This window comes from Hyperoodon ampullatus (assembly GCF_949752795.1).
Source record: "Hyperoodon ampullatus genome assembly, chromosome: 18".
In the NCBI taxonomy this organism is placed as follows: Eukaryota; Metazoa; Chordata; class Mammalia; order Artiodactyla; family Ziphiidae; genus Hyperoodon; species Hyperoodon ampullatus.
Genome location: NC_136931.1, coordinates 14,770,284 through 14,842,372, shown reverse-complemented (window position 1 = coordinate 14,842,372; position 72,089 = coordinate 14,770,284). Strand labels below are relative to the sequence as shown.

Here is a 72,089-nt window from a genome sequence, read left to right as displayed (position 1 = left end):
AATTCTACTCAAGTCAACATCATCTTCTTGGAGAAACCATTCCTCATCTCCCTAGGCTGAATTAGGTGCCCCTGGTGTGTGTATTCAGAGCCTGTGATAGAGTGCAATGTCAACCCCAATTCTTCCATCTCTGTATCCATGCCCTGTGCCATATAACTCTGAGTCTGGTCTCAGCCATGCAACTTGCTTTAACCAATGGGATATTTTAAAGCAAAAGCTTAAAAAATCATCAAGAGCATGCTCCTCCTCTTGTGTCTAAGCCAGTGCCATGAGAACATACCTGCTGGAGGATGAGAGACACATGAAACAGAGCTAGATCAACATGGTGAGGCCATCCTAGATCAGCCAGTAGCACCTAACCCTCAGACACTTCAATGAGCCCAACCAAAATCAGCAGGACTGCCGGGGCAACCACCAAAATTAACAGTTACTGTTTCATCCACTAAAGTTATGTGGTTGGTTGCTACTTAGCATTATTATGGCACTGGATCATTGACACAGAGTCCCTTGGGTATAGCTCTGCTACAAGCCTTAGCCCTGTCTCCTGAACTAATGTCAGGGAGCTCCCTTACGACAGGACACTTTTATCTGTGTACATCTGTCACCTAGCACAGTGCCTGGCACCTAGAAGGTGCACAGTGAAATCTTGTGAAAGGAATGAATGAATGAACCTTTGTTCAGCCTTTACAAAGGGCCTTATTTCTTTGTGCACAACAGGTGCAAAATTCTCCATGGTTAAACAGTGTAATCAAATGGACGCACCCACAGAAAACCTAGTTCAACAAGATATCTGAAGCTCTAGTATATAATAAACACTCATCACAGATTAAAGCTTTTTTCTACCTCAAGTACAATGGCTATTTCTTAAACATTGGGCAATCTATTTTACATTTTGTTATGTTGTATAGATCTGTTTAAAGAGAATCTAAATACTGTAAGTACACTTTAAAGGGTAGAGTGTAAATGGATATGACTCAGTCTAGATATCTTTACTCTTATCTTCAGTACACAATACCAAACCATTGTTAACTACTGATATTTCCTAAGTCATGTCGAGAAACTTGCATGGCTTTAAAAAAAAAGTATTTGTGTTAATATAAAAAAAGAGAAAGGGGTCCACTAGGGGTCTACAGAGGAAAATATCATATCTAGTAGCCTAGTCAGGTATGGAGGTTGGGAGAAAGGCAAGACTATTATCCTTATGAAAGGTCAGCAACAATCACATGGTTTCGCATGTTTTGGGGACACTGAGCAAACTAGTTTTGCCTAAGAAGAGAGTTTCTACAGAGAAATAGTTAAAAAAAAAAAAAATGTCTGGGAGTGGTAGGGCAGGATGGAGCCCAGTCGTGGAAATCCTTGAATATAAAGTTAGGGGCATTTTAACATTATCTTTTACTCAGCAGGGGATAGTTAACTTTTTTTTTTTCCTTTTTCTTTTTTTTTTTGCGATACGCGGGGCTCTCACTGTTGTGGCCTCTCCCGTTGCGGAGCACAGGCTCCGGACGCGCAGGCTCAGCGGCCATGGCTCACGGGCCCAGCCGCTCCGCGGCATGTGGGATTTTCCCCGGACCGGGTCACGAACCCGCGTCTCCTGCATTGGTAAGCGGACTCTCAACCACTGCGCCACCAGGGAAGCCCGATAGTTAACTTTTGAGCAAGGAAGTGACATAATGAAGGGTTGGGTCAATCTTAGCTGCTAAATTCTAGCAGCATGGTGTGGGATGGTTTTTGCAGAAATATGGCTAATAGTCATATCAAATAATTTAATACAAAAATACTATTATGCAGATTATGTTCCCGTTTATCTTTTTTATTAATCAATTTATTTATTTTTGACTGCATTGGGTCTTCGTTGCTGCACGTGGGCTTTCTCTAGTTGCCGTGAGCAGGGGCTACTCTTTGTTGCGGTGCGCGGGCTTCTCATTGTGGTAGCTTCTCTTGTGTGGAGCATGGGCTCTAAGCGCGTGGGCTTCAGTAGTTGTGGCTCGCGGGCTCTAGAGTGCAAGCTCAGTAGTTGTGGTGCATGGGTTTAGTTGCTTCGAGGCATGTGGGATCCTCTTGGACCAGGAATCAAACCTGTATCCCCCGCATTGGCAGGCGGATTCCTAACCACTGTACCACCAGGGAAGTCCCCCGTTTATTTTTTTTATTATTATTATTTTTTTGCGGTACGCGGGCCTCTCACTTTTGTGGCCTCTCCTGTTGCGGAGCACAGGCTCCGGATGCGCAGGCTCAGCGGCCATGGCTCACGGGCCCAGCCGCTCCGCGGCATGTGGGATCTTCCCGGACCGGGGCACAAACCCGCGTCCCCTGCATTGGCAGGCAGACTCTCAACCACTGCGCCACCAGGGAAACCCACTCACCCCCACCCCCGGTTTATTTTTAAATCACATCTCTTATTAAAGTCTAGATTTCTGCTGGATGCCAGTGACCAAGGAATTATTTTGAGATGAAAAGGTTTGCTGTTCTCTCCCTGACAGTCATTTAGCCTGTTGTCCACTGGGGGTCCATGAATTGTTTTTTTCCCCCCTCTGGCTATTGGGTTGTCTCATTTTCTTCTATTTTGCTTTCCATACACTCCCCCGGCCTCTGCTTGTCTAATTCTGTGAAAAACTAATTATAGCCAAGGGTAGAGGTCAGATGTAAGAATGAATGAGACAGGCTTCCCTGGTGGTGCAGTGGTTGAGAGTCCGCCTGCCGATGCAGGGGACGCGGGTTCGTGCCCCGGTCCGGGAAGACCCCACATGCCGCGGAGCGGCTGGGCTCGTAAGCCGTGGCCACTGAGCCTGTGCGTCCGGAGCCTGTGCTCCGCAGCGGGAGAGGCCACAACAGTGAGAGGCCCGTGTACCACACACACACACACAAAAGGAATGAATGAAACTCCATGTAACCAAAACCAGAATCAACATCAGAATAAACTATTCTAAGTGCCTTTCTCAAGAGCACATCTCACCTGAGTTGTGGTAACATTTACCTTTCAGGTGTGAGGATGTCATTTTGTCCTCAAAAAGTGTTTCATAATCCACTAATTATATTTGCTAGGTGGGTGTCTCTGTTTTTTATGCAAGTGGAATTTAGTCAGGAAAGATAAATACTTTATCTAAAATCTTATGTCATGTTTTCTCTAGAATGTTTTCTCCATTTTGCTCCCATTCCACCTGACAGACTCCTTTTAAGCCTTCTAAACTCTGTTCAGACATGCCTTGTCTGTGCAACGTTTCCTTACCCCGCTGCTCAGTTCAGTCTCCTCCTTCCCTGCCCCACTGCAATGGTCTCTGGGTTGTACAGACTTCTGCAGTTATGCACGTTGCTCTACATGTCTGTCTCCCCTGTGGGATTACAGGGGTGATGAGGGGGTTGTGGAATCCAAAGCGAGAGAATCTAAAGGCAAAGTGGAAACTTCTGAACTCGGCCAACAGTCTGAGCAAAAGATAAAGGGGCAACACCTAAAACCATCCCCAGCTAGATTCATTTCCTTCCTGATTTAAAATGTTTGGGAAGGGAGTTTTCACAGCCCCCCAGTAGCTGTCAGGGCAATGGTGTTCACCTCAGGGGCTCCCAGGCCAACTCCCTGTGTTGTTTGCTGAGCACGTCTCGCTTCTCACGCCACCTTAACCCCTCCTGGGGCCCTTCACAGCACAGCTGCTTTTTCTGCTTCATTGCGTTTCCAGCATGGATGCTCACGCCTCACTTCACTTTGCCCCCGTTTTCTCACATTTCTGTCGCCCGGGAACTTTGTTTCCTCCTTCTGAGGAGATCTATCTTCCCCACCACATCCTCCTCTACCCACCGCCTTGCCTCCTCCCAAGCGGACCTCCCTGGAGAGCCGAGGGAGGGAGCTAACTCCTCTGGGCCCCCAGGGCATGTTTTCTATTATGCGGTGAATGTTCCTCCTGACTTTTCAAATCTGTAATCAGACAGGCATGAAGTGTAATCAACAGGTGGTGAGGACTGAGTGAAAGTGAGCACTGTTTATTTAAGGGGCAAGGAGGAAGTCTACACTGGCAGGCCTGCTCTTCCAGCTTCTTCAGGCTCCCTATGGGCAAAACCACTGGTCAGCCGGCTTAGGGTTGAAACTGGCAGGTGGACCTTGGGGAAGCTGAGTCCTGAAGGTTCACACACAACCTGTCCTCAGGATGCCGAAAGAACCCAGTACAGGTCTGCTGCTCCCCCCTTGAATTCCTCAGATCTGTAACAAAGCGGGGGGCCCAGGTGGCCCCACTACTCCAACTCTAGGGTCTCCTTCTGATAGGTGATGAGAAGGGATGGAGTGGGGAAAAGAAATATTCCAACCTCTCTCTCCTCCCTCCCACCCTCTGGTTTCTAATAGGAATTAGAAATAGGAATTGGCTGAACCCTACTGGAAACCAGAAGGCAAAGAAGCCCATTGATGCAGTGCTCAGGGACCAGCTCCCCAGGGACCAGAGCAGGGCTGAGGAGGGCAGAGAATGGATCTGTTAGGAAGAGGGAACATACAGAAAATAACCAAGCACAGTCAGTGAGGCTGAGTGGGGCAAGCACAGGGTTGGAACCTGCTTTTCTTTAAAACTTAGGTATTGGGCTTCCCTGGTGGCGCAGTGGTTGAGAGTCCGCCTGCTGATGCAGGGGACACGGGTTTGTGCCCCAGTCTGGGAAGATCCCACATGCCGCGGAGCGGCTGGGCCCGTGAGCCACGGCCGCTGAGCCTGCGCATCCGGAGCCTGTGCTCTGCAACGGGAGAGGCCACAACAGTGAGAGAGGCCTGCGTACCGCAAAAAACAAACAAACAAACAAACAAAAACTTAGGTATTGTGTCATCCTGGATTTTTTGCAATAATTTTGATTTTTTTAAAAATTAAAATATTACGGATTTTTTTAGCGCCTTCCCCTCCCCTGAAATTTTGCACCTGAGGCAAAATTCACCTCACCTTAATCCTGGTCCTGAAGTGGTGCTCTGTGGATTAGGGGGATTATGAGTGGGTCTTATTTTCTCATTTTTGCTCACCTGTATGTTCCAGTTTTTTTTTTCAAGTGATCCTATATTTCTTATAAAAACAGTTAAATGCAAGATATCTTCTTTGAAAGTAGGGATCCTTAGTTTGTACAACATGGAGCAGACTCAGCAGAAAAATCAAATGTTTGTTGGATGAGTAAATAAAAGAATGTGTACGTCAACTCTATTCCCAAATCCTACCTCTTCTCAAAATTCTAACTCAAATGGTACTTCCTCATGAAACATTTCCTTCTATCCCAAATCACATTGGCCTACCAAGGCCTACACAGTGTGTCCATGGCCCACCTGCATCTCTCCATATCCCCCCTTACCTCCTGCCACCCTTCCTCTCCACTATATTGGCCCCCTACTGCATGTTGCTCCTGAAACACGGGAAGCAACTCATTAATATTTGTTGAGAATGAGTGTGACCTCTCTCTCTTTTCTATCATTCTTGACATAATCTTTTGTTCTTATAGTTATGCATTTATTTTATCTCCCCTACTCTTAAGTGACTCAGGCTATTTTACTCACTTTGATATGATCCTTGGTGCCTGGCACAATGCTTGGCATGTTGTTATAACAAATATTAACAACAGTAGTAGAAGAGTTATCATTTGAGTGATTACTATGGGCCAAACACTGTATTAAACATTTATCAGTATCACCTCACTTATGTATTTTAAATGACTGTGAGGACACACATTTATAGGAATCCACACAAGTCATAAAAAAGACCGTCTGTTATTAGTCCAACTTCACAGCTAAGGAAGCTGAGGTCTAGAGAGGTCAAGTAACTTGCTGAAGGTCACATTGCTAATAAGTGGCATTACAGGAAAGTGTAATCCTAAATTACATCAGATCAGTAGTTCTCAAACTGTGGTCCAGGAACTACTGAGATTCCCAAGACATTTCAGGGGAGCCTGTACATTCCAAACCACTCATGTGTACAGTGTTTTTCCTGAGGCTCCACTCCATGTGATATCCAACACCTTGAATGCAGAAGCAGAGATGAGAATCCAGCTGTCTCCAGTTAAGTCAGGCAGTAAAGAGATTTTCAAAAATAATGCTGATCTTTTCACTTATTTTTTTTGTTTTGGAAAATATAGTTATTTTTCATAGGAAGTCTTATGTAATGTGTTTATTATTGTTATTTTAAAATATATTAATAAATATTTTTAAAAATTCATCAGTGTTCATTTTTAATATAGCAAATATAGATAGACATAGCCCACAAAAACAAAAACTCTTTGGGGTCCTCAATATCTTTAAGAGTATTATGCGGCCCTGAGACCAAAGTCCTTGAGAATAGATGTGTTAGATAATTTCTAAGTTTCTTCTCAGCTCTAAAATGTAGGGGTTCTCTATCCGTGAAGTAGTTTTGGAGGGCAGGGGTTCAAGATCATTAATCCGTCTGAGAAAAGAGGGGCAGTCTTGGGGCCTGACTCCATGCCTAGGTTCTACATTGACTGGTCTTGGTTACCTGGATTTATTCTGATCTTAACTGCTCTGTGGACTTCTGAAAACTCCTGTTCCTGCCTTGGGCTCACACATAACTCGTAGTTATAATTCAGCACTCCCAGACTCATTATTTCGTTCCTTTGTCCCTCATCCTCTTTTGCTTCTGTGCCTTTTTTATCTTGACCCTGCTTCCAACTTTCTACACTTAGTCTTCCGTAGCAAAGGTTTTACAATACCCAAACACTTCTGGGCTATGGATTAGCCTCAAATGGTTTATCTTATGTTGCCCCAGGCATGTACAGGATTACAACAGATTTCATGTTCTAAATTCTTTCTCATTGATTACCTCTGGTGAAAGGAACAGGGTGGAGGAGGAAAAGGGTAGAAGGGAAACCTCTTTTGTAACAATTTTTGTATCTGTAGAAATTAAAACTTTGCTTCAAAGGAAGCAAAAACAAAAACAAAAACAAAAAAAAAAACCCCAAACTCTCCTGAAGTGTAATTCTTTCTTTCTTTTTAAAAAAAATAAATTATTTATTTATTTTAGGCTGCGTTGGGCCTATCGTTGCTGCGCATGGGCTTTCTCTAGTTGCGGCGAGCGGGAGTGACTCTTCATTGCCATGCACGGGCTTCTCATTGCAGTGGCTTCTGTTGTTGCGGAGCACAGGCTCTAGGCGTGCGGGCTTCAATAGTTGTGGTTCACGGGCTCTAGAGTGCAGGCTCAGTAGTTGTGGCGCACGGGCTTAGTTGCTCCGTAGCATGTGGAATCTTCCCAGACCAGGGCTCGAACCTGTGTCCCCTGCATTGGCAGGGAGATTCTTAACCACTACGCCACCAGGGAAATCCACCTGAAGTGTAATTATTTCTAAGAACTTGCTTGTTTGGTCAGCAGCATTCTGTAGCAGGGAGATCACCTTGAAGGGTGGTTACAGAAGTAGGAAATATGTCATAGATCACTGCACAGTCAAGAATGAATGTGCAGGAACTTCCCAGGTGGTGCAGTGGTTAAGAATCCACCTGCCCATTCAGGGGACACGGGTTCGAGCCCTGGTCCGGGAAGATCCCACATGCCATGGAGCAACTAAGCCTGTGAGCCACAAGTACTGAAGCCCACGTGCCTAGAGCCTGTGCTCTGCAGCAAGAGAAGCCACTGCAATGAGAAGCCCATGCACCGCAATGAAGAGTCGCTCCCGCTCGCTGCAACTATTTACAATAACCAGGACATGGAAGCAATCTAAGTGTCCATCCGCAGACGAATGGATAAAGAAGATGTGGCACATATATACAATGGAATATTACTCAGCCATAAAAAGAAACGAAATTGAGTTATTTGTAGTGAGGTGGATGGACCTAGAGTCTGTCATACAGAGTGAAGTAAGTCAGAAAGAGAAAAACAAATACCGTATGCTAACACATATATGTGGAATCTAAAAAAAAAGAAAAAAATGGTTCTGAAGGACCTAGGGGGCAGGACAGGAATAAAGACACAGGAATAGAGAATGGACTTGAAGACACAGGGAGGGGGAAGGGTAAGCTGGGATGAAGTGAGAGAGTGGCATGGACATATATACACTACCAAACGTAAAATAGATAGCTAGTGGGAAGCAGCCCCATAGCACAGGGCGATCAGCTTGGGGCTTTGTGACCACCTAGAGGGGTGGGATAGGGAGGGTGGGAGGGAGACGCAAGAGGGAGGAGATATGGGGATATATGTATATGTATAGCTGATTCCCTTTGTTATAAAGCAGGAACTAACACACCACTGTAAAGCAATTATACTCCAATAAAGATGTTAAAAAAAAAAAGGCAAACCCAAAGCACAAATACAAATACAAAAAAAAAAAAAATGTAGGTGCTATTCCCAGCGAGGTCACTTATTTGCTGTGAGATCTTTGACAAGACTTGCCCTGGGTCATGACCCAATCTGTCACACAAGGGTAAGACTTGCTTTTGAAGGACAGTTAGGAGGAAAACACAAGGTCCAGACAACAAAATCTTTTAGAAAGTTAAAAGTACTATTCAAAACCTAAGTGGTATTATTAACTGTTCTTCATGATCAATTCTCAAAATACCATGCGAAGGAAACAGGAAACTAGATGTTGATTCCACTTTTCAGATTAGAACAATAAGGCTAAAGAATGTCCCACAAGTTCCAGAGCAAATTAGTGGTCAAGCCTTCTCTATCTACCATTTCCCAGTCCAAGGAAATGGCCTCAAAGCCAGAGGCCAGCGGTTAGTGATCTTCAAAGTGGGAACAGCAGCATGGACAGTTCTAAGGGAATCCATATCCAGATTCTCAGTTCATGCTCCATCTGTGAAAGCAGGCTTGCTTGCATATGCGGTTCTCCTTTCCAAAGTCTCTTTCATAATCTGACCTTCTCTTGCTTTACAAAAGGAATGCACACTCTTACTCTGCCTTGGACTGCCCCAGGAAAACCTCTGGAGCACCAAACAAAGGGACACTTTGAAACACAGATTTCTGAATAGGCTCCTTTAATAATTAGTCAAAGAGGAAAAACAGACTGCCTACCATTTGTCTTCCATTGTCTTGTTTGTTTTTTTATTGGGAGGAATTAGCCTGCATTGGGATACTCTGAATTCAGATATTATGGAGTGTGACAGTGGGGTGGGACTGACTTCACCTCGTTTTTCTCTAGTTTATTATTGAAGAAAGCGTTGCTCCTAGTAACAAACCCATGAAAGCAAAGCAAACATCAGATCCTCAAAATGCCTTTCCCTCTCCTATTTTTAAGGTAAACCATTCCATTGAATCCTCAATCCAGGACATGTCTTTTATGGAAAGAAAAGTACCTCCAAATGGTTGGTAAAAGTTAATAATGCTGGTTCTTTTCAAGGAGGCTTAATGTGTTCTGGGACTAATAAATTATTCAAGATGTACTGGATAAACTTGTCAACAAAAGGTTTATATGATTTCTTCCAGATTTTCTGTGCATCAATCAATCTGATAGTTCATTAAGGCAATTTTATCAAAACATATCATGAAATATTTATTCCAATAGCAGTCAATCTTCATTTTCTCTTATAAAATGTTAATGATGCAAGGGCTGTACAAATTAGTGCAATATATACCTTTTTCTTTCATAGAAAAAATTCAATCATGATATCAAACAAAATTAGTGAAGTTAATTGTGATATTTACACAGTTTTATTTAATTATTTTCAAAAGCTGAACACCTGATATTGATATATGCACATGCAAACATCAAAGAAATGCCATATTTTCCCTCATATTTCTTGCTTTATAAATAACTTACAATGTTAACTGCATGTTACATTGAAGTATAATTGATGACAAATGAGTGATTATCTTGTTTTCATAAATTATTCTAAGTGTGAATAAATTATGTAAGAGCTACATTATTTGAATCTTGCTTGCATTTAGTAATGTATCTTTTTTTTTTTTACATCTTTATTGGAGTATAATTGCTTTACAATGGTGTGCTAGTTTCTGCTTTGTAACAAAGTGAATCAGTTATACATATACATATGTTCCCATATCTCTTCCCTCTTGCGTCTCCCTGCCTCCCACCCTCCCTATCCCACCCCTCTAGGTGGTCACAAAGCACCGAGCTGATCTCCCTGTGCTATGTGGCTGCTTCCCACTAGCTATCTATTTTACGTTTGGTAGTGTATATATGTCCATGCCACTCTCTCGCTTTGTCACAGCTTACCCTTCCCCCTCCCCATATCCTCAAGTCCATTCTCTAGTAGGTCTGTGTCTTTATTCCTGTCTTACCCCTAGGTTCTTCATGACATTTTTTTTCTTAAATTCCATATATATGTGTTAGCATACGGTATTTGTCTTTCTCTTTCTGACTTACTTCACTCTGTATGACAGACTCTATCTAGGTCCATCTACCTCATTACAAATAGCTCAATTTCATTTCTTTTTATGGCTGAGTAATATTCCATTGTATATATGTGCCACATCTTTATCCATTCATCCGATGATGGACACTTAGGTTGTTTCCATCTCCTGGCTATTGTAAATAGAGCTGCAATGAACATTTTGGTGCATGACTATTTTTGAATTATGGTTTTCTCAGGGTATATGCCCAGTAGTGGGATTGCTGGGTCGTATGGTAGTTCTATTTGTAGTTTTTTAAGGAACGTCCGTACTGTTCTCCATAGTGGCTGTATGAATTTACATTCCCACCAACAGTGCAGGAGGGTTCCCTTTTCTCCACACCCTCTCCAGCATTTATCATTTGTAGATTTCTTGATGATGGCCATTCTCACTGGTGTGAGGTGATACCTCATTGTAGTTTTGATTTGCATTTCTCTAATGATTAGTGATGTTGATCATCTTTTCATGTGTTTGTTGGCCATCTGTATATCCTCTTGGAGAAACGTCTATTTAGATCTTCTGCCCATTTTTGGATTGGGTTGTTTGTTTTTTTTTTGATATTGAGCTGCATGAGCTGCTTGTATATTTTGGAGATTAATCCTTTGTCAGTTGCTTTGTTTGCAAATATTTTCTCCCATTCTGAGGGTTGTCTTTTCATTTTCTTTATGGTTCCTTGGCTGTGCAAAAGCTTTTAAGTTTCATTAGGTCCCATTTGTTTATTTTTGTTTTTATTTCCATTTCTCTCAGAGGTGGGTCAAAAAGGATCTTGCTGTGATTTATGTTATAGAGTGTTCTGCCTGTGTTTTCTTCTAAGAGTTTTATAGTTTCTGGTCTTACATTTAGGTCTGTAATCCATTTTGAGTTTATTTTTGTGTATGGTTTTAGGAAGTGTTCTAATTTCATTCTTTTACATATAGCTGTCCAGTTTTCCCAGCATCACTTGTTGAAGAGGCTGTCTTTTCTCCATTGTATATTCTTGCCTCCTTTATCAAAGATAAGGTGACCATATGTGGGTGGGTTTATCTCTGGGTTTTCTATCCTGTTCCATTGATCTATATTTCTGTTTTTTTTTTAAATAAAGCAGATCACCCCCCTCTTTAATCTTCTGATTTTAAAAAAATATTTTTTTTTATTTTTGGCTTTGTTGGGTCTTTGTTGCTGTGTGTGGGCTTTCCCTAGTTGCGGCAAGAGAGGGCTATTCTTCCTTGCAGTACGCGGGCTTCTCATTGCAGTGGCTCCTCTTGTTGTGGAGCACGGGCTCTAGGCACTTGGGCTTCAGAAGTTGTGGCACACGGGCTCAGTAGTTGTGGCTCACAGGCTCTAGCGCGCAGGCTCAGTAGTTGTGGCACACGGGCTTAGTTGCTCCTCAGCATGTGGGATCTTCCTGGACCAGGAATCAAACCTGTGTTCCCTGCATTGGCAACAGACTCTTAACCACTCTGCCACCAGGGAAGTCCCTAAGCTGCTGTGTTTCTGAAGTTCTTGCTCAGACTGTGCCACTCTTCTCCAGCAGCATCGTGCTATGGCCCCGAGGCTTTGGGAAAATTCATCTGAGGAATCCTTCTACCTTCTCAAGGGGCAGAACTGCAATTTAAAAAGCTTCCCTGTCAGTGGGGTGGTTTGAGAGTCTGTGCAGACTGAAACTACAACTAGAAAACCCAATCTAAAATAAAAAGAGAAGAAAAATCTTCTTTCTCTGCTATTTACTAAATTAACCCTCCTTTTTTTTTAACATCCTTATAGGAGTATAATTGCTTTACAATGGTGTGTTAGTTTCTTTTTTATAACAAAGTGAATCAGTTCTACATATACATATGTTCCCATATCTCCTCCCTCTTGCGTCTCCTTCCCTCCCACCCTCCCTATCCCACCCCTCTAGGTGGTAGCAAGGTACTGAGCTAATCTCCCTGTGCTATGTGGCCACTTCCCACTAGCTATCTGTTTTACATTTGGTAGTGTGTATATTTCAATGTTACTCTCTCACTTCGTCCCACCTTACCCTCCCCCTCCCCATATCCTCAAGTCCATTCTCTAGTAGGTCTGTGTCTTTATTCCTGTCCTGCCCCTAGGTTCATCAGAACCATTTTTTTTTTTTTTAGATTCCATATATATGTGTTAGCATATGGTATTTGTCTTTCTCTTTCTGACTGACTTCACTCTGTATGATACTCTAGGTCCATCCACTTCACTACAAATAACTCAATTTCGTTTCTTTTTATTAGCCCTCTTCTATTTTGAAGACATCATTATAAATGCTAAACTTCCAAGCCTATATGATGAAATTTGAATGCCAGAGTTAGCTAGCCCCTTGCACGTAGTGAGCTTTTTCCATGCTTATTTTTTAGTTTGACATGACAGCCAGAAGAGACCTTCAGCTATGCCGAATTGTGGTTCTCACAGACTGAGTGGGAACGCTAAGGGAAAGACATTTTTGTGTGAGGCTGGAGGAGAGTGAGGAAATGAGGAGGGATCTGTGAGAGCGACAGGAGGGTCTCAGGACCCCATGTCTACCCTAGGACAGCAGGGAGCTGTACAATTGGCAGTATCCCCTGTATAGATCAGAACAGCTTCTTAGTCTATATCTTTACATGTTCCCTAACCCAGAACCTGGCTCACAGTAGGTACACACAGGATGTTAGCTGAATGGGAAAGTGCACTCGTGACACTCTGCTCCATGATGACTGTCTCCTTGGTGGGAATTAGGAAGTAGACATCCTGGTTGCTGCTCCTGATTCTCACTCATTCCTGTCCATCTCAGTCTGACATCCTCTAACAGCTCTTCATTACCCCCACCACTGTGTTCTTAAGATTCTCAGCTTACACATAAAATATCCCCTATATCCTTGATCATTATTTCTAGAGCATTCCCTCTACTTCCGTTATCTTTCTATTACCTTCGACCTACACATAGGCATGGCCATGCTTGGGACCTTAGAATCACATCCAACACTTTGTAGTAAAGAAGAATTCGAGAGACTGTTGAATTTTTTGTTGATAGACCCTTACCACAGATGTCTGTAGGTTTATTGGGTGTTATTCCCTTTATTCCTTGCCTCTAAAGAAGGCCCTTCCAAGCTCCTGTGCAGACGGTATAAAGCCAGGTTGATAGAGTTTCAGAGCCACGTGGGAGAATAGATCTGGGGGGTTGGGGGAGGAGGAGTTGAGGCATTGTGATGTTTCTCTGTACAGTTTGCAGACTTTCATTCATCTCCTTGTTCTAAATCCACTGCTTCAGTCTGGCCCTCTGTAATTTTTTTTTTCCCCAGAGAATAAACCTCGTGTGTTACAGGGTTTGGGGGCAGAAACCTCTGGGCTGTATACATGGGGATGGGATCTATAGGTCCAGTTGTCCCTATACCTCTTCCCTCTTTCCTCTTCCCTGTGTCTTGTGTCTGGTGTGCGAAGTGTCTGACACCTGATTCCTGAGCCTTTCTGCTGGGTGAATCAGTTTGCTCTGTGGTATTATCCATGTGTCCTAGCCACCCTCCTCCCCACTCTTGTCACATGCAAGGCTTCTGGTTTTCTCTGGTTACCACTTCTTTCTCTCTTTCCATCTGCTCACGCTGTGTTGACATCTCTCATTGGTTTTCATCTCCTTTCTCATTCTCTTGTCCTGGTAAATCCTATCCTTGTTGTACTTTTAGTGTCATGTTATAGGATTCCAGGAATTTTTGTGTTCAGTCCACCCTTATTTAATAAGCAACTACTCTTTAAGGTCATCAATTCCACACAATGTAATACTCTGTAGTTGTTAGATGGAATAACATAGCTACATGTCTGAACCTGTAGAGTGGGCAATATAGAGAGTTAAATGAAAAAGCAAGTTGCAGGGAATTCCCTGCCGGTCCAGTGGTTAGGACTGCGCTTTCACTGCCGTAGCCCGGGGTCAGTCCCTCGTTGGGGAACTAAGATCCCACAAGCTGCATGGCATGGCCAAAAAATAAAAGCAAGTTGCAGTTGGTATGTATAATATGATACCATTTGTGTTTAAAAATTGTTACACACATACACATGCAAATATCATATATATACTCTAAAATATATTCTCCTCAGCATTATCTGAGACAGTGTAAATATCAGAATAGGGACTTCCCTGGTGGTCCAGTGGTTAAGACTTTGCCTTCCAATGCAAGGGGTGCGGGTTTGATCCCTGGTCAGGGAGCTAAGATCCCACATGCTTCCCAGCCAAAAAACCAAAACAAAGAACAGAAGCAATATTGTAAAAAATTCAATAAAGACGTTAAAAATGATCCACATCATAAAAAAATCTTAAAAAAAGAAAATAGAATATATAGAGCTATTTTCATTTGGCAAAAATATTTAAAACAGTTTAGCTTAAAAGTCTAGGCAATCTGGTGAATGTAAAAATTTACTTTGGGGGCTTCAGAGCCAGGAAGCACCATTCGTGTTGTGTTCTATGTGAACAGTGCCCCTGAAGTTGTGCAACTGCAGTGGCCCTTCCTGGAGTTCCCCGCAAAGAAGCTGTCACCTCCCAGAGCAGCGGCAGTGATTAGCTAGCTTGCTTCCCCCACGTGTGACTCCTAGTGGCCAATTTCCCAGGATGTGACTGTAGTTAATGATCCTTCTGATCTATATACCAAGGAGGCCAACTCATAAGTAGGTGAATAATAAGCAGCAAAACTTATATTTGTGGAGATGTCCATTCTAGCATGCTGTGGGAAACTTAGGTTCCTCCTTACGAAAGCAACCAACTCTTCATCCTTCCAGCCACCTTCAACCTCCAACCCAACTCACGATCCAATGAGAAGATGTGGAAATGTTCCAGTTGAAACTCAATGGCACAGGGTTGAAAGCAATTTAGCTACATATGCAAATGTTCTCTAGCAACAGGTTTCTAGCTTTTTCCCCTCAAACTTAGCTGCATAATGGAATCACCTGGGAAGGTTTTAACTCCCATGCCAATGGGAAAAGACTTTGAAAAAGAATAGATACATGGTTATGTAAACTGAATCACTTTGCTGTACACCTGAAACTAACACAACATTGTTAATCAACTATGCTCCAATATAATAAAATTTTTTAATTGAAAAAAAAAACTCCCACGCACAGGGTGAACACATATCTAGAGAGTCAAATCTTTAATGAGGTTTCTCAGCATTGGCCATATTGACATTTGGGACCAGACATTCTTTACTATGGAGGCCTTTCTCTTTCTCTGCATTGTGGGATGTTTAGCACCATGCCTGGGCTCTACTAGAGCCCACTAGACACCAGTCGCACCCTCTCCCAGTTGTAACAACCAAAAGACATTGCTAAGTGTTTCCTGGTGGAAGGAGCAAATCACCCAATTGAAAATCACTGCTTTGGGGGCAAGACCCAGGCATCATAGTTTAAAAATATCTTCCCAGGTGATTCCAATGTGTATTCCAGTTTAAGAGCCGTGATCTGATGGAATTTACTTTGGGAAGCGTATCCTGGGTGGAGAGTCCCAGGAGTTTTGGAGTGGGTTTTTATAAACTGATTTAATATTGATTCAGTAAAAATGAGTATATTCTGAGCCAGATGAGCAGTTTCATTCATCCTATCTAGTAAGCATCTGTTTCTTTCTACTAAGGGGACTTTGGAAAACAAAGAGGCTGTGAACATCATGAGAGGTTAGCAAAGCCAGCTGAGCATGTAACTTAACAAGGAATCTTTATAGTGAGCTAATGAAAGGGACCTGAGGTAATGAAAGGTCTAAGCAACACTCGAGGACCATTGGGGGGTACCTTATTGGTGCCAAGATAGTATCTACCATTGAATGGAGGTCCCCTGTGGGCCAGGGTCTTGTGCTAGGGGATCTATTTACCTGTCATCAAATAAGACAACTAAGTTAATACTAACTGTAATAATAATAATAAGGAATGGGGCTGGCTGAAGGAGTAGGTATGTCAATACTTTTGAGACATGTTTTAAACCTAACTGGTGTACATAAGCATTTACACATTTCGAGCATGCTCCTCAGTCTCACTGTGGCAGGAACTGTAAGTTGGTTCACACAACACCCTTTCCGTTTTCTCTCTATTGTGGAAGTCAAAAAGCTAAAAACTTGCCTTCCGAATTCCTCTGCTGTTGGGAGTAGCCATGTGGCATAATTCTGGCCATTAAGAATGCAAGCCGGAAAAAAAAAGAATGCAAGCCGGAAAAAAAAAGAATGCAAGCCGGAAAAAAAAAAGAATGCAAGCCAGGACTTCCCTGGTGGTCCAGTGGTTAAGAATCCACCTTCCAATGCAGGGTACGTGGGTTCAATCCCTGTTGGGGAACTAAGATCCCACATGCCGAGGGGCAACTGAGTCTGCACGCTACAACCAGAGAGCCCGCATGCTGTAACTACAGAGCTCACGTGCTCTGGAGCCTGCATGCCACAGCTAGAGAGAGAAAACCTGCACACCACAACTAGAGAGAAGCCCACGTGCCGCAATGAAAGATCCCCTGTGCCGCAACTTAGACCCAATGCAGCCAAAGTTAAAAATAAATAAATAAATATTTTTTAAAAAAGAATGCAAGCCTATGAGAACAGGGATTTTTGTCTGTTTCGTTCTTTGCTGGTCAAAATTCACCACGTTGTACTCCCCTAAAAATGTCCCATTTGGGTGGGAGGATAGGACAGATGTTTAAGGCTACAAATTTGCAACAAGTAGTAAATAAGTCCCAGACTAGTCCCAGTGTAGTGAATATAGACAACAGTATTATAATCATCAAACTTGCTAAGAGACTAGAACTTAATTGTTCCAGCCACTAAAAAGAAATGATGATTATGTAATGTGGAAGAGGTGCAAATCATCAGTACATTGGCAATCATATGACAATATATAAATGTATCAAATTAGCATGTTGTACACCTTAAGTTTACACAGTTATGTCAAATATATTTCAATTAAAAAATTTAAATATCCAGTCTATTGTACATCAATTTTACTTCAACAGTGTGAAAAATAAAAGAGCAATTGTTAAGAAAATTAAAAGGCAAGTTAGAAATTGGAAAAAAACAAAAACAAATTTCTTGGCCCTGCAGGAAGCCAAGGTGAGAATCCTGAGGCAAAAGGAGGCACCAAGACTCTCTGAATTTCAGGTCAATTGCAAGGCTGAGATTTACCCAGCTAACACTAGATGACACCATTGTGCTGTGAAAAATGTAGCTGACATTCAGGTGTTCTATTTAATTTTCAGGGCCGAGGGAAGCCTTCAAGTGTTTGAAATTGTTCATTTCTCTCCTCTCCTGATCCCAGTATATGATTACTGTGGCCTTATTAAAACTCCCTGAACCTTGATCTTCTCATGCGTATGATTCATTCCCTATCCCTTGAGCCGGGTAGTGCTTGAGGCAGTCCAAGCTCAAAGGAAGACACCAGGGAGGGCGCCGGCCTCAAAGCTCCTGGTGGAGGGCCTCCCCGTGCAGTGGTTCCCACCTCTGGGTCTCTGCCTCGGACCTGCGCTAGCTTCCCCCACCCCGACCCCGCTGTCAGAGGCCACACAGCTGCAAGCTCCACTACTGCAGCCTGAGCTGGAAAGAGAGCAGCCTGGGGATGGGGAGCTCGAGGGAAGTGTGTGCAGATGGCACTGCCCTGCATGAGAGGGAGAGGCAAGGAGGCTGTGCAGAGCTTTAGAATGAGGAAACCTCCTGGCCCTGAGACACAGAACAGCCCCCTGGGTTCTGTCACTGAAAGCTGAGACTTTAACCAAGGCTGTGGAAGTGTCCAGTTGTTTTGGAGCATCCAAACCCAGCAGTTTGGTACACCACATGTAACACAGAAGTTATTGTTCCCCAAAGTCTTTAATGATTCCTGGGCTTTGGCAAGAAATATCAGGAAAGCACATATTGTATATGGAATACAGGAAAATGATTAGTGAGACCTCACTAATATTTTAATTTGTTGCATTAGTAACTTAGAAATTTCTGTTTTAGGATACTGTACTTCATGAGTATATGGGGTCTTGTCCTCAGTGAAAAGAACAAGGGCTCTCCAGGTAATTAGAAACAGAAGCTCTCTAGTTTGTGAGGCAACCTCCTTATTCACAGGCTTATTTACCCTTGGATTTACGGAAAGTAGCCCAATTATCTAGGCAGAGTATGTTTCATACATTTCCTGTATTGATGCATTTAAGAATATTTTAACCAACTTACATTTATTGTGATAAATTTTGGTCTGACATCTGTCATCTTGAATGCTTTTAGTTTTTAATGATTACTTGTGTCCTATTTTGTCCCTTTTGCTTTCTTTGCTCTTTTATCAATTTCTGCTAAAGATTTTTTTGATGTGGACCATTTTTTAAATCATTATTGAATTTGTTACAATATTGCTTCTGTTTTATGTTTTTTGGTTTTTTTGGCCTCAAGGCATGTGGGATTTTAGCTCCCTGACCAGGGATTAAACTTGGACCCCCTGAATTGGAAAGTGAAGTTTTAACCACTGGACTGCCAGAGAAGTCCCTCTCTTTTCTCAATTTTTTAAAACGTATTTCTCCTGGTTTTATTCTACTAGTGGAACTATTGAAATTTTTTTAAAGTTCTTTAAAATACTTCAGGTGTAGAAAAATTAAGAGAATAACAAACACCCATGTACCTCCCCTCAGCTTTATCGTATCTGACCATTTTGTCATGGCTGTTCCATGTGTTTTTTAGAACTAAAGCATTACAGATGGAATTGAAGTCTCCTGTATACATCTTTTGAATTGCATTTACCTCTCTGTGGTTCCAGAGGTAGTTACCATATGAATTTGGTGTTATTCATGCTCATAGATGCTTTTAAACTTGTTATATATGGTTATTTCCATAAACATCATAGCATGATTTTACATGTTTTGAATGTATATAAATAGTATACTTGATATTTTCTTTTGCAGCTTACTTTTTAAATTTTTTCATTTAATTTTTATTTTATATTGGAGTAGAGTTGATCTACAGTGTTGTGTTAGCTTCAGGTGTACAGCAAAGTGATTCAGTTATACATACACATATATCCATTCTTTTTCAGATTCTTTTCCCATATAGATTATTACAGAGTATTAAGTAGAGTCCCTGTGCTATACAGTAGGTCCTTGTAGATGATCTATTTTTTTAAACATCTTTATTGGAATATAATTGCTTTACAATGGTGTGTTAGTTTCTGCTTTATAACAAAGTGAATCAGTTATACATATACATATGTCCCCATTTCTCTTCCCTCTTGCGTCTCCCTCCCTCCCACCCTCCCTATCCCACCCCTCTAGGTGGTCACAAAGCACCGAGCTGATCTCCCTGTGCTATGCGGCTGCTTCCCACTAGCTATCTATTTTACATTTGGTAGTGTATATATGTCCATGCCTCTCTCTCGCGTTGTCACAGCTTACCCTTCCCCCTCCCCGTATTCTCAAGTCCATTCTCTAGTAGGTCTGCATCTTTTTTTTTTTTTTTTTTTTTTTTGCGGTACGTGGGCCTCTCACCGTTGTGGCCTCTCCCGTCGCGGAGCACAGGCTCCGGACGCGCAGGCTCCGCGGCCATGGCTCACGGGCCCAGCCACTCCACGGCATGTGGGATCTTCCCGGACCGGGGCATGAACCCATGTCCCCTGCATCGGCAGGCGGACTCTCAACCACTGCACCACCAGGGAAGCCCAGGTCTGCATCTTTATTCCCGTCTTGCCTCTAGGTTCTTCTGACTTTTTTTTTTTTTTTTTTTTACATTCCATATGTATGTGTTAGCATATGGTATTTGTTTTACTGTTTTACTCTTTCTGATTTACTTCACTCTGTATGACAGACTCTAGGTCCATCCACTTCACTACAAATAACTCAATTTTGTTTCTTTTTATGGCTGAGTAATATTCCATTGTATATATGTGCCACATCTTCTTTATCCATTCATCCGATGATGGACACTTAGGTTGTTTCCATCTCCTGGCTATTGTAAATAGAGCTGCAATGAACATTTTGGTGCATGACTATTTTTGAATTATGGTTTTCTCAGGGTATATGCCCAGTAGTGGAATTTCTGTGTCATATGGTAGTTCTATTTGTAGTTTTTCAAGGAACCTCCATACTGTTCTCCATAGTGTCTGTATCAATTCACATTCCCACCAGCAGTGCAAGAGTGTTCCCTTTTCTCCACACCCTCTCCAACATTTATCATTTGTAGATTTTTTGATAATGGCCATTCTCACCAGTGTGAGGTGATACCTCATTGTAGTTTTGATTTGCATTTCTCTAATGATTAATGATGTTGAGCATTCTTTCATGTGTTTTTTGGCAATCTGTATATCTTTTTTGGAGAAATGTCTATTTAGGTCTTCTGCCCATTTTTGGATTGGGTTGTTTGTTTTTTTGTTATTGAGCTGCATGAGCTGCTTGTAAATTTTGGAGATTAATCCTTTGTCAGTTGCTTCGTTTGCAAATATTTTCTCCCATTCTGAGGGTTGCCTTTTCGTCTTGTTTATGGTTTCCTTTGCTGTGCAAAAGCTTTTAAGTTTCATTAGGTCTCATTTGTTTATTTTTATTTCCATTTCTCTAGGAGGTGGGTCCAAAAGGATCTTGCTGTGATTTATGTCATAGAGTCTTCTGCCTATGTTTTCCTCTAAGAGTTTGATAGTTTCTGGCCTTACATTTAGGTCTTTAATCCATTTTGAGCTTATTTTTGTGTATGGTGTTAGGGAGTGTTCTAATTTCATTTTTTTACATGTAGCTGTCCAGTTTTCTCAGCATCACTTATTGAAGAGGCTGTCCTTTCTCCACTGTACATTCCTGCCTTCTTTATCAAAGATAAGGTGACCATATGTGGGTGGCCTTATCTCTGGGCTTTCTATCCTGTTCCATTGATCTATATTTCTGTTTTTGTGCCAGTACCATACTGTCTTGATTACTGTAGCTTTATAGTATATAGTCTGAAGTCAGGGAGCCTGATTCCTCCAGCTCCGTTTTTCTTTCTCAAGATTGCTTTGGCTGTTCGTGGTCATTTGTGTTTCCATACAAATTGTGACATTTTTTGTTCTAGTCCTGTGAAAAAGGCCAGTGGTAGTTTGAAAAAATACGGAATGCTTCATGAATTTACGTGTCATCCTTGTGCAGGGGCCATGCTAATCTTCTCTGTATTATTCCAATTTTAGTATATGTGCTGCCAAAGCCAGCACCAGCTTACTTTTTTTTTTTTTTTACAACTTTATTTATTTATTTATGGCTATGTTGGGTCTTCATTTCTGTGCGAGTGCTTTCTCTAGTTGTGGCAAGCAGGGGCCACTCTTCATTGCGGTGCATGGGCCTCTCACTATCGCAGCCTCTCTTGTTGCGGAACACAGGCTCCAGATGTGCAGGCTCAGTAACTGGCTCACGGGCCCAGTTGCTCCGCGGCATGTGGGATCTTCCCAGACCAGGGCTCGAACCCGTGTCCCCTGCATTGGCAGGCAGATTCTCAACCACTGCACCACCAGGGAAGCCCTCTAGCTTACTTTTTAAATTCAACTTTATAGACTTGAGATTTAACCACATAGCTCAAGTTCATTCATTTTCATTGATGTTTAGTATCATGGTTTTATATTTTCCATCTCTGTCAAGCTGTGCTATAGTCTATGTCTATATTCAGTTTCACTAACTTTCCAATTGACTGCATCTACTCTGCTGTCCAACCCATCCACTGAGGATTCAAGTTCAGTGTCTATATTTACGTGTAAAATTCTATTTAGTTCATTTTCATGTCTTTTTATAGGACATCATTTTTACTCAAGATTTTGATTTCTTCCTTTTATGCCTTTGTTGATGTTCAAACTTATCTTACATTCTGTTTTCTTATTAGCTCTATATCTTGGATCTTGCTTTTTGTCTCATCTGCTTAATCTCAATCAAAAAAATTTTTTGTTTGTTTTGTTTTGTTGTTTTAATTTTGTGTGCTTATCTATAGTGGAGTTTCCTTTTTCCGGGGATCCTCTGCTACCTGAATTGTGAACTCTGATGTTTTTTTTGTGTCTAGCCAGGGAACAGTTTTATGTAATCAACGAAATTCTAACAAAATTCAGTGCTATATTTGCTGTGAGATTTGCTTAGATAAAAATATTGGCAAGGGCTTCCCTGGTGGCGCAGTGGTTGAGAATCCGCCTGCGAATGCAGGGGACACGGGTTCGTGCCCCGGTCCAGGAAGATCCCACATGCCGCGGAGCGGCTAGGCCCATGAGCCATGGCCACTGAGCCTGTGAGTCCGGAGCCTGTGCTCCGCAATGGGAGAGGCCACAACAGTGAGAGGACTGCATACCGCTTAAAAAAAAAAAAAAAAAAAAAATTGGCAAATCCAGTTTTGGGTGTGGGTGTGGGGAAATGGGTGTTCTTGTGCTCTGTTGTGACCATAAATTGATGATGAACTTTCTGGGTGGCAGTTTGCTAGCAGTGTATGTAATAAAATTTTAAATATGCTACCCCTTAGACTCAGAAATTCCACATCTACTAGAAATTTACTCTCAGGTAATAATAAAATTGTATTCAGAAATATACTTATGAGAGTATTTCTTGTAGCTTTATATACAGTTTATATTAGTGATAAATTAGAAATGACCTAAATATCCATCAATAGGTGGATAGATAATCAATATCCATCAATAGGTGATTAGGTAAATTATTATAACTGCTGTGGAATACTGTACAGTCACTTAGAACAACATTGGGAATCACTGTTAATATGAAAAACACATGCCTATACCTTGTTGACTGACAAGTAGGTTATGGGTGAGCATACAGAGTATGATACCTGTTTTGGGCCAGATTCTAACAGAAGCAGAGCCTGAGATGGGGATTCTTGTGCAAGTGATTAATTGAGTGTGCTTAGGAGATACAGGACCAGGGGAAAAGCTAGGCAAAGATGTGGTCTTAGCTGGGAACTAATTTCATATTGATCCCATGGGAATTATGGAGCTTGAATACATCTACTACAGTATTTTCTATAAAATTGAATTTATGGTCATGTAATATGCATATGAGCTTATATGCATGGAAAGATTTCTACAAAGGTATTTACCAAAATATTGTTTTCTCCTGTTTTCTGTGGGATTTCCAATAATATTTACATTGCTTGGTATACTTTAAAAAAAATTATTCCATAGGTCTTTTATTTGTATCTAACTTATCAAATTTTTTTCAGTTTGTCTAACCACGTTTTTATAATGGTGCTGATATATATTTTTTATTTTTTTATTTTTTAAAATTTATTCATTTTTTATACAGCAGGTTCTTATTAGTTATCTATTTTATACATATTAGTGTGTATATGTCAACCCCAATCTCCCAATTCATCTAACCATCATTAACCCCCACCCCTGCTTTCCCCCTTTCATGTCCATATGTTTGTTTTCTACATGTGTCTCTGATTCTGCCTTGCAAACCAGTTCATCTGTACCATTTTTCTAGATTCCACATATATGCGTTAATGTACAATATTTGTTTTTCTCTTTCTGACTTACATCACTCTGTATGACAGTCTCTAGGTCCATCCACATCTCTACAGATGACCAGATTTTGTTCCTTTTTATGGCTGAGTAATATTCCATTGTGTATATGTACCACATCTTCTTTATCCATTCATCTGTTGATGGGCATTTAGGTTGCTTCCATGACCTGGCTATTGTAAATAGTGCTGCAATGAACATTGGGATGCATGTGTCTTTTTGAATTATGGTTTTCTCTGGGTATATGCCCAGCAGTGGGATTGCTAGGTCATATGGTAATTCTATTTTTAGTTTTTTAAGGAACCTCCATACTGTTCTCCACAGTGGCTGTATCAATTTACATTCCCTGTTGTACTTTTTTATAGAATTTGAATTTTCTGTGTTTACATATTCTTTTATAAGGATGTTTGTAAACTTTTGCTTTTTATTGATTTTAAACTTACATACAGTAAAATTTACTCTTTTTTGGTTTTATAGGTCTATGAGCCTGGACAATTGCATAGCTATGTAATCACCACTACTGCAATCAAGATTCAGAACAGTTCTATCATCTCAATAAAACTCTCTGCTGCCCATTTGTAGTTAAATCCTCCCTTAACCCTTGACCTTGGAAATCACTGATATGGGAAACAATGTTATGGAATTAATGTGGGAAAGCTTCAGATATAATATAAATGACATCACTAGTGAAGCCACATAGGGGGAGAAATTGAAAACCATTAAGTTGTGGCTATTCCAAGTGTAAAGTGAAGGCTCTCCAGTATCCTAGTGTTATTTGGTCAACCTTCTCCTTTTTCTATTTTTTCTCCCCCTCAATATTCCTAAAGGACCACTAACTGGTAGCCAGGGCTCCCCTGCAGCTGAGACCCTGAGCCTCCAACAACAGGAATAGATGCCCTCAACCCCATCCATGGAAGCCAGGTACCACAGCCTCTCCATGGAAGATCTGTCCAGCCAGAAGCCCCCTGGAAAAGACCTTCTGTCTGTATCCAGAGCAATAAATTGGGCTGAAGAATTCTGCCTAGAGTCTAAGTCCCCTTTGTATTTTTCCTACTAGTTGAATTTGAACTGAATTACAGAGCTTACAGTCCAGCCTCATCAGGGCCTGATAATTATCTGTCTAGGAAAAGTGTAACTGGAAGTGTTTGCAGAGCCCCAAGAGATGTTAAGGCCCTCAGTGACTGAGTTGAAGTAATGAGAACAGAGATAAAAGCCAGGGTCATACTGCAAAGGTGGCCAGAAAGCCGCCTAGGTTGCTATGAGATCTCAGATATGTCTCCTTTTTCTAGGATTCCGTTTCCTCGTTGAAATAATGGAGTGATTTTTTTTTTCTTAAACAGGGCCGACTTTTGTGGTTTTTTTGTTTTTTTTTTAAATTTATTTTGCCGTGCTGGGTCTTAGTTGCAGTATGCAGGATCTAGTTCCCGGGCCCCCTGCTTTGGGAGTACGGAGTCTTAACTGCTGGACCACCAGGGAGGTCCTTGGAGTGATCTTTAGTTTATTTTAAAAATAAATAAATTTATTTATTTGTTTGTTTTTGATTGTGTTGGGTCTTCGTTGCTCTGTACAGGCTTTCTGTAGTTGCGGCGAGCAGAGGCTACTCTTGGTTGTGGTGCGCGGGCTTCTCATTGCGGTGGCTTCTCTTGTTGCCGAGCATGGGCTCTAGGCGCGCGAGCGTCAGTAGTTGTGGTTCATGGGCTCTAGAGCTCAAGCTCATTAGTTGTGGCGCAGGGGTTTAGTTGCTCTGTGGCATGCCGGATCTTCCCGGACTAGGGCTCGAACTGGTGTCCCCTGCGTTGGCAGGCGGATTCTTAACCACTGCGCGCCACCAGGGAAGTCCCTGGAGTGATCTTTAAATGAAGAAGGCATATCGCTGAACATTTTGTTGTCAGCCAAGAGCACTGCGACAGAATAAACATTGTCGATTTTGAAGTAGTCTGGATGCTAATTATGTGTGATGGAAAATTAAGAATATCTAAAGATTAATTTCTAGAGCGGTACCATCCAGAAGGCTGAATAAATGTATAGGTGATTCATATAAATGAGCTTGTGTGTATCTACAGTTACAGCTGTTTCCCGTTACAAAGAGTTATAAACAGTACTGCCTTGATCCAGCTGTTCTTTATCGTGACTGGGCCTTTTTAATAGCCTCCTAACTGCTTTCCTGCCCAGCTTAAATCCATTCTTAATACTGCAGTTGCAACTTGATTGACCTACAGCGAAATCTGACCCGATCCAATGCGCACAGACAGCTTGACTGCAGTCAAATAAGAGAATCCCCAAATGCTAGCGCTCATCGAGGCTGGCCTTTGGCTTCCTCCGCCCCATACAAAATGCTGAAAGGCAGTGCCACCGTAGGCCACCGGGAAAAAAAAGCAGCCTGCTCTTCGTAGGGGTTGGTCCGGGTGAAAGGGAGAGAACTCCCCAGAGAAGCGCGGGTGTACTAGAGGAGCGGAAGCGCAGGCTCCGCAAAGCGCGCCAGCTGGTGAAGTACTTCCGGAGCGCCGCCGCCCACCGTCGGAGGTGAGTGCAGGGTGAACAGGCGTTCCTGCTCCGCATTCCGGGCGGGCAGCGCCACAGATTCCCCCAGGCCACGGGGAGGCGGACCCGGGAGGGGGTCGGGCGGTGGCGCAGGGCCGTCTCGAGCGAGGAGGTCTGCGGGCAGTCCAGTCCTGCCCGGACTCCCTCAGCCCCCCGCCGCGGCCGCTTTGGGAGTGGAGCGGGGATGTGGACTGCCTTGGAAGGGGTGGCCCCGGTAACCGACACGCTACGGTTTAGAAAGTGACCTTATTGAGCGCCTACCGAGTGCAGTGTAGTTCCAGGTTCCGGGGACGCAACTGTGATTGAGACGGACGCGGGGACTTTTCAGCCTCACGGGAAAGTCGGTATTAATCAAGTCTGATCATAACCTCTGCTCCTGCTCGTAGTAACCCCATTGTTTGGGGGCAGAAGACGATGTTCTTAACGTTCACGGGCCCTGTGTGACCTGGCATCTTGCTTTTGTTTACGTGTATTTTTTTGCTGTATTGTTTCACGCAGGAGAGAGCATTACTTAGTGGTTATGAATACAGATCTGTGGCCTAAGATAATTAAACTTTCTAAGGCTCATTTCTTTGTTTTGGTCAAATGAGGACAACAGTGTTACACATCTCCTAGTACGTAGTAAAGTGCCTGAGTTCTGAGGCTGGCACATTGCAGGCCTTCAGTAAATGCCAGCTGTCGTTATTCGCAGCTAATACAGGTTTGCAGGTTTAAAGGAAAGGTATTGGCTGAGTTGGGCTCACTCTTGTGTTTCTTTGCTTCTTCTCTCAGCCCCTGCCCTTCATTGAGAGGGAGCCCAGGTGATGGCTGTCATGCCCCTGAGAGCCTGGCACAAGGTGAGCTTTGGATCCCTCAGATGTGCCTTCAAGAGATCTGATTTGAAGGAAATGGAGGATGAGAGGGGTGATTCTGACAGTCTTAGAGCCAAAGCAGTAGGAAGACCCCTGTTCACACATCCCTCATCCAACCCCCCTCCTCCCCCGGTGAGGCTGGATGATAGTGAGAGGCTAAGCAGCAGAGACCCCAGGGCCCAGGAAGTGATGGCTGGAGATAGCTGGAGAGAATGTCCTGGGAAGCAAAAGTACAGCCTCCTGCATTCTGAGGATTTCTACTCAGCCAGAGGATCTCCAAGTTCATTAGTTTCCCCCACAGAGGGATATGTGAGAACGAGGGACTCAGGCTAGTAGTGTGGGTCACAGGGTTCTTGGGAAGTGGGGGCAGGGGGACAGCAGGAGGAAGGCAAGAAAAGGGGGGCCTGTGCTGAAACCGCACAACTCAGATGGGACTTGAATCCAGCCAAAACCGAGACTGGGACTTGAACTCCCTGTTTTTTAATTGAGATCACACACCTGGTCTCAGGATTTAATGACACTCAGGTTCTTTATGTCTCCTCGAAGAAAGAATTCAGTGAGAGACAAAGTGATAGGTAAGAAGTGGATTTATTTGGAGAGGTACACATTCTATTAATGCAAGTTCCTGTGCCCAACGCACAGTGAGGCCAAACAAACTGAAACGTTGGAGTTTGGAGCAGAGGAAGGCCATGCAAGGAGACGATGTGGCTCATGCCCTAAAAGCCCCAAACTCCCCAAAGGGTTTCAGCAAAGCACTTTTAAAAGCCGGGTGAAGGGACTTCCCAGGTGGCGCAGTGGTTGAGAGTCTGCCTGCCAATGCAGGGGACACGGGTTCGTGCCCCGGTCCGGGAAGATCCCACATGCCGCGGAACGGCTGGGCCCGTGAGCCATGGCCGCTGAGCCTGCGCGTCCGGAGCCTGTGCTCTGCAATGGGAGAGGCCACAACAGTGAGAGGCCCGCGTACTGCCAAAAAAAAAAACAAAAAAAAAACCGGGTGAGGGAGGGGTTGCAGGGTGTGTGGTCAGCTTGTGCACAGTTCTCTGATGGCTGCTGGTGTAGCAGGGTGGGGTCACAGGGCTAACTTTATCAGTCCTTAGGCTCCAGGAGGCCTGGGGTGGTGGAGTGGTTACATCTGCAAAACAACTCAGGAAATGTGCATCAAATGCTACTCTGTAGGTACTTAAGAGAGGAGCTAAAGCAGAGGATACGAGGGAAGGCCTGTCCCAGGAAGGCCCCATGGGGTCCTGCTGGGTTACAATTCCATAGACAGAAAGTGGTCCATCTCAAAGGGCGAGAGTGGCCCTAGGAGAAACACACTCCACAGAGACAGAGTGTGGGCCATCTCAGAAAGTGAGAGGCCCTAGGTTTCCCTGGTAGCACAGTGGTTAAGAATCCGCCTGCCAGTGCAGGGGACACAGGTTCGAGTCCTGGTCCAGGAAGATCCCACATGCCGCGGAGCGGCTAAGCCCATGCGCCACAACTACTGAGCCTGCGCTCCAGAGCCCGCGAACCACAACCACTGAGCCCACGCTCCTAGAGCCCATGCTCCACAACAAGAGAAGCCACCGCAATGAGAAGCCTGCACACCACAACAAAGAGTAGCCCCTGCTCACCACAACTAGAAGAAGCCCGCACACAGCAATGAAGACCCAACGCAGCCAAAAATAAATAAATAAAATAAAATAAAAAGAATCCGCCTGCCAATGCAGGGGACACGGGTTTGATCCCTGGCCTGGGAAGAGCCCACATGCTGCGGAGCAACTAAGCCCCTGTGCCACAACTACCGAGCCTGCGCTCTAGAGCCCGTGAGCCACAGCTACTGAAACCCGTGCACCTAGAGCCTGTGCTCCACAAGAGAAGCCACCACAATGAGAAGCCCGTGCACTGCAAGGAAGAGTAGCCCCTGCTCGCCACAACTAGAGGAAGCCTGTGCACAGCAATGAAGACGCAACACAGCCAAAAATAAAAACAAATAATTAATTAATTTAAAAAAAAAAGAAAGTGTCTCTAATCTTCTGACATTTGTTGCCTGTGGAGCTTAGGGTCAGGATCTTGGGCTTAAGTTTGCTGTTGTGTGGTGATCCATTTAAGTGTTTTAACCCACAGAGTTGAGGTCAGGTTGGCATTTTCTATAGATCATTCTATGTGCTGGACAGAAGGTGGACTTGGAGGATGAGTCTGGAGTTAGGGGCTGTTGCAGTGGTCCACAGGACAGTTGCTGAGGAACTGAAAAATGATATGGTAAGTAATGATGGAGAGTAGGAGTCAGATCCAAGAAATATTTAGGAGATAAAATTGGCAGGATTTGATTACTGATTGTGCGTCAGAACTGAGCAGTGAGTAGGGAAATGGTTAAGAGGGAGGGATTCTCGGGTTTCTAGCCTAGGAGACCAGGCTGAAAGTTACAGGCTGAAAGGCTACTAACTCACTGAGACAAGGGATCAAAATCAGAACCAACATCATGTTTGAGCATTTGTTTCTCACCATTTGTTTCTCACGTACTGAGCAGTTGGTATGAATTTGGAGGAGTGAAGAAGCCAGTTTAGGAAGGGAGATGAGTTCCAAACTGGATTGTGGCTCATATGAATGAGGAACATAACTGGGGTGAAGGTTGTATCAGCTTAAAAGAAAAAAAAGCACAACGTAAGAGCTGTGAGTTGAGCTTATTCAGGGTTTTACTAAGGACTGTAGCCCAGGAGACAGCCTCTCGGCTCTGAGGAACTGTTCTGAAGAGAGAAGGGAGGAGCCAGGATGTATATGAATTTTTTGCCATGGGGGAGAAAAAACAAAAACATGTCAAACATCAAAAGATTACTCCTAAACACAAAGAACAGACATCTTGAGTTAATGATTTTAGTGCTTTGCATGGGAAGATTCAAGAATTTGGGGTCATTGAAAAATTTCCTTAGATGTGTATCTTAACTAACTAGGGGTTGTATCCAGAGCACAGAACGATTCCTGGTTTTCTCCATCCTGAATTCCTCTCAGACGCTTTGTGGGTGGACGACTGCAGTGGCTAATGGCTTGATCCTTGTAAAACTGGAATGGCAGGCAACAATATTTTTTTTCTTTAGTCATCAGGGCATCTGAGTTAGCCATGTGTGATGCCAGAACCTCATGAGACCTTGGAGTGAGGAGATGGGAGGATCATCACCACACAGGGAAGGCACCAAAGAGACCAGGGGATCAGATCATGGCACTGTATGGGAAGGGAGAGTTGGGCTGCTGGCAGGTTTGTTTGGCAGAGGACAGATTATGTGAGAGTCATAGAGACGGTCCGAGGAGCTACCTAGCAGCCGTTAGAATCAGGAAGCACCTTCTCCAAGGAAGACCATCCAGAGTTGAGTAGGCTGTTCAGAGGGAAATCTGCTGGAGGGGCTCAAGCAGAGGCTTCACAGCCCCCTTTTGTTGGAGGTGGGAGGGTGGGTGGCACAACAGAGTTTTAAGCATCAGGTGTGCTGGAGACAGAGGCCCACTTGGACAAACCATGGCTGTTCTCCATAGGTGGGTGTGAGGATTGGGGTAGAGCTTGCAGGTGTGGAAACAAAGCGGGGCTCAGGGAGCAGGATGGGCTGGCCAGGCCCTTGATCAGTGGGGTGGGGTCAGGGAGCAGGTAGATCCTGACGTGTCACCAGTGAGAAGGGCAGTCAGAGGGCGATCATCTGCTTGTGGAGAGTCTGAAACTGGGAGGGTACATGCAAAAGGAAGTGGGTTTGCTTCAGGAAGGTGAATTCACGAAAGGCTTCCTCTGTTCCCATTTTCCTGTAATGTGACATGGCCACTTGTAATAGTAAATCTTGTGTGCAAGTAGAAGCTGCTCTGGTAGTGAAGGGAGTTTCAGATTTTATGGTTATAGGTGTAGCCATTCATTAGCACTCGTGTCCATGCTCTATCACCCTTTCTTCATTTCCCACCTGTTGTCACAGTTCCCTCCCTCAGGCCCTCATACTGTCCCCTGTGCCCCACCCTCTGGCTCTAGGGCAGCAGGAACCTCTTGTCTCAGAGGGTGGTGACCTTCGAGGACCTGGCTGTGTACTTCACCCAGACAGAGTGAGACAGTCCCTACTGCACAGAGGGCCCTGTACAGGGAAGTGATGCTGACAAGTTATGGGACCTTGGTGTCCCTGGGTAAGGCCACTTTGCCTTTAGGAGTCAGACTCATAGGACAGGGGTAGGGTTGGATCAGGGCATGAATCTCATAACCTGTGTATTTCCAGGGACAAAAACTCCTAATCCCTCAGCCCCAGAGGATGTCAGGCTGGGAAGGAGGAAGAAGGAAGAAGCCTGAGGCTAGTTTGGGTCTAAGGAAAGTGCAGCTATTATGGTGGGGAAACACTCCCCATCATAAGAGGCTCCATGCAGGTCACAGTGGAAAAGAAGTATTTACTGTTGAAGTTCTCAACTCATCCAGTGGTCTAAGGAAGCCTTCCACCATTGCTTCTGTGTGCTTGTGTGTGTCACGGAGGATCTTGTTACAATACTCAAAGTGGCCTTTTAGGAGGAGGTCACAAGTGTTCAGTTTCTTTTTGATCAGAATCTCCTTGGGCTTCCTCACCCTCCACCCCACCTGTGTGGGCCTTATCCTTACTGGGCTGCTTTGGAGTTTCCTTCTCTTGACAGCAGACACAAGGCTACGAGGTGCCTTAAGAACACTCAAGTGAGACACCCCCCCCCCCTCCAACAGCCCTGTTTTCTCCCCACTTTTCAGGATACCCAGTTTGGAAACTTGCCCTGATCTCACTTTTAGAAGGAGGGTATTTGCCTTGGGGCCTGGAGACACAGGATGATCCACCTGCAGAGGGGACCAAAAACATCTGTAAAGGTAAGTGAAGCAGGTTTCAGACCAGCGGCCTGAATCCTTTGTCAGATACATGGTTTGCAAATTTTTGAGCACTTGCCATGTGCCAAAATGGCACTTCTTTAAGAAGCTCTGGAGGATAATAGTTAGAGACAGATGTAAAGAGCTAAAAAAGAGAGGATGTGTTAAGTGCTGTTGCTGGTGTATAGGCAGTGGGCTGTGGACAGCAGAAGGAAGGGTTAGAGTAATTCCCATTTAGAAGATCAAGTAACCTTCCTTTAGTGGCAGGACATTTCTTCTGAGTTCAACAGATAAGAATGGGTTGCACATGGGAAAAAAAAAGGAAGGTAGTCTGGCTGGAGGAAGGGAATAGAAGATCCACTGCAATTTCTGGCATAATATCTGACAGAGACTAGTATCTGAAATATATAAACAACTTTCAAGACTCAATAGTAAAAACAATTCAGTTTAAAAATGCACAAAAGGTATGAACAGACATTACACCAAAGAGGATATACAGATAGCAAATACGTATGTGAAAAGATGTTCGACATCAGGGGAATGCAATTTAAAAGCACAGTGAGCTGTCATACACACCTGTCACATATATCACATATATAATTGTGAAGAGCTTCATGGTTTAAAGTACTGGAAAATCTATTTAAGAATGGATATATTGGACTTCCCTGGTGGCGCAGTGGTTAAGAATCTGCCTGCCAATGCAGGGGACACGGGTTCGAGCCCTGGTCTGGGAAGATCCCACATGCCGCGGAGCAACTAAGTCCGTGCACCACAACTACTGAGCCTGCGCTCTAGACCCCATGAGCCACAACTCCTGAGCCCGTGTGCCACAACTACTGAAGCCCACGTACCTAGAGCCTGTGCCCCACAACAAGAGAAGCCACTGCAATGAGAAACCCATGTACCGCAACAAAGAGTAGCCCCTGCTCGCCACAACTAGAGAAAGCCCACGCACAGCAACGAAGACCCAACGCAGCCAAAAATTAAATAAATAAATACATTTATTTTTTAAAGAAAGGATATATTTTTTAAATAGACCTTTATTGGAGTATAATTGCTTCACAATACTGTGTTAGTTTCTGTTGTAAGAATGGATATTTTTGATAAACCCTGAGGCTGTGAGCCACGTGGCCAAGCAGTTCTCCTGGGTTCCCTTACCCAGCTGCTTTCTGCCCGGGCGCCCCCTTCCCGATAAAGTCTTTTGCTTTGTCAGCAAAAAAAAAAAAAAAAAAAAAAGAAAGAATGGATATTTCTGGGTCTCTCCTTCAAGCATTCATTCTTCTGACTTTCTTAGTAAGCATTCAAAAGCATAGGGCTTAGGACTGAAAACCTAATAAGATTTTCTTTTCTCTACTTCTATGCTGTTATCATGGTAGTCACTAGCTACATGTGCTTATTAAATTAAACTCTTAAGCACTTGAAGTGGGGCTGATTCAGATTGAGAGATGCTGTAAGTACCAGAGTTTGAAGACCTAGTATAAAAAAATGTAATTGAGGGGACTTACCTTGCAGTTCAGTGGTTAAGACTCTGCGCTTCCACTGCAGGGGGCATGGGTTCCATCCCTGGTCAGGGAACTAAGATCCTACATGCGACGCGGCACGGCCAAAAAAAAAAAAAAAAAAAGTAAAAAGTAAAAAAATGTAAATGACCTCATTAATAATCTTTATGTTGATTTCATGTTGAAATAAAATTTTGGATATATTGGGTTAAATAAAATATATTATTTAAATATATTAAATATATTATGTAAAACTTATTATTAAAATTAATTTTGCCATTTTCTTTTTACTTTTTTAATGTGGCCACCAGAAAATTTAAATTACATATGTAACTTGCATTTATGGCTCACATTATATTTCTTTGGACATCCCTCTTCTACTGCAGAGCATATCCTTAAGCCCCCTTACTTAGCCATCCGTGCATAAATGTTGTTGGTGCATGTGGAAAGTCTAGAACACAGAGCTTATGGCCGACCTGAAGAGTTCTGTCCTAGGGAACTTACTGCATGGGAACAGAAAATGAGAGAGCAGTCGTGTTGTATGAAAGGAGAGAAGGTTAGCAGTCCCCTTGCCAAGGATGGAAGAGGCCCTCGGGCCTGACAACACGTATTCAGAAAATGACAGAGCAGTCAAATGGGAGTGTGGAGCAGGAGCAGTGGCCCCACCGCGGTGCCTTTGCCATTGTGACAGAGTTCCGTAATGGGCTCTGTTTTAGAAATACTAACACAAAATAGTATGTAATTTGATTGGACTGAGGAGAAAATGAAGGCATAAACCCCTGTTCCATTGTCATTATATTGCAATTAATAACTTTGGAGGCCTACACAAGTTTGGGGACAGGGTGATGCAGGGATGAAAAAGATTGTGAGAAATGTCCTGGTACCACTGACAGAGCTTAGTAAAAGTGTCAGTGAGTTGGGTAACGTAGGGGAGTCCTGATATAAAAACAGTTTTTATGGTAGATGACACTAGACTTAATGCCATGAAGTTTGAGTTTCTTTGGGACACCCACCTCCCTGGGTATAGCAGGCTGTTGAGAATGCAGCTCTGTAATCTTGGGGAGAGGTCAGGTCTGGAATTGTACAGTTATTTTTGAGCCAGAATAATTTTATTACTGCAGTGCATGAGTTGTATGCCTATTTATACAGAGTAACAAACAATTATTCAATCATTTATTTATCATACTTATTTAGTGTCTACTATGTGCCAGGTATTGTTCAGGACACCCAAGATAGCAGGAAAGAAAACAAAGTCCGTGCTCTCATGGAGCTTATGTTCTAGTGGTTTAAGATCAAGGTCAGCTAATTTGTAAAGAAAAGGAAAAATAAAGCAGGTGTTCAGCACATAGTTTTATTTTGCAAAAGATATAATATTTTAGAATACAAATTAACAAAAGTGTACAAATTGATAAAGATCAACACTTGAATGTAAAATTTATTTTTTTAACAACTCAAAAATTTAGAAATATTGGTTAAATTTTGTGCTTCCCTGGTGGTGGTGGTGCAGTGGTAAAGAATCCACCCTACAATGCAGGGGACACGGGTTCGATCCCTGGTCAGGGAACTAAGATCCCACATGCCGCAGGGTAACTGAGCCCACTCGCCACAACTACTGAGCTCGCACGCCTCAGCTAGAGAGCCTGCGTGCCATAAACTACAGAGCCCACACTCTGTGGAGCCTGCATGCCACAACTAAAGAGAAAACCCACACACTGCAATGAAGAACCCGTGCGCCACTAGGAAAGATCCTGCATGCCTCAATGAGGTCCTGCGGGCCGCAACTAAGACCTGACGCAGCCAAAAATGAATGTAATGAGTGCGGCAAAGCTTTTGCTGTTAAGTCAACATTAAGTCAGCATCAGAGAATCCACAGTGGAGAAAAACCATATGAGTGTAGCAAGTGTGGGAAAACCTTTAGGACTTCCTCCCAGCTACATCATCTTGGGTATGCCCACCCTAGAAAGAAGCCTGTCCTGGACCTTGGTTCTTTTGGCCTCCCAGCATTTTTTACCCCATTTTCATGGTAATTACTGCCCTACTTTTTGGGGAAATACCACTCTGTCCCAACACAACAGTTCATGTGGTTTGGGTGGGGCTCTATTCCCTACTGCAAAGGTGGAACATGTAGCCTAGTCTGGCCCATCTGTACTGTTCCTTCCACAATGGTGGGTGCAGGTGACCCAAGTTCATCCAATCAGAATGGACCTTTGACTGTGCAAATTTACCACAAAGTGACATTCTTTTCTGCTGGACATGGATGTTAGCCTTGACCCACGTGAAGGCTCAGAAGAAAGCCAGCCCTGCAAACAGAGATGGAGAGAACTAAACTTACCTCTGGATTTTTCAGTGATGTAAATCAAAAAATTAAATTCTTTGCTTAAATAGTTTTGAGTTGGGATTTCTTTTACTTGTAACAGCATCCTTACTGATATTGAGTCATTTCAATGTCTCATATGTTTCAAAACCTTCAGATTTAACATAAACTTGATTTAGCTTCACTGATTCCACACTATGAAGAAACCTTTCATGTGAGTGATGTATTGGAAAAGATGTAGCTATGATTCTGATGGTTCATACAGAGGCAGCCACTCAAGTGTTGTGAATGTGGGAAAGCCTTTAACCCTCGATTAAGCCAGGTCAACATTCAGGCATCCTAAATGGTTGGAAGTTACAGCAATTTAAGCACTTTAATGAAAATTTCAAGTTATTATAAAACAAAATATCGAATATTCTGTAGGGTAGATGAATGTATTAATTAGAAAAAAAATTTTAAAGTATTTATTTCCTACTCAGTTTCTAATAGAAGTGGATGCTGAATTTTATCTTATTTTAGATTGTTAAAGATGATATTTCTTTTTTGACCTATTTATATAGTTAATTATATTAATGATTTTCCTAATATTGAGTCATACTTATGTTCTCATAATCTTAGTTGGGTATAGTGTTGTTAAGTTTCTTTAACTGTTGCTGGATTATATTAATATGTTTAGGATATTAGCATCTATATTCATAAGTGTGATTGGCCTGTAATTTTTTTCACTCTTTGTCAAGATTTGGGACCTGAATTATACCACATTGCTAAAAATAGTTAGGAGACTATTCTTTCTCTGTGCTTTGGAACAGTTTCAAAAGCCTAGCAATTATCTGTTCTTTGGAAATTTGAAAAAAGTTCACCTATAAAGCTGCCTGGACCTGTTGCTTTTTTTTTTTTTTTTTTTTTGTGGTACGCGGGCTTCTCACTGTTGTGGCCTCTCCCATTGCGGAGCACAGGCTCCGGACGCGCAGGCTCAGCGGCCATGGCTCACGGGCCCAGCCGCTCGGCGGCATGTGGGATCTTCCTGGACCGGGGCACGAACCCGTGTCCCCTGCATCGGCAGGCGGACTCTCAACCACTGCGCCACCAGGGAAGCCCGACCCGTTGCTTTTGTTGGGGGTAGTGTAGAGCAGAGTAGAACTTTCACTCCTTTAGTAATTCCTTCCCTGGCATTGTCCATTACATTGTCTATTTCTTCTTGAATCAATGTTGGTAACTTATAATTTCCTACTGACATTTATAAATCATTAGCTTAGCATTGTACCCAAGTTACTTTTCTTATTTTAAAAAATATTTTCAAATATGCCCCTTGTTATTCCTGTTTATTTGTCTATAAAACCTATAGGAAGATTTTTATTACTCATATTTGAGTAATAGCATGTTTGCCCTGCCCTTTGATCTAGTTAGGGGGCTTTTACACCCAAGGAAATGGCTTTGGTTCTCAGTCTGAAGCAGGATTTTACAAACGCAGCACTTTTGACATTTAGGACCTGATAATTTTTTGCTGGACACTGTCCTGTGAGTTGTAGGATGTTTAGCCTACCCACTGGCCTCTACCCACTAGATACTATTTGTGATGTTCTCCCCTACCCTCATTCATAACAATCAAAATTGTTTCCACTGGTCTAAAGAGATACTGAGGATATGTTTTTGTAAAAATAAGGAGGAAGTTCTCTTCTTTGGATGCCTGTCAACCTGTGCCTTACTTCCCATGCCACCTTGTACTGTATTTTACTGTCATGGCAGTTTTTCAATTCCAGATTTAACCTGTTGACTGAAATCTGGCCCTGAAAAAATGACTTCACCACGTCCTCTTTACATGACAGCCATCTAGCCCTGCCCGGGGAGGGGAATCATTTTTAGTAGTGGACTTATAATTCTGCCGAAACCAAAGTGATTCAGATAAAGAAATGGTTGAAGTCACTTGAGTTGAGGTTTGTTAGTTCCTGTTGTTGCTTCCCCAACAGAATACTGGTCTTTAATTTGCTATAGCTGTTCTTTAATAAATGCTAATAACCAGTAACATTTTGTGGCACTTATCTCTGCTAGGTGCTCCACAATGCATTAACTTACTAACTCCCAACAGCCTTTGAAGTACTGTTATCTTGTTTCAATTAGGAAAGTGAGGAACAGAGAGGTTAGGTAGGTTGCCCAAAGATACAGCTAGTAACTGGAAGAGCAGAGATTCAAACCCAGGCAGTCTGGCTTCAGAGCCCATGCTCTAACTGTCACAGAGTGATGCCCTAAAGGCTGGAAGCAAGATCTGTAACAAATGTAATTCAGTGACAGAAAAGACACATTTGAGGTGACTTTGGTATGCTCTTTGTGAGTGGAAGACACCGGGGATCAGGTCAAGGCAAAGGGAGGCTGTATATTGGCTTTGGACAAAAGAGGGCGGTGAATGGGTTGAGATAAAACAGCGAGGCATATCTAGTACGGAGTGGCTCATTGTGTGTTTGACAGTCTCAGACTGCTGTTGTCAGGGAGGTAGCATGTGCAGAAGTTGAAAATACAGCTCTAGGAGGCAGAGGACCTCGTTCCTAGATTCCCCAGTAAGGCTTAGTGGCTGCATGGCACTGGCATTTTTGTTGCTACAACTATTTGAAAGTAGTACCTTCATAGTAAGTGCCTGAGCCAGAAGGCTGGACCCCCAAGGTAGTCTCTTATCTATAAGGTAACGGAGTAGCTCCATCTTCCTGAACTTGAGTATCTAGCAGATTATCCATGATATGTGACCTAGGTACCACTGCTGGAGTCCCCCTCGAACTGACTTACCGTCTTTGGATCAGGCTTGGTTAGGTTCAAGTGCACATAATTGAAAATCCAAAATAATAGAGCTTAAAATAAGACTCGAGTTGATTTTTCCTTTTTTTAAAAGAGATCTGGGCACTTCCCTGGTGTTGCAGTGGTTGGGAATCCGCCTGCCAATGCAGGGGACACGGATTCGAGCCCTGGTCTGGGAAGATCCCACATGCCGTGGAGCAACTAAGCCCGTGCACCACAACTACTGAGCCCACGTGCCGCAACTACTGAAGCCCACGCACCTAGAGCCTGTGCTCCGCAACAAGAGAAGCCACCACAATAAGAAGCCCGGGCACCGCAATGAAGAGTAGCCCCCGCTCGCCTCAACTAGAGAAAGCCGGCGCGCAGCAACGAAGTCCCAAGGCAGCCATAAATAAACAAACAAACAAACAAAAAAGTAAATACATACATACATACATAAAAATAAAAGAGATCTGGAGATAGGCAGCTGCACACTGGCAGCGGGAATCCTGCCTCCTTCCAGTTCACTGCACTGCCATCCATCAGATGGGGCAATATCCTCATAGTCTAAAGCAACAGCTAGAGCTCCAGCCATTCCAGGATGCAGGATGGAGGAAAAGAAGAAGAGCATGTCACCTTCCTTTCAAGGAAATGTCCTGTAAGTACTGAGAACACTTCCACTTCCACTTCACTGTGTAGAACTTAGTCCTGGGAGAGCCACAGACTTACAAGGATGGAAAGAAATGTCCTTGGATGAGAGACAAGGTGCCAACCCCTGATGAACTTTTCTGTTACTAAATAAGAGGAACAAATAGATGTTTGTACAGGCAACTAGCAGCCTCTGACACTGCCAACATGTCTTAACTTTATACGTCCAAAGTAGTTTGCACGTACTGCCGTAACAAATACCACAGACTGTGAGGCTTAAACAACGGAAATTTATTTTCTCACAATTCTGGAGGCTGGAAGTTCAAAATCAAGATGTTAGCAGGTTTGATTTCTCCTGAGGCCTTTCTCCTTGGCTTGCAGAAGGGCAGGAGGGGCAGTCATAGGAGACAACACAGGACATGAAGAGGTAATCAGTGCCACTGGGCATTATGGCAGGGTTGGTGGCAAGTGGGTACAAACATGTACAGGGAGGCCACGCGAGATGCCTCTGAAGACACCACGTCCATCTGCCAGGGATGCTGGACTGTAGCTTGAGCAGCCCCATGTTGAGGTATCCATTACATGGTTCAGGCATCAGATGTGTGGGCAGACAGGATTAACACATCTGTAGAAATCATACTGCCCATACTTTCTCATCAAAGATGTAGATTTGTTGCAATTAGATTTTTCATCCACCTGGAATTTATTTTAGTGATGGTGTGAAGTAAGAATCTTATTTTTCTATTGGGATATCCAAATGTTCCAGCATAATTTATTGAAAAATCCCTCCTTTCTCCACTGCTTTTTTTCAGCTCTGTTAAATAATTGACATGCAATTTAATCAGCTGATTGATTTCTACAAAGGTCTTGCTGGGATTTTGATTGGCTTGCTTTGAATATATAGAGCAATTTGGGGGATAACTGAGATTTTAATAATATTGAGTTTTTCAATCAATGAACACAGTATCTCAATTTATTAGGTATACATGCATCTCTTTTGTGATTATTTTATAGTTTCAGCATGCATATCTTGTACATATCTTGTTAGGCATTAAGTATTTCATGTTTTTTATGCTGTTGTAAATGGTACTATTTTTAAAAATTTATTAAGGTTGCAGGAAATTTTATTGCTGGAAAGTTTGGTTTCCAACAATTGATCTTTTTTGCACCTTAATACTTTAACTCTGTGACCGTGAAGCCACACAACTCAGTTTGGGACTTGACCCACTGTCTTTTAATAAAAATCACATACCTGGTCTCAGGACCTACTGAAGTTTAGGTTCTTTATGTCTCTGCGCAGAAGGAATTCAGCGAGAGGCGAAGTAGATTTATTGAGAGAAATACACACTCCACAGAGAGAGTATGGGCCATCTCAGCAGGCGAGAGGCCCTGAAATATGGGGTGGTTAGTTTTTATGGGCTGGATAATTTCATAGGCTAATGACTGGGAGGATTATTTCAACTATCTTGGAGAAGGGGGTGGGGATTTCCAGGAGTTGGGCCACTGCCCACTTTTTGGCCTTTTAGGGTTAGCCTTGGAACTGTCATGGCACCTGCGGGTGTGTCATTAGCATATGGCAGTGTGTTACAATGAGCGTATAATGAGACTCAAGGTTTACGGGAAGTTGAATCTTCTGCTATCTTGGACCTAGTTGGAGTTTTTTTTTTTTTTCTTCCTTCCCACTCTGTGAGGCATGCGGAATCTTAGCTCCCCCACCAGGGGTCAAACCCGTGCCCCCTACAATGGGGGCATAGAGTCTCAACCACTGGCCGGTCAGGGAAGTCCGGACCTAGTTGGTTCTAATCAGTTTATGTCGTATCCTCAACGGCTGTCATTCCTTTGAAGGTTGTGCCCTGCCCCCTTCCCTCCTGTTTCAACCTTGCTAAACTCACTTGTTAGTTCTAGAAGTTCTGTAGATTCTTTGGGATTTTTTCATGTCCTCTGCAAATAGTAACAGTTTTATTTCTTTATTCCCAATCTCTATGCCTTTTATTTCTTTTTCTGGCCTTCTTGCACTTGCTAGGATTCCCAGGAGGATGTTGAATAGTAGTGGGAAGAGCAGACATAGCTGCCTTGTTGCCAACTTTACAGGGAAGGCGTTCTCTCACCATTAAGTATGTTTTCAGCAGCAAGGAGATAATCACATCAAATATAGTCAGTATAGGTACTGCAACAAAACATTAGGTTAACTTTACTTTTTTTGTCAGCCAAGGCAAAAATCACCGTGCATGATACTTAAGTTCCACTATAACTTCATCAATTGCAATGTGATATGAAAACATCTATGATTTCTATTGCTGACAAAGTCGCAAGGCACTGCTGATACTACTGTGGTTTTTGCCAACATATAATTGAAGGAAATGCTAAGTTTCAGCTAGAGGTTAGCTTAAGGATAAGCTTTTTCTATTCTAGGTCCGTGGTTAAAAACGTGCGCCAGGCGAGGAAAGCCAGAGTCCACAGAGAGGTGCGTTCTGGCTTCCTAGAGAGGAAGCTCGTGGAGCTTGGGCGTCGCGACGTAGTGACGCACTTCCGGTTACGCCGTACATTGCGCCGTTCCTGAGGTGAGTGTTGGGGTCACGCTCTTCACTCCCGTGGAGGAGGCTATCCCCTTAGTCCCTGATGCCGAGGTGGAGGGAGTCGGGCGGCGCCACCGGATCCGGGGAGCGAGGGCGCCCGCCGGGCAGTCCAGCCCGCCCTGGCGCCTTTTCCCCAGCCCGCTGCGGCCGCCTTAGGAAATGGAGGCTGGTATGGAAAGGAGACGCCCTTTGACCCGCCACAGCCGCAGCTTCCCCTGCTCCCTGGGCCAGCAACTACTTACTGAGCAGCTAAATGCCAGCTGTTCTTGTAGGTTCCCAGGATGTAGCTGCGAATGAGACGGCCGTGGGCCCCTCCCCCCAGGGAACTTTCAGTTTAATGGAAAGCCCCCTGTTAATCCAGTGCGATCGTTTCACTCCACCTGCGCCGAACCCTGTAGTTGCGGTCTGTTGCTTTTAGGATGAAGACGAAGTCCTTGACGTGCAGAGGCCATGCGGGACTTGGCCTCTTGCAACTTCTTCACCTTGGTGTTCAGCACACTTCCCTTGGCTCTGCTACAGTCTTCTTGGACTTTCATTTCGGGAACATGTTTTTGCACATGCTGTTACTTTTCGGAAAGATTTTTCTTTCAACCTAGTTAATTCCTATTCTTAAGCCTCCCCAACTAGGTTAAATTCTCCCTGGCACTAATCACGATTGTGGTCTTAAAGCTAACTATGAGAATCTTTGATTTCTTTAGTCCAAGCTTCGTGATGGAAGAGATCAAACCTTTCTCTCTCCACTGTTATCTCCTGTGTCTCATGCTTGGCCTGGAATGAAATAAATATGTGATAAATGTTTGTGGGATGAAGAAAACATACATCAATGTATTATCTCAAACTGGGAGAGGTGGTATACAAGAAAGGAAATACAGTGCTAGTGGAGTGTGTAACCCAGGGCCCCCGACCTGATCTGTGGAGACAGGCGGTGATCTGAAGGGTGAGCAGGCAGTTACCTAGATGAAGAGAGATCAGGCTGCTGGAGAGTATTGCACACAGAGACCGTCAGTTCCAAAGGTTCTAAGGTTGGAGAAGAGTGGTTCATGCAGAGGAACAGTAGGTACAAAGGTCCTGAATTAGCATAGTAGAGAAACTGAAAGAAGACCAGTATGGCTAAACTAATAGAAAGCAGGAGGGTGGCACAAGATGAGGCTAGCAGGAAATTGCAGCATGCAATGAGTTTCGGAAGATGCTGGCTTTTTGGTAGAATATGACTGGTTAACAAGAATACAAAGTGTCTGTAGGGGATGATATAATTAAAGTAATAACCCAGACCTTTTGGCATGTTGTGTGGCCTCTTCAGGGTCCTTTGCTAATTTGTTTCTGGTTATCACTGGGTGTAGAGTGGGGTGATGATCAAAAAAGATGCCTGCCCCAAGGTCCAAGAAAAGGAAACCTTACTCTAAGATTCTTTGATTTTTGGGGGGGGCTACTTTTACCTATTTTTCCATATTAACCTTAGAATCACTTTTATCAAGTTCTAAAAAAAAAATATCCTGTTGGGATTACTATTGGAAGCACTTGGATGTAGTTATTAAAAGCTTGGCCTCTGGAATCTGACTTAACCTGGTTTGGGATTCAAGTTCATCCATCCACTGGGTGACTGACCTTGGTAGAGAAAATTATTGTCTTAGACTTGTTTTCTTATTTGGAAAAAAGAAAAGGTTCAAAGGATTATTGTGGAGATTGAATGAGAGAATATGTATTTTTCCTCCAAAAACATATTTCTGTTTTTTTTTTACCTTTTATGTTTCTCAGTAAACTTTTATTTTTAAAAATGAAGGTCTGGATTTCCTCTTGTTAGGGTTTGCTTTGAGTTTTCTGGTGTCTTTTGCTTGTTTTGCTCTTTGTGTATTCATGTTCCTCTGTACTCATGTCTTAGGACAGGCAGCATTGCATGATGTTGGTGAGTACAGCCTATGGTGCTGAGGGCAAGTTACTTACCTTTCAAATTCTCAGTTTCCTCAGAATTCAAACTTCATGGCATACTGTGGATTAAAAGAGGAAATATTCATACACCACTTACCAGGTGGCATTTAGTAAATGATTGCTACTGTTACCGGCAAGTTTGTTGTTTTAAAGGAGAGCCTTTGTGTGGGTTGGGCTCACTCTTGTTTCTCTTTGCTTCTTCCCTCAGCCCCTGCCCTTCATTGAGAGGAAGCCCAGGTGATGGCTGTCATGCCCCTGAGAGCCTGGCACCAGGTGAGCTGTGATTCCCTCAGGTCAGCCTTGGAGAGATCTGATTTGAAGGAAATGGGGGATGAGAGAGATGATTCTGGCAAAAGTCTTAGAGCCAAAGCAGTAGGAAGACCCTTGTTGATCCTCTTCAGTAGGACTGGATGCCAGGGAAAGCTGATGATGAGGGATTGAACAGCCAGAAGCCCAGCAGGTGATGGCTGGAGAGAGTGTCCTGAGCAGCAGAAGCCTAGGCTCCTGCACTCTGAGGATCTCTGTTGAGCTAGATGGTTCCCAGGTTCAGTGGTTCCTCCTACAGAGGGACCTGTGAGAATGAAGGACTCAGGCTGGTGCTGTAGGTATTGATTACACAGTGAGAGTCATCGAGATTAGCGAGGTCACAAGGTTCTTGGGAAGTAGGGGCAGAGCGATGGCAGGAAGAAGACAAGAGCAAGCGGGCTTGTCCCATTTATTAAAGAAGTTGAGGGCTTCCCTGGTGGCGCAGTGGTTGAGAGTCTGCCTGCCGATGCAGGGGACACGGGTTCGTGCCTCGGGCCGGGAAGATCCCACCTGCCGCGGAGCGGCTTGGCCCGTGAGCCATGGCCGCTGAAAAAAAAAAAAAAAAAAAAGAAGTTGGCTTCAGAATCAGGGAAAATATATTTTCCTTGAGGTCAGTGCTGTTGGCTAATCAAGGCAGGGGGCTATAATAGGAAAAATCTGCACTAGGACAGAACACCTGAAGTGAGGGATCCCATAAAGCCTCAGTGGCTTTGTGGCCTTGAGCCAGTCACTTAACCTCTTTGCACCGTAATGTCATCTGTGAGGTGAACATTAAGTACCTTACATTTGTGGAACAGGGAAATTGATTTCTTGAGTTGATTTTACTTTTTGAGACTGATGAGTTGCTGGGTGTTCCTTAACCATTTCCTTCTTCCTGGGACTTATTTATCCAGTAACTTATCATCTATGAACTGTATCCTAAGTCCCAGTCCTGGATTTCTGATATCTGGCAGGTCCTCTGCCTACTGTCTCACCAAGACATTATCTTTCTTGTTGCTCCCGTCCTCTTCTGATCTTCTGTAAGTTGTTAGTGAGTTACTGGTATCACCGTGTCACAATCCTGACCACTCAGTTTCTAGGTTGCTGAGTAATTGTTGACTCTCTTCCCCCTTGATACCACTTTCAGAGAGTTACCACGTCTCATTGCTTCTGCCTCATTGCTTCTGCCTACTGTCTCTTCCACTTGTCACATCTTTTATATTGCCCTCATTCAGGGTTTGTCATTCCTTCTCTGGGATTTTGTTTGCAGAGTTTCCCAGCTAGTTTCTCTGTGTACAGTCTTGTGCTTTCCCATCACCAACTGTTACCTGATAGAGCTTGGCTTTCTGAGCTCGGATTTTATCCTGTAGTCCAGGGTTCTCAGACTTTGGTGTGCGTCAGAATCACCTGGAGGGCTTACGGAAGCACAAATTGCTTTCGGATGGGGCCTGTGAATTTGCCTTTGCAACAAGTTCCTAGGTGATCCTGCTGCTGCTCTGGGGAACCACACTGGGAGAACCACTGTTGTAGTTAGTGGTGACTCATTCAAGGAAGTCCTTCAGTTGACTGAGTCAGTTTGTCATTTTAAGTTGTTGATTGTATGGCTGGTTGAGGATGTATTCAGAACATGACAGGCCTGGAATTGGAGTTAAGTATCCCCAGCCCATACTACTATACTGATTGTACCATAGTGAAGAGGAGTCCGATTCCAGAAACATATAGACAATAAAATTGGCAGGATTTGATTACTGACTATTTATCGGAAATGAGTAGTGACTAGGGCAAGTTAGTCTAGTATGAATTTCAGTTTTCTAACTTAGGAGACTGGGATGGAATTCGCACTGTTAAATGAGAAACAACACTGTCGCTCACTGTGCCAGTTAGTTATGTGAATTGAAAATAGAGTCAGTTTGGCAGGGGGCAGGAAAGGGGGATGCGTTTGGTGTTAGATGGGTCAGATGTGTTAGGTCCCCCAGGGAGTCTGAGGCAGTGCTGGGGAGATCTGCAGAATCGTTGAGGTGTTGGAAGGTGGCAGGACATTCACTGCGCATTCAGGTAACCCGGTTTGATACCAAAGTCTGGGGAATGAATAAGAGTTTTATAAACCAGATCCTGAGCTCTCTGGGAAGGTAGAGTTGGGACCATCAGGGAAGGGAAGGGGTGACTATTAAAAAAGCATGAGCCTTAGTTGGCAGAAACAATTACAGATTGTCTTCGAGGTATAAAGAAAAGCAGTTAAAAGAACTACCCAGCAGCAATTTGATTCCAGAAGCATCTTCTCCCAGGAAAACGCATCAGGAAGCAGAATAGACTGCCCCCGGCAGCACTGAGCTCTCTCTACTGGACATGCTTGAGCACAGGCTGTACAACCCCTTCTTCAAGCAACAGATGAGGGTTGGATGAGACCAGTCATCAAGGCAAAATGTGACTCTGTTCCTGTCACGTGGACTTGAGGTTTAGGGTAGAATGAGCGCGTGTGGGGAACAGATGGATTGACTGGGCACTTGGGGCAGTGAAAGGGGAACAGGTCAGTCCTGAGATGCCACCTCTGAGTGGTGTCTGGAGAGACTGAAGCTAATTGTTTCCTTGTAGTTGCAACAATAAAAGACAAAGTTTTATAAAATCAAAGAGATTTTGCTCTAGGAATATTAATTAATGGGAGACTTTCCAGGGTTTTCAAAATGTGTCGTGTATTATGACACTAAATTTTGTGTTCAAATGGAAGCTCTTCTGGTAGTGAGAGAAGTTCCAGATTTTTGGTTGTAGCAATAGTCATTTAACACTCAGTTCTTTCACAGTTTCTCATTACTCATCCTTAATAAGACCCTTCCCTCATACTGTCCCCGGTACCCCACACTCTGGCCCTGAGCCAGAGAACTGGCTCTGGGGCAGCAGGAACCTCTTGTTTTAGGAGGTGGTGACCTTTGAGGACGTGGCTGTATACTTCACCCAGACAGAATGGGCTGGACTTTCTCCTTCACAGAGGGCCCTGTACAGAAGTGTGATGCTGGAGATTTATGGGAACTTGACGTCTCTGGGTAAGACCACTTTTGTCCTGGGACTCAGATCTATGCTTTCCCATTTCCTTCCTTTTTTCCTCCTTATCAGCCAGAGGCGTGGTGTGGAAAAGGAGGAGTCATCTCTTATATCCTTCACTGATGGTTCTGGGACTGAGACCAAATGACCCACTTGAGAGCTTGCTGGGTAGGGACAAGTCTTGGGTCAGTTTGGTCTCAATATAGGGAATTGCTGTCGCCTGGTAAGAGTATGATCTGTCCTCCCAGGGGCTCTGCACAGTAAGGAATAAGTAGCATCCGTTGCCAGATAAGTTCTCAGCTTGTTGCTGTCTCCCCGTAGTCTAGGGAAAGGTATGACCCCTTCCCTGTGTTTGCATATGTCCTGCAGAATCACTAACTTACGTACTCTTACGTGTTGTTTTAGGAAGAGGTCACAAATGCTGTTTCCACTTGAGCAAAAATCTTGGCTTTCCCCAGTCCTGAGCCCTATTCTGTGGATCTATTTTATTCTCACTGAGACTCCTGAGCTTTTCCTTCTTTTGACACAGCAGACACAGGACTGAAAGGTGCCATTTTCTACCCCTTTTCAGGATACCCAGTTTCCAAACGTGCATTGGTCTTACTTCTGGAGAGAGGGAATTTGCCTTGGGGCCTGGAGACACGGGATGATCCCCCTGCACGGGGGACCAAAGACATCTGTAAAAGTAAGTGAGGCAGGTTTAGGAACAGCAGCTACAGAGTTTTACAGAGCAGTATATTTTCAAATGAACCATGCTGGGAAGGATTTAAATAAAACAGATGATTTCTCAAAATAGGTAAAATATGAAACCATTTCCACCAATCTTAATTCTTCCTAACATATTTCCATTAACACATCTCATAATTCTCGAATCTATTGCTCCTTTCTTCTTTTTTAGTTAAAAAAATGTTTTTTATTGAAGTGTAATTGACATAACAAATTAGTTTCAGGTATACAAATAATGATTTGATAGTTGTATACGTTGCGTTAATGATCACCACAAGAAGTCTAGTTAACGACTGTCCCCTTACATAATTACAAATTTTTTTTTTCTTCCAGTGAGAACTTTTGATTTACTCTCAGCAGCCTTCAAATATGCAGTACAGTATCGTTAACTCTAGTCACCATGCTGTACATTACGTTCCCACGACTTACTTTATAACTGGAAGTTTGTACCTTGACCTGTTTCTCTCACTCCCTACCCCTGCCTCTAGCAACCACCAACCTGTTTTCTGTAACTGTGAGCTTGGTTTATTTGTTTTTGTGTGTGTGGTTTCTTTTTTTTAGATCTTAGATATAAGTGAGATTATACTGTATTTGTTTTTCTTTGTCTGACTTATTTCACTTAGCGTAATGCTCTCGAGGTCCATCGATGTTGTCACAAATCGCAAGATTTCCTTCTTTTTTTATGGCTGAATTAACATTCTTCTGTGTGTGTGTGTATGTATGTATCAATCACATTTTCTTTATCCATTCAGCCATCAGTGGACACTTAGCTTGCTTCAGTATCTTGGCTATTATAAATAATGCTGCAATGAACATAGAGGTGCATATATCTTTTCTAGTTAGTGTTTTCATATTCTTTGGTTAAATACCAAGTGTTTTCATATTCTTTGGTTAAATACCAAGTGTTTTCATTTTCTTTGGAATTCCTGGATCACATGGTAGTTCTCCTTTTAATTTTTTTTTTTGGAAAGCTTCTTTCTTTCTTTATTTATTTTTGCCTGTGTTGGGTCTTCGTTTCTGTGCGAGGGCTTTCTCCAGTTGCGGCCAGCGGGGGCCACTCTTCATCGTGGTGCACGGGCCCCTCACTGCCGCGGCCTCTCTTGTTGCGGAGCACAAGCTCCAGATGCGCAGGCTCAGTAGTTGTGGCTCACGGGCCTCGTTGCTCCGCGGCATGTGGGATCCTCCCAGACCAGGGCTCGAACCCGTGTCCCCTGCATTGGCAGGCAGATTCTCAACCACTGGGCCACCAGGGAAGCCCCTCTTTTTAATTTTTTGAGGAACCTCCATACTGTTTTCCATGGTGGATGTACCAATTTACATGCGCATCAACATTGCACAGGGGTTCCCTTTTCTCCACATCCTTGCCAACACCTTATTTCTTGTCTTTTTGATAATAGCCATTCTAATCAGTGTGAGGTGATATCTCATTGTGGTTTTGATTTGCATTTCCCTGATGATTAGTGATGTTGAGCATCTTTTCACGTGCCTGTTGGCTGTCTGTCTTCTTTGGAAAAATGTCTATTCAGATCTTCTTATTTTGGGGGTTTTTGGGGTTTTTTTTTTTTGCGGTACGCAGGCCTCTCACTGTTGTGGCCTCTCCCGTTGCGGAGCACAGGCTCCGGACGCACAGGCTCAGTGGCCATGGCTCACGGGCCTAGCCGCTCTGTGGCATGTGGGATGTTCCTGGACCGGGGCACGAACCCATGTCCCCTGCATCGGCAGGTGGACTCTCAACCACTGCGCCACCAGGGAAGCCTCTTCTTATTTTTTAATTGAATTGTTTGGGGGTTTTTTGCTGTTGAGTTTTATGACTTCTTTATATATTTTGGGTATTAACCCCTTATCAGATATATGGTTTGCAAATATTTTCTCCTGTTCATAGGTTGCCTTTTCAGTTTGTTGGTTTCCTTTGCTGTGCAGAAGCTTTTTAGTTAAATGTAGTCCCACTTGTTTATTTTTGCTTTTGTTGCTTTTGCTTTTTCTGTCAGGTTCAAAAAATCATCTCCTAGACCCATGTCAGGAGGTTACTGCCTATGTTTTCTTCTAGGAGTTTTATGGTTTCAGGTCTTACTTATGTTCAAGTCTTTAATCCATTTTGAGTTAACTTTTGTGTCCATTGCTCCTTTCTGAGTTTCATCATTGCCTGTCTCAGAGGCCCTCCTTCCTTGGATGGGATAGATTTATTCAGGAGCAGTTTTTGAGCACTTGCCATGTGCCAAGCTTTGTTTTAGAAGCTCTGGAGGATACAAGTTATGGAGACAGTTGTTTAGAGCTGCAAAATGTGTGTCAAGTGCTGTTGTTGATATATAGGCAGTGGGCTGTGAAGCATAGCAGGAGGAGAGGTTAGAGTAATTTCAGTTTAGAAGCTCAGGTGATGCTCCTTCAGTGGCAGGGCCATTTGTTCTGAGTTCAACAGATAAGAATGGGTTGCAGATGGGAAAAAAAGGAAGGTAGTCTGACTGGTGGAAGGGAATAGAAGATCCACTGCAATTTCTGGCATAATATCTGACAGAGACTAGTATCTGAAATATATAAACAACTTTCCATCTCAGCTGTTCTCTGCTTTTGAATATTTGGCACTTTCATTTTATTAGTCTTGTCTCAATAGCAGGCTGATGCTGGGAGTTTTAGTAATCTCTAAAATCTCTATCCAGTAGTCCCCCCTTATCTGTGGGGGATACATTCTAAGACCCCCAGTGGGTGCCTGAAACTGTGGATAATACTGAACCCTGTGTAGTTGTCCCTGGGTATCTGTCGGGGATTGGCTCCAGGACCCCTGTGGATACCAAAATCTGCAGATGCTCAAGTCTCATACATAAAATGGCATAATACAGTAGGCCTCCTGTAACTGCGGGTTCTTCATTCGTGGATACAGAGGACCGACTGTGTATATGCCATGTCTTTTTTACATACATACCTATGATAAAGTTTAATTTATAAATTAGGCACAGTAAGAGAATATCTAAATTGCCAGCATCACTCCTCTTGCACTTTGGGGCCATTATGAAGTAAAATAGGGGTTACTTGAACACAAGCACTGCAGTACCGCAATGGTCAATCTGATAACTGAATCAGCTACTTAGTAGTAGGCAGGTAGCATATACAGAGGGATGATTTACATCTGATCAGAGTGGGATGGCTCAAGTTTTCATCATGCTACTCAGAACAGTGCACAATTTAAAACTTAAGAATCGTTATTTCTGGAATTTTCCATTTAATATTTTCAGACCATGGTTGACAAGGAAACAGAAACTACAGAAAGAGAAACTGCAGATAAGGGGGGATGACAATAATTTTCAGTGTTCTTTTGTTTTCTAGTATAACCCTCAGGTGGCATTCTTGTTTTCTGTTTGTTGTCAGATGCCGGGATCAACACTGACAGTGAGTTAACACCAACATGGGGAGTTTCTGAAGAAAGAGATATGATGATGTTACATGGGCCACAGAAGAATGTTCTTAAGAGAAACAGCTTCCTAGAAACATGTGAACTGGAGAAGCACCAGGAAATCCCTACAGTGAAAAATATTAGAGGAAAGGTTCCAAGAATCCACTATGATAGGAAACCCTTCAGATGTGAGGAATGTGGAAAATGCTTCAGCTATTTTTCTTACTATGTTAGACACCAGAGAATCCACACTGGGGAGAAACCCTTTGAGTGTAATGAGTGTGGAAAAGCCTTTAATGGCAATTCTTCATTAATTCGACATCAGAGAATCCACACTGGAGAGAAACCCTATCAGTGTGAAGAGTGTGGGAGAGCCTTTAATGATAATGCAAATCTGATCAGGCATCAGAGAATCCACAGTGGGGACAGACCCTATCTCTGCAAGGAGTGTGGAAATGGTTTCACCAGTAGTTCTGAGTTTGTCATACACCAGAGAATTCACACTGGGGAGAAACCCTATGAGTGTAGTGAGTGTGGAAAAGCTTTTGTTGGTAATTCACCACTGCTGCGACATCAGAAAATCCACACTGGAGAGAAACCTTATGAGTGTAATGAGTGTGGCAAAAGCTTCGGGCGGACTTCTCATCTTAGTCAGCATCAGCGTATTCACACAGGGGAAAAGCCTTATTCTTGTAAAATATGTGGGCAAGCCTTCAATTTTCATACAAAACTAACTCGGCACCAGCGAGTCCACAGTGAGGTGAAACCCTTTGACTGTGTAGATTGTGGAAAAGCCTTTAGTGCTCAGGATCAATTAAAAAGGCATCTAAGAATCCACATTCAGGAGACTTCCTATGTGTGTGATGAGTGTGGAATAGTCTTTACTAGCAAAAGAAATCTGCTTCAGCATCAAAGAGTCCATACTAGAGAGAAACCCTGTGAATATGTCAAGTATGAAAAAACCTTTAGGACTTCTTCCCAGCTAGATCATATCCACCCTGGAGAGAAGCCAGTGCTGGATGTTGGATGTTTTGGCCTCCCAGAATTTTTTACCCCCTTTTACTGGTAATAGTACACTAAATTTCCTTTTGGATTCTGTCTTCCACTCAGGGGTAGAATTTGTGACACAGCCCCAGCTCAGCTGCAGATTCCTTCCCTCAAGCTATAGCTGTTGGTTCAGATGTCAGGAGATAACCCAAGATAGTCCAGTTAGAATCCCAGACTTGGCAAGAGTTAATAACCTTGTAAATGGTGAGTGTGGCCCTGGCACAACAACCAGATGGCAGACTGCGGCCTGGCAATCCTTTCGCCTTCCAGTTGTTAACAAACTTTTGACACTCCTACTCATTAAGATCTTAATCACTCATGCTCGTTAAGCAGCTGGGCCTCCTAATGGGCAGTTTCACAGTGGCTGAATGGTATTGGAGAGCCACGTGCACCCATGTGGACTTTGGAAAGCCTGCCAATTATGAATTCCGTGGTATTGAATAATCCTCGAACCTCCCAGTACTTCACTGAACAAGAATTTTCTACCACCCTTAGCATTTGGTGTCTGCTCTTTGTCGTGGAGAGAGGAGACTGGAAAAATGAGCAACGTTTGTTCTTCGGCAGTGGTTGATTAATGTGGCTGGGGGGCAGGCATGAATCCCCAGGAACAAGAGTGAGGTCTGTGTGCCTTCCTAGGGCACATGAGCTATTCTGGGCCAGTCTCTGAGATGCAAGGACCTTGCATCTTAGATGGCTGGCTGCAGCCCCTGACCCTAAGTGAATCCCTTTCTACTTTGTGCTCCAGATTCTGTGCTGTGCAGTGGGTGGTCAGTGACAGGGAATCTGCTGCTTTCACCAAGCCAGCATCTGTCCTCATGTCCAAGTGCAGCACCTCAGCTTTCCTTTGGGAGCTACATCTTACCTGCTTCCAGTCCAAATAGTTTCAGAGGGCTGACCCCACATTCCACCCACCTGGCCGATCCCCCCGCTGACCCCACATTCCACCCACCTGGCCGATCCCACCTTCCATCCTCTGATTGCTGTGATCAGTGCAAGGATGAGAATGTTATCCAAGCCAGGCCAAAGGCATTCCAAGCCATGAGTTTTCAAGGAAGCCTACTGAAGGAGAAACCATTCCCAGTATGGACTTTGAGCTTGTGTCATCTTGGAGTTGCTGGATGCAATGAGAGAAACTGCCTGTGAATGGGACCACAAGGCACTCAGTAGGCTGATGGTCAGAGAGGGACCAGGTCACACTACAAGCATGTGAGCCCTTGGACCTCACACCTCTGAACCCAGTTTTCAACTTGTCTCGTAAGGATTAATTTCTGTCATTTAAAATATTTATTTTACCTGAGTAAGCGTGTCTAGTCCCTTGTAATCAAGTCCTGACACATCAGGATCATTTTTTAAATTTTATTTATTTACTTTTGGCTGCGTTGGGTCTTCATTGTTACATGTGGGCTTTCTTTAGTTGCGGTGAGTGAGGGCTGCTCTTCATTGCGGTTCATGAACTTACTGCAGTGGCTTCTCGTTGCGGAGCACAGGCTCTAGGCGTGTGGGCTTCAGTAGTTGTGGCACTCGGGCTTCAGTAGTTGTGGCTTGCAGGCTCTAGAGCGCAGGCTCAGTAGTTGTGGCACATGGGCTTAGTTGCTCCACAGCATGTGGGATCTTCCCGGACCAGGGCTCAAACCCGTGTCTCCTGCATTGGCAGGCAGATTCATAACCACTGCACCACCAGGGAAGCCCACATCAGGATCATTGATTCCTGAGACTCCCTCTGGCATGGTGTCCTCATTGGGCGGGGCATGTCTGGGGAAGATAAAGACACTGGGTGGGGTCAGATTTAAGGGGAGCTGCCAGACAACTCTGTCCCTGTTTTCTCTGTGTCCCAGGAGAGGGAAATCCCAGAACACAGAGAGGAGAACTAGCAAAGAGAAAGGGTCACAGGATGGTTAATTGGTCTGCTTGTATTTTCCATATTACATGGGGTGTTTTGCACCTGTTGAAATCATCCAGAACATCTGCCAGAAACTCCTGACAGTCTATATACTTATTGGACTCCTACACTAAAATAATCCATGAAAATCTATCAACTTATTTTACCTCTAACAACTGGCGATTCTTTAAGGACAAATATCTTCAGACTTCCAACAGAGTCAGTTGCATTTATTGCCAGGCAACTTTTATCAACCTCATTGCTTTTTTGTTTTTAAAAGCCCCTCTTTCTCTTCCCCAGAAATTCTTTTGTTAAAGCAGGAAGGTAGATGTGAGCAGAGAAAGGGGGGCATGGGCCAGATGGCAGGAAACCATACGTCTTGTAAAAGGTGGGGGTGGGGTGGGGTCCTTGGAACCTCCAAACTGGCAGGAAACCATACATTTTGGGATAAGTGTCCTGGGGGCAAAGAAAGGTAGGAAAAGGCGGGAATCTGGTGTCCGAATGTAACCTTTTGCTCATTATGCTCTTATTACAATAAAATTACCCTTGCAGATAAGAAGTACCCATCATGCACAGAAGCCGTGACACTTCTGATCAAGGCTAAATAAGGACAAAAATTCCTCCTCCTCCCGGGAAGGTGGAGCTGGGGTGAAAATCAGGGAATATGACCCCCAAATCCCTCCCTCCCCAATGAACATTACACCCCATGTAACCGGCTTGCTGAAAAAACTCAGGGCAGCTACTCACCTGAGCCTGCCCGCTCTCCCCAAGAGCATACTGTAGCTTAAATAAATCCTCACTTTACTTTCTTGACCTCCCTGTCTCATCTCTGAATTCTGCCTGGGATGAGGCAAGAGCCTTTCACTTTCAGGGTTACCTGAATCTGTGTCTCCCAAACAGCAATTCTTAAGACCCCAAATAAATTCTTTTCCTGTTTGTTGTCTCCTGCATTATGTTATTTTTTTTTTGGTTGACACACTTAGCAATATATATGTAGAGTCATCTCTGTCTTTGCTTGGGCTTGTGGTTCGTTTCTTTCTATTGCTAAATTGTATTCCATTGCATATATAGGAGAGGAAAAATAATTTTTCCTCTACCCTTCTTTGTTCTTGGTTCAGATCCCACCCTGTAACGACCTCATAAAAATCAACTTCTAATGGGTTTATATTGTTCCATGTTGGCAGTTTTAAAAAAATTAATCAGCCTAAAATAATTCTTATATCAAACAGGCATATTTGGGGGTCCATATGCTCTTACCCTTGACATGTAGGTGCCCCAATAATCTTACGCATTCATCTACAGAAGAACATCCTAATATCTTTAAGCTTTTAGCCATTATGAATAGAACTTGTGTATAATTTTATGGTAGTTTTTGTTTGAACACAGTTTTTCAAAGCAGTTGTCTAAATACTAGAGGTCTGATTTTTCTATCCCATGCTAAGACTTTTTTAGTTTTGGAAAAAGCTGCCAAACTGTCTTCCAGAGTGATTGTACCTGTACACCAGCAGAGAAGGAAAGTTCCTGTTGTTCTTCCCCCAGTTGATATTGTCATTTTTTGGAGTTAGCAGTTCAAATAGGTGTGCAGTGCTAGCTCGTTGTTTTAATTTGTATTTCCCTAATGGTATATGATGAGTATATTCTTCTATGCCTGTTTACACTCTGTATATCTTCTTTGGCCAGGAGTCTGTTTGATCTTTGCCCATTTTTAATGAGGCTTTTTGTTCTAGGGTTCTTGGGAAAATTTGATTATAAATCCTTTATTAGCTATGTGCTTGGCAAATATTTTTCTCTCAATTTGTGGTTTTTCTAATTTTATAAAATCCACATTATTAACTTTTTTTTGTTGATAGGCTTTTGGTGGTGTGTGTTAAGTCATCTCCACACCCAAGGTCCTGTAGATTTTTTTTCCATTTTCTTCTAGAACTTTTATAGTTTTGTAATTTAAGTTTGTGGACAATTTTGGGTGAGTTTGAGTATAAGTTGTAAAGTTTGTGTCAATATTCATTTCATTCCATGTGTTTTCTAATTAATTACCTGGAGAGTAGTGTCCAGTTTTCCCAATACCATTTTTTCAGGGGACTGTCCTTTCCCTGTTGTATGTTCTTGGCCCTATTGTCATGAATTAACTAACCACACACGTGGGTTTATTGCTGGGCTCTCTATTCTGTTCCTTTATTCCGTGTGTCTGTGTTTGTGACAGTTCCACACTGTTTTGGTTACCTTAGTTCTGTGATACAGTTTGAAGTCAGAGGGGGAGATGCCTCCAACTGTTTTCTTTTTTCTCAGAATCCCTTTGGCCATTCAGGGTCCTTTGTGGTTCCATACAAGTATTATTATTTCTAGTTTTATGAAAAACACCATTGGAAATTTAATCAAGATTGCATTGAATCTGTAGATGGCTTTGGGTAGAATGGACATTTTAGTAATAGTAATTCTTCCAATCCATGAGCACAGAATATTTTTCTATTTATTTGTGTCTTCTTCCATTTTTAAAATCAGTGCTTTATAGTTTTCTGAGTACAGGTCTCTCATGTCCTTGGTTAATTTATTCCTAGGTATTTTGTTCTTTCTGATGAAGTTATAAATGGGATTTTCTTAATGTCTCTTTCTAGTGGTTCATTATTTTTTTTTTTTTGAAGGTTAGACTTCATTTCATTACCTAGATACTATTTTTATTCCCTGGGAATTGTTAATGGGCTTTGCCAGTGACAGTTACATCTTTAGGGCACTTTACAGTTTACTCTTACATTTATTTTTTTTTTATTTTTATTTTTTTTGCGGTACGCAGGCCTCTCACTGTTGTGGCCTCTCCCGTTGCGGAGCACAGGCTCCGGACCCGCAGGCTCAGCGGCCATGGCTCACGGGCCCAGCCTCTCCGCGGCATGTGGGATCCTCCCGGACCGGGGCACCAGCCCGCGTCCCCTGCATCGGCAGGCGGACCCTCAACCACTGTGCCACCAGGGAGGCCCCTAGTGGTTCATTATTAGTGCATAGATACTTAACTGATTTTTGTATATTGACTTTATAGTCTGCAACTTCACTAAATTTTATTCCAACAGGGTTTTTTTTTTTTTTGTGGAGTGATGTGGAAAGTTGTAATTCTAAAATCCCACTGTTTCTACTGTATCCCAGGTCATCCATAACACCCAAGACATGGTGGCTCCTAGTGTAATCTTCTTACGGTGTCTCTTAATAACATGTGGACTCCTACAAGGCCAATTAACATCACAACTTTTGTTGAACTGAATCTGGGTAAGTCTTGGCATTTATAATGAAGTTCGATGTGTTCTGTTTTTCTGGCATGGTATTGACATGGTTGTTTTGAAAAGTACTTTACTTTCTAGTAATTTCACACATACAGAAAATTTTCCACAAAGGTAAAAAGTATTCACATTTGCCACTTCACACAAAATACTCCAGTGTGTTTTACCCAAAACAGGGATACTCTCCCTGAAAACCAGCACATAACCTCCAAATCAAGAAATTATATGGTACCCACATTATAATTTAATCCACAAGCCCACTTTAACTTTCACCAGCTGTCCAAATGTTTGAAAGTATCTTTTTCCATTCTGATCCAGTTTTCTTTTTTTGGGAATGATTACTTAGATTTTCCCTTATTTTTATAACCTTAATGGGTTTAAGGCACACAAGACAAGTATGTGATCAGGGTGGCCTTTTCTGTATGGATTTTTTCAGTACGGATGTTTTCAGTGTTCATCCATGTTATAACACTTATCAGTACTTAATTCATTTTTCCCCACTGTTATTAAAAATACATGACATGACATTTACCGTTTAAATATTTTAAGTGTACAGTTCTGTGGCATTAGCTACCTTCATACTGTTGTACAAATATCCTCACCATCCATGTCCAGAACTTTAAAATTTTTTCTCAAGTGAAACTCTGTATCCATTCACTCACAGCCCTCCACCCCTGGAAACCACATTCTTTTTGTCTCTGAATTTGACTTCTCTGGACTTACTTATTTCACTCAGCATGGTGACTTCAAGGTTCATCCATGTTGTGGCATGTATGAGAATTACTTTAGCTTTAAAGGCTGAATCATGTCCTATTGTATTTATTCGTTCATACCATATTTTGTTTACTCATTCATCTGTTGATGGGTACTTGGGTTTCTGCCACCTTTTGGCTACTATGAATAATGCTGCTATGAATATGGTTGTACAAATATCTGTTTCAGTTTCTGCTTTCAAATATTTTGAGTATATATACTGAAGTAGAATTGACAGATCATATATTAATTGTCTGTTTAAGTTTTTGAGGAACTACCATATTGTTTTCCACAGTGGCACCACCATTTTACTTTATTCCTTTATATGGTATAGGTTAGTTTATGGATTTACCCATTTTATTTATCCATTCACCCTTTGAAGGACATTTTGCTTGTTTCTACCTTTTGGCTATTGTGAACTGCACTGCTATGAATATTTGTGTACAAGTTTTTGTTTGCACACCTGTTTTTATTTTTTAATTTATTTTTATTGAAGTATAGTTGATTTACAATGTGTTAATTTCTGCTATACAGCAGTGATTCAGTTATACATATATATATTTTTAAAAATATTCTTTTCCATTATTGTTTATCATAGGATACTGAATATAGTTCTCTGTGCTATACAGTAGAACCTTGTTTATCCATTCGATATATAATAGCTTACATCTGCTCACCCCAACCTCCCACTCCATCCTTCCCCCACCCCCCCTCCCCCTTGGCAACCACAAGTCTGTTCCTCATGTCTGTGAGTCTGTTTCATAGATAGGTTCATTTGGGTCATATTTTAGATTCCACATATAAGTGATATCATATGGTATTTGTCTTTCTGACTTACTTCACTTAGTATGATAATCTCTAGTTGCATCTGTGTTGCCGTAAATGGCATTATTTCATTCTTTTTTATGGCCGAGTAGTGTTCCATTGTGTATATGTATCCCATCTTCTTTATCCATTCATCTGTCGATGGACATTAAGGTTGTTTCCATGTCTTGGCTGTTGTGAATAGTGCTGCTATGAACATAGGGGTGCATGTATCTTTTTGGATTAGAGTTTTGTCTGGATATATGCCCAGGAATGGGCTTGCTGGATCGTATGCTAGTTCTATTTTTAGTTTTCTGAGGAACCTCCATACTGTTCTCCATAGTGGCACACCAACTTACATTCCCACCAACAGTGTAGGAGGGTTCCCTTTTCTCCACATCCTCTCCAACATTTTGAATACCTGTTTTCAAGTTTTTGGGGTCTATAGGAGTGGAGTTGTTGTACCATATGATAATTGTATTTTTATCTTTTATTGGAAATGCCAAACTATTGTACACATAAGCTGCACCATTTTCCATTTCCACAAGCAGTGTTGGGTTTCAATTTCTCTACAGTGTTAACATTTGTTAATTTCTGTTTTTTGATTATAACCATGTTAGTATGTGTGAAGGAGTACTGAATTATGGTATTACTTTGCATTTCCATCACAACAACTGATGTTTTACACCTTTTCACATGCTTGTTGATTATTTGCTTTTCTTGTCTGGAGACAGGTCTATTCAAGTCATTTTCCATTTTAAAATTTGTGTTGTCTTTTTATTGATGTTTTGTAAACGTTCTTGATATATTCTGAAGAACAGATTCTTGTCTGATACAATACAATGTGCAAATATTTTCTTCCTTTCTGCTGGCTGTGTTTTCACTTTTTGAATATCATCTTTTGATGCACAAAAGTTTTTAAAATTGAGGAAATATAATCTATCCATTATTGCATGGTTATTGTAACCTTCTGCCTTTGCTTCTCTGTAACTTGCGATTCCAAATGTAAGATGCCAGCCTACCACCTCTGTCCTACATTGAATTCACTGCTTGCTCCCTTTAGATTAAAGATATAGTAGTTTTACTATTGTTAGCTATTACCACCATGGGAAAGAACTTACAGAGTCCAGTATTTATGTATGGCACATTTTGCCTTTGCTCTACAGGGTCCATTTATTTCCATAGTTACTTAAGTCAGTACCTTTTACCCTATCAACAGTGAGTTTTTTTCGTACATTTCTAAATCAGTTAGATTCTTTGTCACATCTGTATTTCATCCTGTGACACTCCCATATCCTAAATAAATTGGATTATGACTTACTTGTTGGGTTGTAAAAACCCATGGGTTTAGATTAATGCATAGTGGCAAGTATCCATCACCAAAGTACCATATAGAACATTTCAACCCCCACACCATAACTTGTTTACCGTCTTTTTTTTTTTTTTTTTTTTTTTTGCGGTACATGGGCCTCTCACTGTTGTGGCCTCTCCCATTGCGGAGCACAGGCTCCGGATGCTCAGGCTCACCGGCCATGGCTCACGGGCCCAGCCGCTCCACGGCATGTGGGATCTTCCCAGACCGGGGCATGAACCCGTGTCCCCTGCGTTGGCAGGCGGACTCCCAACCACTGCGCCACCAGGGAAGCCCACCGTCTTTTTTTTTTTTTTTTTTTTTTTTTTTGCGGTACACGGGCCTCTCACTGTCGTGGCCTCTCCCGTTGCAGAGCACAGGCTCCGGACGCGCAGGCCCAGCGGCCATGGCTCACGGGCCCAGCCGCTCCGCGGCACGTGGGATCCTCCCGGACCGGGGCACGAACCCACGTCCCCTGCATCGGCAGGCGGACTCCCAACCACTGCGCCACCAGGGAAGCCCCCCACCGTCTTTTTTTAAAAAATAAATTTATTTATTTTATTTTTGGGTCTTCGTTGCTGTGCACAGGCTTTCTTTAGTTGCAGTGAGCAGGGGCTACTCTTCATTGCAGTGCACGGGTTTCTCATTGCAGTGGCTTCTCTTGTTGCAGAGCACAGGCTCTAGGCGCACAGGCTTCAGTAGTTGTGGCTCGCGGGCTCTAGAGCACAGGCTCAGTAGTTGTGGCACACAGGCTTAGTTGCTCTGTGGCATGTGGGATTTTCCTGGACCAGGGCTCGAACCCGTGACCTCTGCATTGGCAGGCAGATTCTTAACCACTGCACCACCAGTGGGAAGCCCTAACATCTTTGTTTTGCCTATTCCCGAATGTCATATAAGTGGGGTCATACAGTGTGTACCTCCTCAGACTGGATTCTTTCACTTAGCAATACTGTATACGTGTAAGATTAATCCATGTTTTTTGCAAGGGTTGATGGTTTATTCCTTTCTATGTCTGAATAGTATTCCATTGCATGTGTATGAGAGGAAAAATAATTTTCCCTCTACCCTCCTAGGTTCTTGGTTGAGAAGTGCCCCCCATAATAAAAGATTACCATCAGAAAAACAGAGAAGTTTAATAACATTTGTACTTCCTATATGCATGGGCGATGCCTAGGAAAAGTTAGTCCCTGAAATGGCCTAAGTCATCACCTTAAATACCATCTTCACCTAAAAACAAAAGAAGGGCTTCCCTGGTGGCGCAGTGGTTAAGAATCCGCCTGCCAATGCGGGGGACACGGGTTTGAGCCCTGGTCCGGTTAAATCCCACATGCTGCAGAACAACTAAGCCCGTGAGCCACAACTGCTGAGCCCGCGTGCCACAACTACTGAAGTCCGTGAGCCTAGAGCCCGTGCTCTGCAACAAGAGAAGCCACCACAATGAGAAGCCCGTGCACCACGACGAAGAGTAGCCCCTGCTGGCTGCAACTAGAGAAAGCCCGCACGCAGCAATGAAGACACAATGCAGCCAAAAATAAATAAATTAAAATAAATTAAAATTTTAAAATAATAAAAATTAAAAAAAAAAGAAAACAAGGATATGGTTGATACGCAGATTTAAGTCCCGGCCTTCTCCACTGATAAGTGTTTCATGAGATTTAGTCGTCTGTCTATTCCTGGCACAGAGAGGGAGACAACTTTTTAACTGGAGATTTCCCTTATAAATGTAAATTTCCTTCACAGAAGTGTAATCTTGACTTGCTTTTCAGAAATCATCTTTTTAAAAAACAAATCCATCAAGCCAAAATAATCCTTACACCAAACAGGCATATTTTAGGGTAGCATATTCTGTTCCCCCAACATGGATGTACCCCGGTTTTCTTATGTGTTCATCTGTTGAAGGGCATACTGATTTAAGTTTTTAGCCGTTCTGAATAGAGATGCTATATGCTTAATTGCATCCTCGTTTTTGTTTAGACCTAGTTCTGCAGAGCAGTTGTCTAAATACTGGAGGCAGGATGTTGGCTCTTTAGGTGAGATTTGTTTAGCTTTGGAAAAATCTTCCAAAATGTCTTGCAGAGTAGCTGTATATTCATTTTACTGGCAGGGAAGTATTGTTCCCATTGTTTCTCACACTCCATCAATTGGTAGTGTCTTTTTTTTTTTTTTGGAGTTCAGCAGTTTTAATAGTTGTGCAGTGCTATCTCATTGTTTTAATTTGTAAGTCCCTAATGATATATGATGTTGAGTATATTTTTGTATGCTTACTTACTATCTACTTTGGCCAGGTCTCCATTCAGATTTTACCCATTTCTAATGGGGTTGTTTGTTCTATAGTTCTTGATATAATTTGAGTACAAATCCTTTATAAGTGTTTTGCAAATTTTTTTCTTTCCATTTGTGGCTTGTCATGGGATTTGGGGCTCCATTTGAGTCTGAATTTTCAAATTTAGTGGATTCATCAGACCTGCCAGCTGAGAGCAGGGCCTCCAGTGGAAGGTAAGTGGCTGAGGCGTGCACTTCCCAAATGGCCACCAGGTGGAGCCAAGTCCACCTCTCTGACTTTCGAGGCTAGTGCGTGTTCAGCTGGAGGACTTGATTCCATGCAGCTGACCGGGGCTTGGTCTTCTCAGGATTCTCCAGGGCTTTGGCTTCCGGACAATGACTGGCTGAGTCAACACAGACAGGAGTTTGGTCTCCTCCGGACATACTAGTCCGTGCAGACAGGAGCCAGTGTCTTCAGGACCTGCTGGGAGGCACCGCCGCGGGAGTAAAAGGTAAAGAAGTGGGGAGAAGCTTCCTGTATGTGGCTGACTGCTGAAAGGGGGTCTGTTTTCAGAGAAGCCAGCAGACAATGGGCTTGATGTGGAAAACTGTGGATTTCAGGTCATTTTGTGTGTAGTGTAGACAGTTTCCAGTGTCTTTCTTTGGTGTGTGGTATCTAGTTTTTTTGGCATCAGTTTATTGAGGGTACTTTACCCCAGTGTATGTCCTTGGCAGCTTTGTCATAAATTAAGTGACCACATACATGTGGGTGTGTTTCTGGGTTCTCTGTTCTGTTCCTCTGGTACGTGTGCCTGTTTTTATGCCAATTCCACAGTTTTGGTTCCTGTAGCTTCACAGTGTAGTTAGAAGTCAGGGAGCGAGTTGACTCCAGCTGTGCTCTCTTCCTTAGGATTGCTTTGGCTATTTGGGGTCCTTTTTGGTTCCACACAGGATAGATAGGATTGTTTGTTCTGTTTCTGTGAAAAATGCCACTTTAATTATGTTAGAGATTGAATTGAATGTGTACACTGCTTTGGAGGGATGAACGTTTTAAGAATATTCTTCCAGTGCCTGATCACAGAATATTTTTATTTGTGTCTCCTTCGGTTTCTTTATTAGTGTCTTATAGTTTTCATTGTGCAAGTCTTCACATCATTGGTTAAATCTATACCTAGGTATTTTGTTCTTTTTGATGCAGCTGTAAATGGGGTTGTTTTCTTAATTTTTCTTTCTGATACTTATTAGTGTATAGAAACTCAACTGATTTTTGTGTATTGCTTTTGTATCATGCAACTTTACTAAATTCATGTATTACTTGTAACTTTTGGCAGTTTGATGTGGAAAATTGTAATTCAAAAATCCCTTTGTTTCTACCACATCCCAGGTCATCCACAACCCCCAAGACACAGTGACTGCTAATAATATAATCTTCCCACAGCACCTCTTAATAATACATGATTCCTACAAGAGCAATTAGCTTAACCATTTTGGGTGCAATGTATCTGGGTAGGGCTTCGCCTCATCATGAAGTTTGATGTCTTATCTATTCTTCTGGCATGATGTTGACATGTTTTGAAAAGTTACTTACTTTCTACTAACTTCCAACATACAGAAAACTTGCAGTAGCAGTACAATGTACTCTTTATCTGTAAGTTCAGATTCCCCAGTCATCACTGTTTTACCACATATGCCAATTTCAATGACTGCTTCCATTGTGTTCCACCCCAAAAAGGGACACTCTCCCAGGGAACACCCCTATAACCCCCATATGAGAAATCATTACGGTTTTCACCTTCTAATCCAATCCACTGGCTCCACTTTCACTTCCATCACCTGCCCCAAAGCATGAAAATGTCTTTTTCCATTCTGACCCAGTTTTCTTTTTCTGGAAGCAATCTTGAGACTTCCCCTCATTTTCACAGCCTTGATGGATTTAAATCACACAAGATGAGTATGATCTGGGTGGCCTTTTCTGCATAGCTTCTTTCTCTTAGGATGTTTTCAATGTTCATACATGTTGTAACTTGTATCAGTACTTCATTCACATTTTCCATTGTGATTAAATATCAAACATGACATTTACCACTTAAACCATGTAAAATATATAGTTCTATGACATTCACATTTATATTATTGTACAAATATCCTCACCATCCATCTCCTGTACTTGTTTTTTTCCAAGTGAAACTGCATCCATTAAACACTAACTCCCTTCAACCCTTGTCAACAACATTCTACTTTCTGTCTCTGAATTTCACTTCTCTGGATACCTCATAGAAGTGGGATCATATAATATTCGTCCTTTTGTAACTGGGTAATTTCACTTAGCATAATGACTTTAAGGCTTATACATTTTGTAGCATGTGTCTGAATTTCCGTAGTTTTTAAGGTTGAATAATGTACCTTTGTGTATATTATCACATTTTGCTTATCAATTCATCTATCAGTGGACACTTGGGTTGCTTGCACCTTTTGGCCAGTGTAATGCTGCTGTGAATATGGGTGTACAAATATCTGTTTAACTCCCTCCTTTCAAAGCTTTTGGGTATATACCCTGAAGTGGAAGTGATGAATCATACTTTGTTTTTGACGAACTGCCATGCTGTTTTTCCACAGCAGATGGCACCATTTCGCTATATTTCTGTGTATGGCAGACTAATATGGAACTTTATAGATCTACCCTCTTTTGCTTATCCATTCATCCACTGATGGATATTTGAATTGTTTCTACCATTGGGCCAATGTAAGCAATGCTGCTATGAATATTCATGTACAAGTTTTTGTTTGAATTCCTGTTTCCAATTCTTTGTGGCATATATCTAGGCATTGAGTTCTTGAACCAGACTCTAATTGTATTTTACCTTTTTGGAGGAAATGCCAAACTAATCATTTCCACAAGCAATGTGTAAGGGTTCCAATTTCTCTACATTGTTGCCAGCATTTTTGTTTGTTCTTGATTATAACCATTTATTATATGTGAATGGATGTCACTTTGTGGTTTTAATTTGCATGTCCATCATAACATTAAAGAAATATACCTAAGAGGGTTTTATTAGACTCTCAAACCTCAGGATACTGCTTAGTAGACATAGCTCTTGTATAACCAGAAACTATTCACATTCTCTTTAAACAAATTTTAAAAACCATTAAGCACAAAAACGATCCACCAAAATTCATTACAACATCACAACCACTCAATTAACCCAGTTAACCTAAGCCCGCCATAAATCTGTGAAGGTTTTGAAGAAAGACCCACAAAACTACCAAAATAGTACTTAAAACGAATACAGTGTGTGTCATCATTATTCTTAAATGCAATGTAATCATGGCCAATGACTTGAAAAATCATCATTGTATTCCAGCTATAGGAACACTAATGACCAACATTTTAAAATCCCACCCATTAATCAGAATTGTTAATAATGCATATAATGATCTACCAGCCCCATGAAACAGCTCATCATGATGAAAATTTCATCCTTGCTTTATATTTAATTTTACAAATCTTGACAGGGTTATTTTTTTATTTTTTGGCTGCGTTGGGTCTTCGTTGCTGTGCGTGGGCTTTCTCTAGTTGTGGTGAGCAGGGGCTACTCTTCGTTGTGGTGCTCAGGCTTCTCATTGCAGTGGCTTCTCTTGTTGCAGAGCACAGGCTCTAGGGCGCACGGGCTTCAGTAGTTGTGGCACACGGGCTCAGTAGCTGTGGCGCACAGACTTAGTTGCTCCCCATGTGGGATCTTCCCAGACCAGGGCTTGAACCCGTGTCCCCTGCATTGGCAGGCGGATTCTTAACCACTGCGCCACCAGGGAAGCCCAACAGGGTTATTCTTAACAATACATTATATACATCAGGTACAGTAACTGCCTTCTCATCTATAACTCATATCACCGAAACATAAACTATGGATGAATTATCTGATATGTATATGCAAACAGACCTTTCCTATTCTTATTCTTTGCTTATTTATCCATGTAGGGTGACGCCTGTATTATGGATCTTACACCTTCCTAGAAATATGAAACAATGGAATCATCCTACTATTTAAGGTAATAGTCCAGCATCCTTTTGAAGAACATCAGTCATTACAAGTCTCCTTTCAGTAATTCCTTACATTGGCATTAGCCTAGTCAAATGACTCTTAGGAGGATTCTCAGTTGATAAAGCCACCCTTCCCCTATTCTTCACGTTCCACTTTATCCTCCTATTCATTATTGCAGCTTTAGCAGTTCTTCACCTATTATTCCTTCATGAAACAGGCTCTAGTAATCCAACAGGGATCTCATCCTATATGGACAAAATCCCACTTTATCCATACTACAAAATTAAGGATATCTTGGGTGCCTTGTTCCTATTTGTAATCTTACTAATACTAGTACTAGTCTCACCTGACCTTCTAGGTAGAGACAGTTATACTCCACCTAACCTCCTCAGCACTCTCCCTCACATCAAACGAGAATGATACTTCTTATTTTGATATGCAATTCTATGATCTATCCACAACAAATAGGAAGTGTACTAGTATTAACCATCTCATTCCTAATTTGGTTGATTGTCCCAGTACTTCATACAGTGAAACAATGAAGTATAACATTATGACCTCTTAGCCAGCGTTTATTCTGAGTACTTGTAGGGGACCTATTAACAGTAACATGAATTGGAAGACAAACCATTGATCACCCATTTATTATCATCGGACAAACAGCATCTATTCTATACCTTCTTATAATTATAGTCCTTATACCACTAACAAGCATTATTTTTTTTTTTTTTTTTTTTTTTTTTTCGGTACGCGGGCCTCTCACTGTTGTGGTCTCTCCCGTTGCGGAGCACAGGCTCCGGACGCGCAGGCTCAGCGGCCCTGGCTCACGGGCCCAGCCGCTCCGCGGCATGCGGGATCCTCCCAGACCGGGGCACGAACCCACATCCCCTGCATCGGCAGGCAGACTCTCAACCACTGTGCCACCAGGGAAGCCCACAAGCATTATTGAAAATTACCTCCTAAAATGAAGAGTCTTTGTAGTATATTTATTACTTTGTTCTTCTAAACCAGAAAAGGAAAACAACATTTTTCCCTAAGACTCGAGGAAGAAGCTCCAGCCCCACCATAAACACCCAAAGCTGAAATTCCACTTCAACGATTCCCTGAACAACTTGCTTATGGGACATTAACACTGTCTTTAAGTACTGTGTAAGTATTTAAAAATGACATCTTGAAAACTAACTTTGTGCATTTTGTGCCCTTCCACATATGTAAGTATATACACCTTCTTATGCATAATACATGATATGTAATCATAAATTAATTATCCCATGTATATAAGCAAGTACATCAGCCTATTGATACCCATGTATATAAGCAAGTACATCAGCCTATTGATATTACATACACATTAAACAGTTCAACTCACATTAGATTCCAGGGGTAATTGAAGTGATTGATATTACACAGGACATATGTTTATTAATCACACATATCACATAAAGTCAAATCATTTCCAGTCATCATGCTTATCACAACCGATAACCAGAGCTTAATCATCAAGCCACAATCAGCCCATCCACAAACATGCCTCTCTCCTCGTTCTAGGCCAATGAACCATGAGGATTTCTATAAATGAACTATATCTGGCATCTGGTTCTTACTACTTCAGGACCATCTCACCTAAAATTGCCTACTCTTTCCTCTTCAATAATATACCTCGATGGACTAATGACTAATCAGCCATGTTCACACATAACTGGTTTTATGCTTTTGGTATTTTTAAATTGGGGGGCATGCTGTGACTCACCTTTGGCCATCAGAGGTCTTAACACAGCTGAGAAACTTGTAGCTGAGCTTGCATTGAGTATTATTTTCCAACATCGTCTACCATAGTATGTTATTGTGTCAGTGGTCACAGGATATAGAGCAATTACACACATACCACACAGGCACACTCATATCTGGTAAACAGCTTGCTTAATCAAACCCATACCCCACTAATTCTCATACTTTATATACCATTATCACCCTGCCAAACCCCCAAAACAAGTCAAAGCATATAAGATTCAACCAACTCACCTAACAAACATACTGCCCTCACTTCACTGGTGGGGGGATGGGGGGTATTTGATTGTATTGCGAGTACACCCCTCCTACCGTCTCATTGTGGTGTATTCTTTATGCCTTTAGATGTAGAAGATATTTTTCGGTAAGTTCCAGTCTTGTTTTTAATCAGTGGTTATTCAGCAGTCAGTTTTGATATTGGTGTGTTCATGAGAAGGAGGTAAGCTCAAGGTCCTTCCACTCTGCCGTCTTGAAAGCCTCCAACATAGCTTTTTTTTTTTTTTTTTTTTTTTTTTTTGCGGTACGCAGGCCTCTCACTGTTGTGGCCTCCCCCAGGCTCCGGACGCGCAGGCTCAGCGGCCATGGCTTATGGGCCCAGCCGCTCTGTGGCATGTGGGATCATCCCAGACCAGGGCACGAACCCATGTCCCCTGCATCGGCAGGCGGACTCTCAACCACTGCGCCACCAGGGAAGCCCCAACATAGCTTTTAATGGATTAACAATTTTGGTTGGGGTAACCTTGGAGAATAAAACATCGGAGTGATTAAAATTTAGACCAGCTAGTCAAAATGCTTTATCACTATTGATCCAAAATACTGATAAGTGGAATAAGTTACCCTAGGGGTAGCAGCACAATTGTAGAGTTCATACTGATGATAAGGTTTATGACCTTGATGCTGGATCAGTACATCCCAATAGTATAACTGCTATTAACGGTCTGTTCAGTGATTAGTAAAGTCCTGTTTGATCTGAGTTCAGACTGGAGTAATCCCAGTCGGTTTCTATTCTATATTTCTTGCAGTATGAAAGAACAAGAGAAATAAGGCCTACTTTACAAAATGTCTTCAAACTAATTGATGATATAATCTCAATTCAGTTAATTTATACATACCCCACTATAGAACAGGGTTTGTTAGGGTGGTAGAGCCCGGTAATTGTGTAAAACTGAAACCTTTATCTGCAGAGGTTCACGTCCTTTTCCTACGGAAATATTTATAATCTGCATTCTTTCACTAATTCTACTTTTACTAGCTGTAGCATTCCTCACATTAATGGAACGGAAATTCCTAGGCTATATACAAATCCAGAAAGGGCCACACATCGTCAGCCCTTATGGATTATTATAACCCATTGCTGATACAGTCAGATTATTTATTAAAGAAACACTATGACCATCAATCTCATCAATTTCTGTATTTATTATCGCACCAAGTCTAGTCTCAAGCCTGGCTCTCACAAGATGAATTCCTCTCCCCCTACCCTTTCCACTAGTTAATATAAACCTAGGTGTACTATTTATACTAGCTATATCAAGCCTAGCCATTTTTTCCATCCTCTGATCTGGATGCACTTTGGATTCAAAATACACAGTCATCGGAGGTCTCCATGCAGTAGCACAGACAATCTCATATGATGTAACAGTAGCAATTATTCTCTTATCAGTTCTAGTGATAAATGATCATTTACACTTTCAGCAGTAATTATTACACAAGAATACCTATGACTAATTTTCCCATCCTGACCCCTAGCCAGAATGTGATTTATCTCTACTCTAGCAGAAACCAACAGAGTCCCATTTGATTTAACCTATATTCGGCTTCAATGTCGAAAATGTAGCAGGCCTATTCACCCTGTTCTTCCTAGCAGAATATGTCAACATCATTATAATAAATATTTTCACAACAATCCTATTTTTAGGAGCATTTAACAACCCCTACATGCTAGAATTCTATACAGCCAATGTCATCATTAAGACACTTCTCCTAACAATCTCCTTTCTATGAATTCAAGTATCCTGCCCACAATTTTGATAAGATCAGCTTATATATCTCTTATGAAAAAATTTTTACCACTAACATTAGCTCTATGTGTATGAGACGTTTCACTACCTGTCATCACATCAGGAATCCCACCACAAACATAAGAAATATGTCTGACAAAGAGTTATTTTGATAGAGTTAATAATAGAGGTTTAAACCCTCTTATTTCTAGAATCATAGAAATTGAACCTACCCTTAAGAATTTTAAATTCTTCATGGTAAAGTCAGCTAACTAGCTATTGGGCCCATACCCCAAAAATATTGGTTTATATCCTTCCAGTACTAATAAACCCTCGTGTGTTTACTATCATTCTACTAACCATTATCTCAGGAATTATAATTGAAATAACAAGCTCACACAGGTTACTATTATCCCCATTCTAATTTAAAAAAAAAATTTAACCCATAAGTGTGAATAATAGCACAAATACCCGTAGAAAATCTAAGGCAACCCAGTTATCTACTACTACTTGGGCTAAGGAATATAGGGATATCTGTTGTGCTGCAGTGCAATCTTTTTGGCTGTTTGACCAGTAGTGGCTGATAAATTTCTGATCATCTTTTTGTTTACATACACTCCTGCATTAGGAACCAAGATTCCCAAAAGATTTGCCACTGGTATCTTGGTATTTTGCTAACACAGATTGCTTGACTCTTTAATGAAGAGAGAAAGGAGATTCATTTATTTCCTGATGTATAGACAATGGGATAACATAATATTCTAATGAATATATACCTTCTATATGTCAGCTATTAAGACATTTTTCAATTAAGTAAGGGACAGAGGGAGGGGGTCCTGGGGTAAGTACTGCTCAGTCTCTAGGGACTGAAGATAGTATCAGACAAGGAATGGCCATATTCATACGTTGAAGAATTTAAACCTGAAAGATTAGGTCAGAGAGAGGTTGGTCTGGGTGAGTGGTAACATTAGCAACATCTGAAAAGTCAGTGGCAGGTATTATGAGGGGCCTATCCCAGTAGCTATGCTTTGTGACAACTTTCCTAAAGAAGTTTCTTTCCATCCTCAATATTGGGGCAAAAGTATAGCTAGAAGTAAAAGAGTAATTTTCAGTTTTGATAGGGAGACAAACATTTGAGTAACAGTTCAATTGAACTAGTAGGATGGGTCTTACAGGCTTGGCCCGGATTCTTGGGTCAGCTGTCCACCACTGTCGTCATCGTCTTCTCGTCCTGGCTTGATGGTTGTTTTAAGGTGAGTTTGAGGTCAGCAGTCCCCTCTACAGACCAGTCTGATGCAGAGGCCCTTTTTAAGTGAGAAATAAAAATTGAAGAGTTAATTCCCTTCAGTTTTACTGTGCATGAGCCAGTTAAGAGTACCTGATAAGGATCCTTCCTTTTAGGTTTAAGATAGTCCTCTAAATGATATCTTTTCCAGTGTGCCCAATCTCCTAGGTGCAGGTCATGGAGCATCTGATCTTCACCTAAAGATAGAACACTGTGACTGGCTTCAGAAGCAAGCTTGGAATATCCTTTTAATAACTCAATTAAACTTTACAATAATATGACATAACAAAGTGGCATCTCAGATGTAGGCAGTAAGTACAACACCTCAGTACATATAAAACCTCAATATCCACGAAGGTATATCATTGAAACTTAATTTTTCTATATAAATTATCTTCATTTTGACCAAACATAGTCAAATTAAGACTAATTTGTTTGCAGAATAAATCTGGTTTCTATACACTTACCCTGATTATTTATGTAAGTGTAATTGATCATATAGGCCCTTTTAAATTTGGCTTTATTGCAACTTTTCATAAGAGATCTCAAA

General features: G+C 42.4%; 2 long non-coding RNA genes across 2 annotated transcripts; both read left to right on the top strand.

The window, feature by feature from the left end:
* The first annotated feature begins 41,570 nt into the window (after window positions 1–41,570).
* LOC307065939 lies at window positions 41,571–43,946 on the top strand. Its single transcript, XR_013811354.1, has 2 exons — window positions 41,571–41,694; window positions 43,844–43,946. It is a non-coding gene; the product is annotated as an uncharacterized lncRNA (long non-coding RNA).
* Window positions 43,947–51,225: 7,279 nt separating this feature from the next.
* On the top strand, window positions 51,226–66,473 carry LOC307066728. Its single transcript, XR_013811390.1, has 3 exons — window positions 51,226–51,255; window positions 57,126–57,245; window positions 66,403–66,473. It is a non-coding gene; the product is annotated as an uncharacterized lncRNA (long non-coding RNA).
* The last annotated feature ends 5,616 nt before the right edge of the window (window positions 66,474–72,089 follow it).